Source organism: Cupressus sempervirens, chromosome 8, assembly GCF_028749045.1.
Source record: "Cupressus sempervirens isolate cs-2001-9-10 chromosome 8, ASM2874904v1, whole genome shotgun sequence".
Taxonomy (NCBI): Eukaryota; Viridiplantae; Streptophyta; class Pinopsida; order Cupressales; family Cupressaceae; genus Cupressus; species Cupressus sempervirens.
The window spans coordinates 759587958-759658966 of record NC_143125.1 but is presented as its reverse complement, the minus strand read 5'-3'; the positions used below and the strand labels follow the sequence as shown (position 1 = coordinate 759658966).

General features: G+C 34.3%; 1 protein-coding gene across 2 annotated transcripts; it reads left to right on the top strand.

Annotated features, from left to right (window-relative positions):
- Nucleotides 1–23137: 23137 nt before the first annotated feature.
- LOC149544642 (Mitochondrial substrate carrier family protein) lies at nucleotides 23138–53409 on the top strand. 2 transcript variants are annotated; one of them, XM_089795229.1, is made up of 10 exons: nucleotides 23138–23281; nucleotides 29824–31383; nucleotides 31541–31659; nucleotides 32011–32135; nucleotides 47697–47796; nucleotides 48107–48184; nucleotides 48408–48491; nucleotides 52404–52489; nucleotides 52720–52853; nucleotides 53070–53409. In XM_089795229.1, the coding sequence occupies exons 2-10, from the start codon at nucleotides 29985–29987 to the stop codon at nucleotides 53084–53086; spliced, it is 2142 nt and encodes a 713-aa protein (XP_089651355.1). In that variant the 5' UTR covers nucleotides 23138–23281; nucleotides 29824–29984; the 3' UTR covers nucleotides 53087–53409. The 2 variants fall into 2 exon arrangements, with proteins under 2 accessions (XP_089651355.1, XP_089651354.1); XM_089795228.1 differs by having other exon boundaries at nucleotides 52720–53082.
- The last annotated feature ends 17600 nt before the right edge of the window (nucleotides 53410–71009 follow it).

The following is a 71009-nucleotide window of genomic DNA, read 5'->3' as shown; positions in this document are numbered from 1 at the left end:
GGAAATTTTTGCTTGAACAAATTTAACTGTTCTGTCGAGCCTCTCCTATTTATTTTGGAGGAACCTGGCCAAAAAATCAGAGTATTCTGGCTGGGCCTTGGTCCTTTGTATCATTGGATTACATGGATTAGGTTGACTGCTGTATATCAGTGAATGCCTTTCCATAAACAAGAGAGGACTTAATCAATAATAGCACGATCTTCGACAATGGCAGATTCTTGTTTGATTCATTTTGAGAGTGGTTATCCAGCCAACTAAAACTGAACCCACATAAGTGTCTTTTTAAAGAAAAATGTGTGTTTTTCGTATGAGATATGTTTTAGTTGGCTAGATAGATGGTTTACATTTTAAATCTTTGTTGCTTTGTTGTAGATGATGGCATTACTAACTGTTCTGTTAAAGTTGGTGTTAGGAAAAAAGAGGGGTAAAAATTTATTAAGACAGAAAGGAATACAACAAGGAGAGCTTAACAAGGAGCTCGATCTTGAGCAACAAGATCATCAAATTCTTGCACCATCTCAAAGGACAGTTGCCTCCTATCCCTAATATTCCAACCCGGATCATGACTAGAAGCCCATTTGGCTAAACAATTAGCAGTTCTGTTCCATTCACGAGGAATATACGTGAACCTAATGAACTGAAAAGAGTTCGAGAAAAGAATAATCTGCTTAACAACAGTGGCCAGCTGCCAACTAACATCTTCAAACTCTTGCGAAGAAAGCATGTTCACCACCACCTGGGAATTAGACTCACAGATAATCTTATTCCATCCCCGCAAGCAACACTGTTCCACAGCATATAAGATAGCCTGAGCTTCTATGAGATTGTTAGTATAATCACCCTTATGAACTGAGAAGAAAAATTTAACATCCCCAAAACTACAACGAGCCACTCCGCCAATACCAGTAGGGCCAGGATTCCCACGGGAAGAACCATCAGTGTTAATTTTCAGAACTCTACAGGGAGGAGGAGTCCAGTGCCCATCCCGGTTAACCCGACCCTTCCTCTAATGGTGAAGCTGCCTAGACATAGAAGGAAACCTATGAGCTGCCGCCCCATCCTGAAGATGAAAATTGAGGCGATTACAGATAGCAAGATCAACCAGATCCATACCCCCACCAAGCTCACACTTCACAAGAATAGTTTCCTAAAGAGAATGTGATATTTTCCACCAAAGATGCAAAACACCAAGCCGAACATCTTGGAATATGCGACAATTCCTCTCCAACCAGATATGCCAAAGCATGAAAGATGGGCCAGCAATCCAAGCAGCATGGAGAGAAGAAGACTTGGAGGGAGCACTACCCAAGCGGGCCCAGAACTCCGGCAAAGAGGAAGCATGCCGACAAGAGCAACCCCAAGCGTTCCACCAAAGGTGCCATATCTGACTAGAATAGGAGCAATGGAAGAACAGATGAGAGATAGACTCCTCTCCATGACCACACAAAACACAATAAGAGGGGCCCTGAAATCCACGTTTACAAAGATTATCCCAGGTAAGACAACGGTTGTGAGTCACTAGCCACATGAAAAAATTGCACTTGGACCAAAAAACTTTATTCCAAACTTGCTTCCACCAAGGGACCTCAGCATCCCCAAATAATTGTCTAGTTATCTCCTGATACCCAACAGAGACATGATATTTACCAGACAAGGTACCGCCCCAAGCCAAAACATTTGGACCAAGCAAAGAAGAACACTCTCTAGAGGCCAGAATTTGAGAAAGCTCCTGACAATCCATGTCTGTACCACCAGGAGGCCAATCAGAAGAATGCTTTCATCTGTAACCAACAACAGGTCCCAATTGATAAGGAGTCTTGTAGTGAGCCACTTTATCCCATCCAGCGGCAAGAAAAGAGTCACAAAGAGGCTGAAGATGAGGGTATATGGATAAAATGGAAGGGAATCCATCCCAAGCATCAGACCAAAACAAAGCTTGAGAACCTCCTTTACATATCCAGAACAGACCCCTCTTTACCAACATCACACCTGTCTTCAAAGTATGCGAAACCATTGAGCCACGACCTTCAAGAGGAAGTGCAGAAACAGAGCAAGGATCAACACCATGAAAATATTTATGAGTGATAATACAAGCCCAAAGTTGATGTTGTCCAGAGCACCATCGCCAATAAAGTTTAGCAGCCAAAGCTTGACTACTCAAGAGAGCAGAACGAAGACCAAGACCACCCTCTTTTTTAGGCCTACAGACAGTTGCCCAATTAACCAAGCTCCATTTAGTACTACGTAAATTACCACTCCAAAGGAATTGTCGAGAAAGAGAATCAAACTCCTTGAGAAAGTAAATAGGTGCAGCCTGAACCATGCTTCTATAAGTAGGAAGAGCTTGGATAACAGCTTGAAGAAGAGAAAGCCATCTATGAGTCCAATGATTTACCTTATCCTGAAGCTTGGTAATCAAATTTTGCCAGAAGAGACGTGGCTGCCTGGAAACAACAATAGGAATGCCAAGATAAGTCAAAGGAAGTGACCCAATCTAAAATCATAAGATACCAACAATCCTGTGCTGGATAGAATCAGGAGTGTTAAAAAAGTAAATGGAAGATTTGTGCTCATTAACTTTCTGGCTTGAAGCTGCCAAATAAACGTCCAAAGCATGTCGAAAGGCTTCAGCTTCCTTGATCCTAGCAAGACCGGCAAGAGCAGAATCATCAACAAATTGAAGATGGGAAAGAGAAGGTAAGCCATTACCCCACCGCCAGCCTTGAATAGAATTCTGGGACACCTGATGCTTAATGAATCTGCCCAAGCCTTCAACCATGATGATGAATAGATATGGGGAGAGAGGGTCACCCTGGCGGAGGCCTCTAGAAGCACCAAATAGTTGAGAAGGTTGACCGTTAATAAGAACAGAAAAAGAGGCAGAAGTAACACAACTCATGGTCCAACTCACCAGTCAGAGCTACATCCAATTAGAGTTAAAGTTGGTGTTAGATTGCATAAGCTCTTTGGCATTAATTTTATATGTAAAAATTGTGACATCTCTCTTTTGAATGTTTTGGTTTTCTTTTGTTTAATTAGTCTTTAATGAGTGTTATTTTTTTTGTGTGAATTAGATTTGTGATTTCAAAAAAATTATTTTGTTGTGTTGTCTGGAAAGATTCATCAATTCATTTTGAAATTATTTAAGAAAGTTGAAAACATCAAGGAGAAACTAGAAATCATAAAATTAAAGCAGCATTATTTAAGTATTACATCAACGTACATCATATTAGACTCTGCACATTTGACTGCTACTGACAATCTTTGGTTCAAAACTGTCAAACCAATCTAACCAGGGGTTTAATTGAGGATAACATGATTTAAACATAATTAAAGCATCGCATCAAAGTACAACACGTTTGACTGCAGACTTGATTGCTGCCCACAATCTTTGGTTAGTAGAAGGTTGTGAGAACTATTTTTCTTACTATTTTTCTTTCTCAAAATTTAATTATTAGAAGTTCCGAAGGTGAATTTGGACAGTCTTTTTTGTTTGTTCATATAAGTTCTAGAACCAGATCTGCACATTTTCTCATTCCCATACGTAAAAGATCATTTCTATAAATTTAGATCTAACTCTAAATAATTATCTGAAAAAATTTAAAACAATAATTTAATTAAATATGACAAAAGCTAAATAATGTATTTTATTTTCAATGTCAACTCATTTATTTAAATTAATTTTGTTAATCAATTATTATAATTATTTTATAATAACGTTAATTTTCGCATATATTTGCTATCCTTGCATCTAGAGAGTACTTAAGATATGACAATTATTTTGAAAGAAGAGCGAATACTAATTGCCATTAGAATTTGCGTCACGCTATATGGGGGGTGGAGATAACTGCTAGTAACTGGGAACAATTAAATAAATGATAGTTATTCATTTTATTGACGGAGTTGGCTCATTTACGGTGTGTAAATTGTCGTGCTGCTTGAAAAGTGGGAATTGGCCTAGCTAGTGAGCATTCAATGCCATAATCTTAAGGTTGGATTGTGACACACATTGCAAATTGTCTTGTTATTTTTTATTTTTAGGGTCTGATTGATCGCTGGAATACAATCAGAGAAAATTATAATATATATTGTATTTTCTGTTTGGTGCACTACATTAGAATTGAGAATGAGAAGGCGTATTCTAAAATGAATATGTGTTTATGCCAAAAAAATCTTTATTATTGAAATAGACTATTTCTATTCTCAATCAAATTTTTCCAGTCCTAGCTATAAGCTTACGTAGTCTGGAAAATTTGTGGCTTTCAGACTCTTGATATTTTTTTTCATATTTATTTTAACGATCATTATGGTCTCTATGTTACGATGTCTATTAGGTGCCCCATTCTGTATCACTCTTGTCTCTAGAACAATCAATGTCCGTGCGAGTTTCACTCCAGCAATCTCTTTGCTAGGTGTACGTAGATGGATTGTAATCCTTGTGGCAGCGGTTTTTCTCACAACAATGTGTGTTACTGCCCTTGTACTTCTATGGGAAGCAATCACTCGGAAATCGAAAGCAGGGGGCACATATATATATCTACTTTCACAACTGATTGTATACTTTTTAAATGGGATGAATTTTTAATCTGTAACCTCGTCTTTTTATAGTTCGGGTCATTATCAATTTTGGGAAAATTAGAAATTTTTATGGAGTGAAAAAATTATTAGATTTAATTTTGATATCAATTTCATTTCTAAAATATTAATTTGAATTCTATTTAACTCCAATATTAATACAATTTCGTGATATGAAAAAATGGCGCTTTGCTCTACTTTTGCGAAAAAACAAAACCCTTTCCGAACCGCGAAGTATCGAAGAAAATTCTTGCAAAAACATGTAAACACAAGCGGCCTCGGGCCGATTTGGCAACAGAAGAAACCACAAAGCATATTTGATAAGAGATACTCGGTAAACACAGTGAATAGATTTGACATTTTTAAAAACGATGCAGAGGAACCTCGCAGCCAGCGATGTAGCAGGGGTAATAAAAATCATGAGATGTATGCCCAAAATCCTCCTCCACAGAACTCTCAAATCCGCTTGGAGGTACACCAAAATCTGAATCACCAGAGTTTTACGGTAGATCAACTGGATAATCAGATTTGTATTTTCAATTTAATGAGATATGCTTACCTGGAAAAGTACAAGGCTATGGTTCCGGATCCATATCTACGGGTTTCACCGTAGGCAGAAAATTTATCCCCCAAATCTACTTCCCCAGGTGCATACATCCCCCCTCATCTTAGAATCCATAATCCACATCATTCTGTGAACCCTAGTCCATCTCCTAGGTCATCTCCGCGATACACAAAGGATGAACCAGTCAAAATTTCAAGCAAAGCCATTGAATCCTCATGGGACAAATGCATAAAGAGAGGCATCTTTGCTATTTGGAATGGGCCACAGAATGATTTCCCTCTGTTACTCGACTGGCTGGAGGAGTCCTACGAGAACCATGTAAGTATATTCACTTTCTTAGATAATATACTTTTTTTACAATGTTTAAATGAGTCTATCAAAAAAGAATTTTTATTTTGGTCTGAGTGTTTTTTTAATGGTCACTGTGTTAAATTTATAGATTGGTCCCACAATTTTAAAATAGAAAATTTAGATTGCAAGTTGCCCTCTTGGTTTGTTCTGCCATCCCTCCCTCCAGAGCTCTGTCATGAAGACATTATTAAAGCCATAGGGTTGAAGGTAGGAGAGGTTAGAGGTATTGATGCTTCTTTCTACTGCTGTAACAATGTCAAGGTGTTAATCGATGTGAAGTTCAATCATCCACTGGATTTTAACAAAAAAATTATAACTAGTAAAGCATCTTATGATATCAAGTATTAGACATATAAAAAGAGAATAGTTGATATTTTAAGATTTGATGAATCTCATAAAATCATGCCCAAGATCCTCCCCCTTACCTCGGATATCAGCAGTCAATTTTCTTGGTTGAGGGCAATGAAGAGCAAAATGCTGGAAGATCAGATCTCTCCAACAGGACTCCAAAGTCAGGTCAGTCAGAAAGAAAGGACAGTTGTTAAAGCATCAGACAAGGTTTTATCTAATAAAAGAAGACTTAAATCTGTTATAGTTTCTATTCCTAAAAAGGACACAGATTTGGGGTTGGATGGTAGTCGTTCTAATAGACAGAGCAGAAAAAAGAAAAAAATTGCAGTGGAACATAACAAGGAGAATTGTAAGTCTAATCACTCACCAAAACAGTTGGTAATTAGAGACAAAGATGTCCCAAAAAGGAGTGTAACAATGCCCACAATAGCCATAAACCAAGATCTAAAACAAAACACAGAAATACATGAGGCTCCGACAGAGCACAAAGGAAGCTGTATTATGGAAGATGAAAAAGAAGAGAGTCATTTGGAAATAGAAACTATAAAGGGATCCTTGGCACACATGTATCAGAAGGAGCTCGAAGAGAATAAGGAAAATGTACGACAAGGAGAGATACAAAACAACACTACAGATTCAGTGAATCATCAAGACATAGATGAAGCAGAAAATAACATGCTTTTCTCTTCACCCAAGGATAGGATGGTAATAGCAGTTTCAAGAACAGAACCACAGGAACCTTAGCAGTTGAATATTGATATACTCCTTGAAGTAGATTTAACCACTCCGAGACTTGATGGAACTAGAAGAGCTTCAAAATTTTGGCAAACTCCGGATGGGCATCCTTTCTCGCCTTTCAGCCCAGTAGAGGTTCAGTCACAAACTTGGATTGATGGCAAGAGTCCAGAAGTCTTAATTATAAAAGTCCTTCAGCATTTTTTCAATGAGGATCTAGAACTTACACCAGGATCTGGTATGTTAGAGGTTGAAGATAACAGTTTGGAATAGTTAACAGAGGAGCTCATTCAGGTATTTGACTTTGAGAACCTAGATAAGAGCACTACCTCTCAAAAAGAGGAGCTGGTACAAAAAATAATAACCAAAATGGGAGGAGAAGAATATACAGCTGAGGATCTCCAAAGGGGTATCATAGAGATCCAGATGGAGGACAGTGTGAGGAAACAGGGCAAACAGAGTGGAAATACACCAAAAGGCAATCAGAAAGATGATAGGACAAACATTGGAGAGTCGACAGAAATAGAAAATAAAAATTTTGAGGAGGACAGTCTCGGGCATCAGATCTGCAAGGAATTGGAAATGGAGGAGTTTGTAAGATTAGATAAAGGATTTGCATCATCAGATCAAGAACTGGATATATTTCAGCAAGAGCTCGGTATACAAATGAATCAGGAAGGTTTAACTTCTCCAAATTATGGCAAGCCTAAAGGAAAAAGAGGTAGGAGATCATTGAAGGAATTACGTGAAACTAAAGGTCTAGCCAAAGAACAGAGGAAAATTGATGAGTTTCTTATCATGAGGAAGGGGAAGAGCCTTTCTAAGGCAAAATGAGGATAACATCTTGGAACGCTAGGGGTCTTAATGCCCCTAGCAAAAAAAGGTTATTTAAACAATATTTAAAAAAATTTAAATCAGAAATAATATTAATTCAAGAAACCAAACTTAATAAAGGAGAAGGCGCTAAACTTAGTAAGATGTTAGGGTTATGGGATTCAATCTTAATTGAGGCAATAGGTGCCTTGGGAGGTTTAGGAATTATTTGGAACCCTAGGAAAGTAAATCTAACTTATCTAGTAAATAATAAAAACTGGCTGTGTGTGAATATACAGAGCATAAAATCAGATATGAAATTCATTCTTATAAATGTGTATGGTCCTAACAGTATAATAGGGAAAAAAACTATTTGGGATGAATTAAGTTCGATTATTATAAAGCACAAAGAAAGCCCGATTATATTAGGAGGAGATTTTAATACGATTCTAAGTTTAGATGAGAAAGTAGGGGGAACTCAACATCTGCCGCTCTCCTCTATAGAATTAAAATTATGGATAGACAAACTTAGTTTACTAGAAATTCCATCAAGTAACGACATATTTACGTGGAATAATAGAAGAAAGGATAATGATTATATCGCGGAAAAATTAGATAGATTCTTCATGGGAGGTAATCTTTCTTCCTATAATAAGGAATTTCAATCCTCCATTCTGCCCTTCGCAGGATCAGATCATTTCCCTGTCTGTTTGGAGATTTCAGAACCATCTAAACCTTCGAGAAATCCTTTTAAGTGTGAAAAGATGTGGTTTCAAGATCCAAGATTTCTTGAATTGATTAAGACATGGTGGACTCAAGAAAATTTTGCTGGGTCAAAAATGTTCATTTTCGTTTCCAAACTCAAATTGTTGAAAGAAAATATTTTGAGGTGGAACAGAGAACACTTCAACAATATTTTTAAAGAAAAACTGGAAATTGAAGAAAAATTGGAAAACCTGAATCAGGAAATTATAAAATATGGTATGAATTATGAGAAATACACCTTAGAAAAAGAACTCCTCATGAAACAGGAAGATATTTTATCCAAAGAAGAAACCTAATGGAGACAAAAATCCAGAGAGAAATGGTTGGATGAGGGAGATCGGAACACTAAGTTTTTTCACAATTCTACGATCCAGAACCGAGCTTTCAAGAAAATTACCAGCATCTCAATTCCGCAGGGTTCACATACAAAAAGTCCACCAGAAATAGCAGACACGATAGTTTCTCATTTTAATAATTTATTGAATAATTATGAAGGGTCTAATAGGGAGGCACAGTTCTGAATGCTCAAATTTATCCCAAAACTGGTCACTGTAGAAGATAATAGAAATCTAAATAGACCAATATCTTTGGAAGAGGTAAGATCAGTGGTCTTTAATATGAGCCCAGATAAATCCCCAGGTCTTGATGGGTTTCAAGCCTTCTTTTTTTAAAAATGTTGGGATATTATAGGGGAAGACTTATGGAAAGCAATTGAAGCATCAAGGAATGGTGGATCTCTGTTGGCTGAAATCAATTACTCCTTCTTTACACTTATCCCTAAGAAGGATTGTCTGAAACATCCTAGAGACTTCCGCCCTATTGCTCTATGTAACTCTATTTATAAAATATTTTCAAAAGTTATAGCTAATAGACTCAAGGTAATCATGCCAAAATTGATCTCAGAAGAGTAGACAGGTTTTGTTTCAGGAAGATCGATTTTGGATGGCATACTCATAATTCAGGAAGTCATTCACTCGGCTGCCATAGATAAAGAAGCATGTATGTTTATGAAGTTAGACATACATAAGGCTTATGATATGGTTGACTGGCATTTTCTCTGTAAAGTTTTAGAAGTGTTTGGTTTTTCTCATCAATGGGTAAATCTAATATTTAAGTTCATTTCTACTCCGAAGATTTCAGTTCTCATAAATGGGACGCTTGAGGGATTTTTTGAAATTTCCAGGGGTATTAGGCAGGGAGACCCTCTATCTCCCTCCCTCTTTATTCTAATGGTTGAAGCCTTTGGGAGAGCAGTCTCTTGCGCTTATCAGGAAAGAAAGATCTCTGGTATTGCTGTTACCAAGAATCTTCCTAATATTACACATCAACAGTATGCAGATGATACCATTCTACCTGGCAAGAGCTCCATCCAAGAGGCCAAGGGTTTTAAAAGCATAATTCAGCAATATATGGATGCCTCAAGCCAGAAGGTTAATAAAGAAAAATCAAAAATTTTCTTCTTGAACACATCTCTTGAAATGGAAAATAAGATATGTGGAATTATGGGATACAAAAAGGGAAAGTTCCCTTGCAAATATTTAGGCATCGCCCTGGAGAAAAATTTGAGGTACACCAAAGTTTGGATGGACACGATCGAAAAGGTGGATAAGCAGATTGAAAGCTAGAAAAATAAGTGGCTCTCTAAGGCTGGTAAGATTACCAAGATCCGAGCAGTCCTTTCAGCGACTCCAATTTTTCCCATGGCATGTCTTCCCCTCAATAATTGGATGTCCAAGAAATTTGAGACCAAACTTAGAAATTTCTTGTGGAAGGATAAGGAAAATGACAAGAAACTTGCTCTTATTAAATGGGATAACTTATGCAAACCCAAGAAATGTGGGGGTTTAGGAATAAAGAACCCACAATGGAAAAATGAGGCTTTGGGAGCTAAACTTGTGTGGAGATTATACCAAGAAAATGAACACAAATGGGCCAAAATTCTATATTATAAATATCTAGATCCATCGGACCCGAAATCATTGTTCAAGATGGAAAGATTACCGAAAGGGTCGGAGTGTTGGAATTTCATGTCAAAATGCCGAGGTATTATTAGTAAATATCTAACTTGGGATGTGGGGGTCGAGAATAAAGCCTTGTTCTGGGAAGACTCATGGGATGGACTACCCCCTATTTATTCTTCCCCCAATTTAGAGAACTTTATAACTAAGTTGAAATCATTGTGGGGTTGTAGGGTCAAAGATTATAAAGTTAAAGAGATGTCGCATGGGGAACTGCGATGGAGATGGGGCTACATCGATGATTTAGAACTTGAGCCAGATTCAATTGCTGCTTATGAAAAGATCACATTGAATAGGAAAATTAAACAATCTGAAAGGTCAGATAGTCTTATCTGGGCTAGATCAAAGGATGGAGTCTACAATGTGAAGCTTGGGTATCAATCTATTATTCATTCGCAAAAGTGGAACTATGTGGAAATCCCCTTAAAATTGTGTTGGGATGCAGCTTGCCTACCTAAGGCGGGTTTCTTTTTATGGATTATCCTTCAGAACAAAGCTCTGACCGCGGATAGATTAGCTAGATTTGGTATCATGGGCCCCAACTGGCGTGTTATGTGTAAACAGAGCAATGAAGATGTAGACCACATCTTCCTCAACTGCCCTTTTGCTCAAAATTGCTGGGAATGGATTAAATCCTGACTTAAGTGGTCAACCCCCTTTCAGAATACCCTTAAGGGGCTCCTAAACTCATGGCCCACACATATGGTTCATGGGGTATATAGTAAACTTTGGAATATTTGCCCATCCCTAGTGGTATGGGAACTTTGTAAAGAAAGAAATCATCGGATTTTCAAAAATAAAGAGCGGAACTTAGACAGTTTTTTGTTAAAATTGGAAGTGGCTATAATAGAAGTTATGAATGCTAATCTAAGGAAATCCTCCCATGAAGAAGGCTCTTTCTCATTTTGGGATGGTATAATGAAGAAACAATGGGCTAATCTGATCAACCCCCCCATGGTATATGCAGCTAGCAATAAGGAGGCAAGGGCAAATTGTAAATGGGTTCCTCCACCTCCAGGATGGCATGAACTAAACTTCGATGGTGCAGCAAGAGGGAACCCCGGTATAGCTGGTGTAGGTTGTATCATCAATAATGAGGATAGGCGGTGGATTGCAAAGCTAGCCTCTCCTCTTCCACTGGTTTCTAATAATATGGCAGAATTTGAAGCGCTAGAGAAAGGTCTAAAACTATGTCATAATTTAGGTCTATCTAAAATCGTCATCAAAGGTGACTCCCAAGTCGTCCTTAATGGTATTAGGGAAAAAAAGACTCCTAATTGGATCTTGAACTCTAAACTCCAAGAAGTGATGATTTTAGTGGAAAATTTTGAAGATGTCTTGATCAACCACATTTACCGAGAAGGTAATGCGATGGCTGACAGACTTGCCAACAGGGGTGCTGATGGAGAATCGCTCTTGATATATAACTTAGAGTCTTCTCCTTCTTTGTAGAACTAGAGAGTATTTCACAATTATTATATTTTTATATATATAAATATATACATACTCATATATAAAGGCATATATATATTCATATGCTAAATAAACATAGACATATATATATGGGTATATACAGATTTATAGTTTATTAGATACAAATCTGTACTAACACCTATTAATATTTTGAAATATATACTTTTTAACACTATATCTAATTAATAGGAAGAAATAGATAAAATAATAGAATTATTAAGTTATTTTTGATATTTTCGCAATTGTATCCTTACTTTATGTAATTAAGAGGGTATTATAATTATTAAAATACTTTCAGTTTGTAGCTTTATTGTTAGTATTAGTATCTCCTAAGATATATCCATTTCACAATTTTTCAATTAATGTACTTATTGCAGCTATTTAGGTGAAACCATGTTATCTATAATTTTAGTTCTCCTTAGGTATTTACTCGTATACTGTCACTGAGGGTCTGATTTATATAGGGACTTTACTCAGTAAGAAGTGCATCTGGACATAACTATAATGATAAGAGTTATAAATTATCTAGCAAATTGGCCTTAGCCTAAAATCTCCATTCGCTTTCATTTTGATGCTCAGTGTTTTCCAGCTGTCCTCCAGTTGTAGATCGTGTCAATAGATATTATTACTAATTAAGGGTCCAGAAGGTTATCATTAGGAAATATGATTTGGGATTAGGGGAGAGCGAGTTCTGAATTTGCCACTTGGCTCATGTGGTAAAGGCTTTGGAAAATGTGATCTAATACTCAATGTTTAACATGAGTAGCTGAGGTCACTGCTAACCAAAGATTCTATTTCTGTTTAAAGGGCACGGAGGATAGATCGGTTAATGATGGTTTTTCTGCTATATGGGAATGAAGTTTTGAGAAGAGCGCATAGAATTAGAGAGGCAAGTTTCTACCACTCCTAGGTGTTGGCCTGTTGCTACAATGGAAACTAATGTGAGTGTCTATCATACAACAGAAAATAGAATAATGGCCTTTCTCGGGAAGGTAACGTTGGAAAGATGGAGTCGTCTTCTGAGAAATGTAGATGATATGTCGCGTTTTACTGTAAATAGGGTGTTAGGGGAAGATATCTTTGATTATAGGGCGACTTGGAGAACCAACAGCTCAATAATTGGGACTTTCATTAGAGTGATGGTAAGGGAAAAGATTGGGAAAGAAGAGATTGTTAGGCTTTGTGAAGATATTTTCAATCCTGTCTGGAGGCGAGGGCTAGAGAAGGCGGTTCACAACATTGATGAAAAGGGCAGAATCCATTACCCTGAAAAATACTTGGGTCTTCCCTTGGGTGCAGAAGAGTTGAAGACTGCCCTGCGTCGACAATGTCTCATGGTTAGGGAAAATTTGGCCTTTTTTAGGGCATGGCCTCGAATGGAAGCAAGTTTTAATTTCCTCCTATGCTGGCGTGGGATTAGGGCAGAAGATAATCTGGATTGGGTGGTCAAATATATCAACATGTTTAAATCCTATGTAAGCTTGGGTGTAGTCTTCAATGATCTCAACGCCTTGGAATTCTGCATTCTTAATGCGAAAAAATTGAGCAAACTCAGAGTTGATTATGTACTCTCACCAAACATAGTCATGGATGATCCAGACTCTGTTCCAGAAGTGATTATGGTCTCATGGAAATAGTAGTATTTGGTTTTAAGTTTTTGTTATCTAGTAATAGATGGCGGTTATGTACCTAGTTATACTGATCCAACATAATAGGTCTACTGGTATGTTTAGGGTTCCTTATCAGTATAATATAGGGTGTTGTGTCTATCTTGGTTATAGTTATATATAGTAAAGTATTGTTAATATTTGACAATATAGTTCTGTAAGGTAATATTTGATAATAGAAACATATTTCCAAATGGTTGGTGTTTTGATGGATCCAGAATTTGAGCCATGCTTTATTTGATTTATTAAGGTAGCAATTTAAGAAATTTTGTGACTGGTCAATTAAATTTTTGCGATGTCGGTGACTGTTTTATCAAGTGATGGTATCGTTTCCTTTAATAAATTATGCATTTGGGTTTAATTGAATGAACGAAAATCTAAGGGTGTGCCCCTGAAATTCTTCAGTATGTCAATATGCTTCCTCTGTCAAGATTTATTTGTTTTTCCCATTCAAGCCTTGAATAAAGTACATAGTCGTTCATATGTTTTGTAAATTTAGACTTAAATATTATGAACTCTCGGGCTTCCTTCTCGGTTTGTAAAGATATCTCGGGTCATAAAATGGTTGATCTTAATTTCATAGAACAGGGGATCTATAGTAAGATCTCTCTTAATGTTAAGATATTGATTTCTATTTATCAGTCGAAAAATTCAATAATCAGAGTCTATTATCCCTTGTTTGTGGATCGCAATTAAGACTGATTTAACAGATCTGAGGGGTTGGCATTTTAGATATTGCTTACTCTCAGTATCACATATTAGGTAGGTTATGGCCTTTGTTTTAATTCATTGTTTATATAATGCAATCTTTAGTTCAATATCACCATCTTAGTTTTAGTAAAGGTTTAAATTTAGGATTAAAATTTTTAATGGTCCAAAATTAGATGTAACAACTTGACAGATTATTAATTATATAAGGTCTTATAAGGAATATACATAAATTGGAATTTGAATGAAAAGAGTAGATTGGATTTTGAAAGAGTAATTCATTAGGCTACTAACAATCTTTGTTTCTTGAAGAAAGAATTTCTTGACAGGTATTTTATATTGGATTCTTCACATATAGTCAAAAGGAAGCTATATTGAGTCAAAATTCCATGGGAATGCCCATATGTAATCTTATGTAATTTGTTTACTCATGTAACTTTGAGAACCGGGGTATGCCCCTAGGGTAATGTAATAAGATAGGACATGAGTCCCGAGCAAGACTGGAGGTTTTCTTCTCTGTTCTTTCCTACCATTGCCCGTTTAAATGGAGAAATTCTATGTATCTTTTATTCCTTTCTTTAATATATGATCCAAGGCCTTGGCCGTTTATCGATCAAAAAAAAAAAAAAACCTCCAATATTATTATTTACATTTCTTTTAATTATAATGCAACTCAAGATAACTCAAACTTGAAATTATAATTATAATTAAACTATTTACAATTTCTCTCATAGTATGGAAATGTTCATAACTAGATGATTATATAGTTAGCTCAATTATAACTCTTCTTAAAACATAGCCGCATCACATATATACATTTATTAACTTATAACTCCACTTGCATTAATAAATATATAACAAGTTATAACTCACTTAGAGTTTTAAAAAATAATTAATATTAAAAACCAACTTACAAGAAAATAAGTCGTATTTATTTATATAACTTTTTCAAAATAAATAACATTTTTTAAATTTATATTTTAATTTTTTTTATGAAATTAATAATTAATCATAAAAAATTAAAAACTAAATAAAATCTGAAAATTAAATTATTTTTTTATAAAATAAAAACAAGCATGCAATTAGTATTTTCACATGCCTTTGATCTCTCAAATCATGCAACTAGGCCTGGAATTTGACGGTCACCCCTGCCTGTCATCTTGCTTTTTTATGACGATGTGATCATATTAATGCCTTTCATTTTATGTTTTTAGATAAAAATTGATTGTCAAAAATCAATATTATATATGGATAAAGTAATATTTAAAAAAATCTCATATCTTAAAGTTTCTAAATTCATGCGTTCTAAAAATTAATATAAAGTTATAGAAAGTAATTAAAAATCAACAATATATGAGCTTAAGAGAGTTTCTAAGTTTATATTTTGCATACTAATATTTCAAATTGGTAAAGCAAAATTATATACTATATTATAAAAATATTATCTATTATGAACTTTGACGGCTTATTTTTAAACTTAAGTATCATATTGATGGGTTTATAAAAAAATAACATGTCAATCAATATGGTCCCACAAATTTTTAGCCAGTCATTTGTGATATCCCCATTTTGGCATATAAATTAATTAATAAATAAGTATTGTACATAAAGAGTATAATATTAATAATCGATAATTTATATAAAATATTATAATTATACTAATATGCAAATATAAATTGTTATATATTATAATAATATAATTATAAATACTAATTATACACACACATATGACTATTATTATATATCTATATATAATTAGATATTTAAATGTCATGTTATAGATAATTAATATATACTTGTATGACAATAGTATATGATATTATATCTTTGTTATATATTAAAAAAATATTGTTATAAATAGCTAAAATGATTCATATATAATATATAATCATATATAACTACCTTATAATCATATATTAATATAATAATATATAATATAACTACCTTATTAAATATACTTAATATTAATGAAAGGACACATCTCTATGAAATATAGGAAATATATATATATATATATATATATATATATATATATATATATATATATATATATATATATATATATATATATATATATATATATATATATATATATATATATATATATATATATATATAACATTGAAAAGGATATCATAGAGAATATTATAAAACTCATGCAAATTAAAAGGGAAATAACTAATGTTCTAAAAGAGGACATTACAAGTGGTATTAGAGCAGATGTTCTTGCCAGCCTATGAAACTTTATCATAAATAAATTGCAAAAAGTTTATTAGAAGAGGTTAAATATTGATAATTGTCTGAGATATTTCAGGAAGAAATGAAGACAATTTAACTCTCGCAACATTGTGTATTGGGTGTCAAAACTAAAGAAGGGGGAATATTTAATACCATCCAGTATTTTGAAAATGACAATAGTGTTGGACAAATATTGAGCAATCGGGATTCTCATGTTTTATATGACACATATATGATCTAACCATTTAATTTATATGATTTCTTTGGTATGAAACGGAAATGGGTTCGAAAATAATTGAAGTTTTGTATGGAGGCATAGCTTCATGTTACAGCGTGGAACACGTAGAATTGAGAAAAATAATTTTACCTCAATGAATGAATTTAAGATGATGGATCATTGACATGAATAGTACGTAGACATAGTAGTAGTGGCATATAAAACCCATCTTGGATGGATAAAGCAATCAAAGCCACATCTGAAGGAGTTCAAATAGTCACCACACAATGAAGTAGCAATGTTATTTGTATCTCATTGAGAAAAGCATCTCAATGTGAGGCAGTTCACTGATTAATCAATTAAGAAGGATTTTAGAGTTGTTCACATAATAGTAGTGACTTTCATATTGATATTGTGGTTATTGGGCACTAAGTAATAACATGGCGGTCTGAGGCAGATCTTTTTATCACATGCAAGAAATTACAAAGAGCGTGCCTTCTCAGTAATTGATAAATCATTAACTATTGGCACAACTTCATCACCGCTTCATGACCTTCCAACATTGTTGTCAACATTACAATTTTGACAATGAATCATTAATTCATTAATACTTGTTGATGGCATGAGAACAATATTGAAAATACCAATAAGGTTTATTGGTTGTCATCTATTTTATTTGGGCATTTGCTTTGGTCTAAATAGTTTATTCAAAGCTATCTAAGATTCAGCAAAGGTTGAGTATGAGATATTGTTCCCCCTGATGCGAATGTTTCTGGTTCTTAGCCTTCCTTCCAAGAGGTCAACTACACTCATAGATTGCAAAAATATGTTTCACATGAAGGGTGGACAATATAGTTGGACCAGAAAATATTCGAACTATTCTCACCGTGTGCTACAGTGTATGGGAATACTAGAATGAGCCCAAAGCCTTACCAATTTTGGTTGTGGAAACACCGAAAGAAATAGAGGGAGCTTAGTATAGTCTTCATCATTGCTGATCATAACACCATATACTTGAGAATATGTTGCAACATGAAAGGAGTTTAACATTCCACAATATTTCTTTTTGGCTTATTTAACACCTCATTTAATATTCACCCTTCCTAAGCTGACATTCATCTCTACAAAACACACTATTGTTTTGTGAATCAGATTCATGGAAGGAGTTACAAAGTAACATACAAAATGGAAACATCCACCTTCAACATCCCTATCTTTTAAGGAATTATTGCTATTGGCCAACAACTTTGAATTTTTGATCTATTTTTGTTCCCTCCTATCATAATTTTAGGAATTGCATCATAAATGTTGCCTAATTGGTAAAGGAGAAAGGGTTTGGACCCTAGATCCAAAGAATAATAAAAAAAAAAGGCCAAAGAACAATTACAGTGAAAAAAAAAGACTCATGAGGAGACAATTACAATGAATCAAGAATGAATTGGATCACAACATGAAATCAGAGCGACAAAGAACCTCAATCAATTTGAATCCCCATCTTCGCCCATGGCCTCCGAATAGGGTTTTCACAATCATTATATGAAAAATGATTTTATAATGTTATAAAATGTAAATTGAAGTAAGGAGGAATGTCCCGAAAGGGGACATTACAAATATGGGATGACTCCAATGTATTTTAATGCACTTCATGTGATGACATCAGATAAACATCAGTAAGGGACTTTGATGTGGAAAGTGGATATGAAGATCACTTCACACTCCTAAATCACCACTTCGACACATAAAGGTATGAGGTAAGCTATATATATTTTATGTATATATTGTTATAATGAAATAATTATTAGTGTCTTTCTTATTATTGACACATTTTGTTATTGTGATGAATATTGAATAGTCTAATACCTACTATCAATAATTCTAATCAAATTATTACAATGAAATGAAATTGATTTTTAAGTTGATAGATAATAATCAAAGAATGTCATCAAATAAAATTAATTAAGTTATCTAAGATCATCATCTTCCAAGATAAGATAAGGCCGGTGGTGGAATGGGTTGGGTGACACCACTTGGAGTACTAGGTAAGGCCTACAGTGTGATGGGCATTGGGCTGCATCATCTAAGGGTACTAGGTAAGGCCTACGGTGGAGTGAGTACTCTAGGGTACATCATACGAAGGCACTATCTCGGAGATGATGATCAAAGGGAGATAACAATGATGAGGGAGAACGATGAGGCCCATGATTGGGTAACATGGAACCCTATTGTAGTTTCTCTTCCCATACTTAGGAAACGATAAGTTTATAATGAATTATACTTTCAATTAATAAATCCCTATAAATTTCTATTTATTCTCTGATTAAGACTATAAATACATTGTTAGGAGATTAATATAGGGAAATCCTAAAAGGGGAAATTTATATATAAATGTGTACTAATGATTTTGTGGTTGTAGGTTCACAATCAAGGAATTGCATAACATGTGTCTTCATCTGTCTACATCTATTTGCATCGTGTTTGCTATGTGTCTTCATTTGTGTACACCATGTTTGCTTCGTGTTTTCATTTATTAAGATGTATATTTCATAAATCTTTTAGCCCTTTTGTATGCAAATATGTTTTGTATCTATGAATGAGTTTGTGTATGATTGATTTTGCTTGACGACAAACAAATTTGAGAGGGGAGGACTGTGATATCCCCATTTTGGCATATAAATTAACTAATAAATAAGTATTATACATAAAGAGTGTAATATTAATAATTGATAATTTATATGAAATATTATAATTATACTAAGATGTAAATATAAATTGTTATATATTATAATAATATAATTATAAATACTATATATATATATAGATAGATAGATAGATAGATAGATAGATAGATAAATGCCATGCTATAGATAATTAATATATACTTTTATGACAATAGTATATGATATTATATCTTTTTTATATATTAAAATAATATTGTTATAAATAATTAAAATGATTCATATATAATATATAATCATATATAATTAATATAATAATATATAATATAACTACCTTATTAAATATAATTAATATTAATGAAAGGGCACATCTCAATGAAATATATATATATATATATATATATATATATATATATATATATATATATATATATATATATATATATATATATATATATATATATATATATATATATATATATATGTATATGTATGTATGTATGTATGTATGTACGTACGTACGTACGTACGTACATACGTACGTACGTACGTATGTATGTGTGTGTGTGTGTGCATACATACATACATACATACATATCAAACATTGAAAAGGATATCATAGAGAATATTATAAAACTCATGCAAATTAAGGGGGAAATAACTAATATTCTGAAATGAGACATTACATCATTTATGACTCAAAAATGGAAAAATGGCCGATATGGCCATCAAATTCGAGGCTACATGCAACCATAATATACTTAATTTTTTATATTTAGTATATCTGTTTTCACATGCATGTATAAGTTTAGCTAAAACATACTTTTCTCCCAATTAATCTTTTGCTTCTCTAAGAAATTTTGCAATTAAATTATTTTAGATGTAAGAAAAGTATTTATCTTTATTTATAAAATTCATGATAATTACATGACAAATCTAAAGTTTTATATATAGAATATCAAACGTTGAAAAGGATATCATAGAGAATATTATAAAACTCATGCAAATTAAGGGGGAAATAACTAATGTTCTTAAACAGGACATTACATCATCTATGATTCAAAAGTGGAAAAATGGCCCATACGACCATCAAATTTGAGGCCTGCATGCAACCATAATATACTTAGTTTTCTATATATTTAGTATATTTGTTTTCACATGCATGTATAAGTTTAGCTACAACATACTTTTCTCCCAATTAATCTTTTGCTTTCTAAGAAATTTTGCAATTAAATTATTTTAGATGTAAGAAAAATATTTATCTTTATTTATAAAATTCATGATAAGTACATGACAAATTTAAAGTTCAAACCCTACCTGTTCAATTTGTTGTTTTCTTTCAATTTTCTATAATCGAATTTTCTCTATATTAGAAAGGGTTGTAAAAGAATACAATCACTATATACATAAATAAATATATACATGTATATGTGTATATACACACACATTTATATATAACATGTGTCTCTATGAGATCAAAACAAATATCGTGTATCTTGTAGTTATTCTTATTTCCAATCCACATGCTTTAAGAATTTTGTTGATTTGTTGCAGTTGACACACACACACGTATGTACACACACACACACACACACACACACATGTATATATATGTATATAAATATACATACATGTGTATATATACATGTACATCTCTACATATATATATATATATATATATATATATATATATATATATATATATATATAACACATTTTTATTAAAAAAATTAACAGTTTTTTCTCAGTCACGATTTCTTGATTAATAAGTTTTTATTTTAAAAATCTACAACATAATTCTTTATCTAAAAATTAATTCAATAAATTAATAAGCATTATGCAAGAACCTATGAAGACACGAAATAAACAGATCTTTCAATAAAATTTCACAATGGGTTTTCAAACCTTACCTCAAAAAAATAGATAAAATATGAGACTTGTGAATGCATGCAAATCCAAACCCTTCAAAACTTTCAACAATTCTTTTGTTCCAATTCCAAATTTTGTTCCCCAAAACCTGTATGTGTAGGATTGAGCTCAAATCTCTTAATAAAGAGTTTAACTCTAGCCAGTGTTTTCGATTTTTGAACATGCAAAGGCCTCTCCTTAAAATAAACTTTTATTATTTTAGTTTACTTAATTCCCTTGTGCATGTTTTTTGCCTTTAATTAGAATATACTTTGTGTAAATTATTCCTACTTCATTTTAAAATAAGAAATACATTTTTAGAAGATACATTTATCAATTTAACTAATAATAATATTTAAAATCTATTATTTAAATGTAACATCTAAACTTATTATTATTAAATTACATAAATATAATTGTGTCAAATTTAATCTTTTAATTAAATTTTTAAATTTACTTCTTCAATTTAATTAATTTCTCAATTAATTAAATATACTAAAATTATTTTTTCTTTATAAAGTTTTCATTTAATTAATTCATTTAATAATATCTTTGGTTGATTTAATTATACTTGAAAATCACAACATACCCACAAACTCAATAAGATAAAACTCGACTAAAAAGACAATACGAATCAAACTCAAAGGTCAAAATCTCAAATTCGCATTATTTTGATGAATTCAAAAAGGTGAAGAACTTGGGTACTTGTCTTTTATTCTAAGACAATTAGTCAAGTTTAAGATTTGGACTTGAGAACTATCTTTCCTCTTTTACCATTGAGATACTGTGATAGGGCACACTCATCCTAGCAATTCGAAATCAATGCCTGCTACTTGCAATCTACATAAAAGTTGAACATATTCATATACATATTTATCTAAAATAAACATGTAATGGTGGGGAGTGGTACATCGTGTAGATCTTGACTAATAGGTGACTACTACTCTCTCCCTCAACAACATCAGATAACATAAAGTAAAACATATATGTACACCATACACATGTAAGTATGGAGTAAGTAACCATAAAACCATATATAAATCATGCATATAATTTTCATCGTGAAAGCAACTAAAATCACTATATGAAGTATGCAAAATATCATCATAAAAAGAATAACCATGAACACATCAAATATCTGAGTATAAAGCAGCTCATTAAATATGTAATCCAAATATGTAAATAGTAGCAACCAAATTAGATAATCAAATACCACTATATCACATCACATAACCATGAAAGCTGGCCTAAAAGAATTTGACAATATAACATAAAAACAAACTAGGGGTAGGCACTCCATTGAAGTAGTACTGTGATGGTCGACCTCCTAAGCAATCCCAATTCTTCACCTCTGTGAACATCACCTAAACCCAATAAGTGCTCAACATTCCATTTATTCTCATAAGAGATGGGTTCGTGTGACCACTACTCATGAAACATAGGTCAATGAGTTTGACTAACAAATTGCTAAAAAATTAAATAGTTGAATCCTAATAGCAATATCACATATTTTTATACTTCAAAGTACATAACTTAATAGCTTCATCAATCATCATCTACTCTTTAAATATAAACTAAACAATCCACTTAACACGATCGTACATATTTATTATCCAATATGATTTTATTGTATTCCACTCCATCTATTCTCACATTTAATCTTTACATTACACTTCTAAAACATATCTATTTCTCTTTAACTCAATATTTTTCTTTTGAAAGGTAAAATAAAAAAATCATTTTAAAATAACCTTCATAAAATTAAAATAGAATGAGAAGAAAATTAACATTCAATATTTATTTTTTATTTGGTGAGGCTAAATATTCCTTGATATATCTCTCGTTGTCGAGGAGCCAATATTTCGATATTTTTTATAATAATAATAATAACCTAGACATAAAAAGAAGAAATTAAGAAATATTTACCCACCAAGTTAATTTCGAACTGCTAAACCCCCATATTAATTACCACTTGCGACTTCTGCAAAATGGGAAAGAAACAGCATCTACAGAAAAAAGAATTAAAAGAAAAACTAAAATATTCTCATAAATTTAAAATTCTATACACACAAAATGCATTTGCAGGATTGCCTCCTCTAACTAGGCCCAAAAACCCTCCAAACCCTAGTTTAAAATCTAGTTGCAAGCCTGCAAATGCAACTCATCTTTTTTCGAAGTATTTTGAGATAACATTAGAGGCGAGTCAATGATTGGCTAAAACGGTATGTGATATATTTTTAGTCCTTCGATGCCTTGTCAAATTTTTGGCTAATTCGAGATGTTTAGTAATGCCTGATTCATTGTGAATGTTCTCATTATCAGTTTCTTTCTTTCTGTTAAATTCGATTTAGAACTTTAAGTACCTGGCTTCTCGCTGTCTTAATGGTCGATTCAGCGTTTTCTTTTGGTATACAGGCACTGGTAATTGATAGTAATGTTATTAATTAACGGAATAAAATTTTGAAAAACTTAAAAACAAAAAGAATTAATTGTCGAAATTTGGAAAACAAGTTGCTGGAAAGGCTTGAAATGCTTGGGTTAGTAGAGCTTTAGCAAAGTTTTTGCAATGTGGTGCATATGGTTATGTAAAAAGTAGACATAATGGCATTTTTATTAGAACTTATTTTAGCTTAGATATTCAGCACGTCTAAGTTCTATCCTAATGTTAGAAGATTCTTTTAGACATGTCCATGGGTGGATTGAGAGAGCCAGCTATGTCTGAAGGCTTTGGAATTTGTGATTGTCGGTTCTAAATGCTGGGACCAAAAATTTCTGCAGTGTCCTAAATGGGCACAGTACAATGGCGTTTCCAATGATATGGTTTGGTAGTACGACTGTTGTGGTGCATTAGTTTACTGAAAGTGGCATAACCCATGATAGGCTTCATTTAAGGACGGGTAAATGAGTAAATAAATGCCGTGCATTTTACTCAAAGATTTAATGTTTTATTGTTTTTGATGATGGATCATACAGTGTTTACAAAATATTATAAATGTTAAATGTTTTTACGAGGAGCCTTTTACTTGATATGATTATATTAGGGGTAATTGGAGTACACTAGTTTAGTGTCAATGGTGTGACCGATGATATGAATTATTATTATGATTTTTCTGGCACGTGAATGCAGTGTGAATAGCTCAACATATAATATGGTATTTTGATGGCTGCTTGTGGTACATGAGTGCACTGCAAGTAGCGTAAACATAATATGTCTTCTTATCAGGGTTCCTTATAGCATGGAGGCATGGAGCTTTGTTTATTTAGAATATTTTAGATTGTATTATTGAAGAATTTGAATTTTACGTCATTGTGTTTGGCTGATTTTATTCATATTCCTCTAATAGGAAAAACATTGTTTGGCGTCCAACTATAATATAGGAATTTTCTGCAAGATGCCAAAGGGGTAACTGGTGTACCCAATTTACTGTTTACCAATTGAAGTGCATTGAGCATATAATTTTGGTTATTTAGAACATTGAGGTATGGGCTATTATTTAAGAATTTGTGATTAATGTCTCTGTATTTGTTTTTCACTAACCATTCATACAGTCCTTCGGTGGTCTTAAATGCTGTCTTCCATTCATCACCTTCCTTCATTCTTATTTGGTGGTAACCACTCGTAAGATCATTTTTAGAAAAGTACTTAGCTCCTCCTAGACAATCCATCAAATCCTCTATCCAAGGAATAAGAAACTTATATCTTATGGTTATCCTATTGATGGCTCTAGTATCAGTACATAGCCTCTATTTACCTCCCTTTTTAGGTGCCAACACCACTGGAACAACACATGGGTTGATGCTTTTCTTAATTAAGCCTTGATTTAATAGCTCTTGAACTTGTCTTGCAATTTGCTTGTTTTGTACTGGGGTCATTTTGTAAGCAGCCTTGTTTGGTAATGAAGCCCCTAGCACAAAGTCTATTTGGTGACTAATTGCCTTTGTGGAGGGAGTATAGAAGGTGTACCAGCACTGATAATGTCCTTGAACTGATCCAATACAGCTTGCACCTCTTTTGGTAGAATAGCTTTCTCCTTCATCTCTTCTTCCTTAGGTTTCAACAAGATTGCAAAACCAACTTCTTGCTCCTCTTTGAAATCATTTAAGAACTCTTTCCCACTCATAATTAGGAGGTTTTGATCTGAGGTAATGTCCATGCCTTCTTTCACAAGTGACTGAATTTTATATGTCACCCCATCTTTCTTGAAAGTGTACAAATTCTTGTTCCCATGATCGATGGCATCTCTATCATATTGCCATATTCTACGTAGAAGTAGATGGCATGCATCCATGGGCAGCACATCACAAAGTACTTTGTCTTGATACTGTCCTATGGAGAAATCTACCCAAACTTGCTCATTTAACAAAATTTTGTGGCCTTTATTCAACCATGTAAGGACAAATGTGTGGAACTCTTACCAATTGAAGTTTTTGAACAGCCTCCTCTGATATGATGTTATCAGTTGATACTGAATCCACTATGACTTTACAAACCTTACCTTGTATCTTGCATTTGACCTTAAAAAGTGCTTTTCTTTGTTTGGGCTCCTCCTTGCTTGGTTCCTTTAGCAAAACTCTTCTAAACATAAGATTTTCCCCTTTCTCTGAATCAAGATTTACCTCTTGATTTATGCTGCTGCTTTGGTCTTCTTGAACATAATTAACTTTCCTTTCACCTTGTGAAGATGAAGCTTTCTCAGGGCATCTATAAGCTGGGTGGCCTAGATTGCCACAATTGTAGCATTTCATGGTGGTGAACTGTGAACTTCCTCCACTACCATATCTTCCTCTTCCCCCATTGTTATAACCTCTACCTCTGCTATAACTACCCTGCTGCTGCTATCACCACTTCACTCATTTGATTTGGAGTCTCCCTGGGTCTTAGAATCACCATCTCTGCCCCTATATCCTCCTCTATGAGTTCCTCTTCCATCTGTGCCTCTATCACGGCCTCTAGCATCAGATTCTTGCTTCTTTTTGTTCCACTCTTCTACCTTGAGAGCTAACTGAAAACATTTTTGAACTGTAGTGGGTGTCCATAAACTGATTTCCTCTTGGATAGCCCACCTCAGACCTCCAAGGTTCTTGACAACCTTTACTGCTTCTTCCTCTTGGATCTTGGACCTTAGACATAGCTTTTGAAATTCTTGAGTGTAAGAGGCTACATCCATATCTTTTTGCTTCAGACTTTGCCTCTTCTTGTGCAGTTAGATTTCATAGTCCTCTGGTAGGTAGTTTTCTTTGAATTTGCTCACCATTGCCTTCCAATTTGTTATAGGCTTCTTGTTTTCCTTCTCCCTTTCCTCTTGGAGAAACTTCCACCAAGTTAAGGCTGGGCCCCTTAACCTAGATTTGACAACAATTGCCTTCTGTGCTTCAGTAATCCCTTCACAATCAAAGTGATTCTCCATGCCCTCAATCTATTCCATTACTAAATCAGGACCCGTCTTACACATGAACAAAGGCACTCCTTCAAGAGATTTCCCGCCCAAGGCTTTAGTAGCTTTTAGAAAAGGCTCTTCTTGGACTGGAGGATCAAGTTCAGGTTATACATCTTCTTCTGCAACTTCCTTGCCCATCTCTTCATCAATATCCGACTTTTCTTTCATCTTGCCAGCTGTCTCTACCACTTCATCAAGTTTATTCTTTAAAGCCTCTAAGGCTTCTTCCAAGAGTCTAATCTTCTCCCTTTGTTCCGTCACTTCTTTTGCCAATTCAGCATTGGTCACCATGATGGTTTCTCCTACTGATTCACCTTCAAACTTAAACATACACAATGCGTAATCCCAAACCTTTAACTGGCTATGATACCAGTTTGATGAAATTAAATCCAATCTTCCTAGTTAGGCCACTATGCCCAAACTGACCAATGGCTTCTACTGAGCCTATAGGGTTGCTTCCTGACCCAATTCCCACGAGGATATCTCCCAACTATCCCCTTCCTCAGGATCTATTCACACCAATTGTCTGTATCAACTTCTATCACCCAAATCTTGAAATGAAAGCATTTCCCCTCTACTAGACAAAATTTGGCACAAACCCCAATGCAACATCTAGGACTGCTGTATGGTCCCCAACATGACATTTCCAAACTCCTCTAAGCATCCCAAGTCACCACTCACAAACCCACTTCATGAAACTCTATTTCTTGCTTAGGTACCTAGTAGGTCTAGAGCCTCAATTAGGCCTCCTGTTGAGGTTTTTGGGCTTTCTTTCTAAAAACTTTCAAACAACCTGTCAAACAACTAATGGATTCTGATACCCGTTTCTCCATTCTGACAAATTCATAAAGCTACAGTACCCCAATCTGTCCGTACAACACTTTACTATAATCAAGTCTAAAAATGAGGGTTTCAAGAGTGTGCATCAGCATTAGTGAAGGGTTTGGTTTTTCACCCCTCAAAACTCCTCCTCAGAACTTCTCTCCGCACACATAGCTTCACCAAACATTGCTCCTTCTAGCAGGGTGGTAACCTAGACCCCTTCAATGCAACATGATCTCAAATCATGCACTTCTTCAGTCTACTGGTCCCTAGCCAATTACAATTCATCTGCCTAGGGCCTCAACGAAACCTCCTCATACCTGCACTTAAAAATTTGAACAAAACATAAATACAAAACCCTAAGTGTCTAGTAGCCATTTGGACATTTTATTTACATGGTGCACCATGTGGAGCAAGAACTATATGCAAATTTCTACGCCCAGGTCTGACCAAAACAGCTGACTTGCAAAAACAAGAAGATTTTCTAAAACAAAGCAAAACTTCACTCCAACACCTCAAATTGCAAACTTTGATTCAAATTTTATTGATCTAACTAATCACAAGGTGCATTTGGCTCTGTCAATCCATGATCAAGGAAAGAAAACCATGTTTGCTTGAAATCTGTTATCACAGTCACAAAAATTGTCTCCTAAACATGTCACAGTCCGTACAACTGACTCCTCCCAACCTATCCTCAGGATTGACAAGGTAGTTTCTCCCCTTTCACACGTGTTTAGGTCATTTTTAATTCTTTCCTAACACTTAGGTTATACGTTTTGTGGCTTGCCATTAGACACAAAGTTGTCATGACAACTTTTTCAGTTTTTGCCCTATGTTAATTTTAAGACCTAAAAACACCCTTAATACCTTGAGGAAAGGTATATTATTGTTAAATAAGACTATTTCACTCACTTCCATGACTTTTTGCCACCTTTGACCAACCTTTGACCAAGTTGGCCTATGTGGCAACTTTAGCTTAAATGCACAAAAACACTTTAAATGAGTGACCTTGCTATCTTTACTAACATATCACCACTAAAGACTACTGACCCAACACACATGGGGCCTTATTCTAGACCTTAAGTCCTGGTGGTTGGCTAAAACCACGTACAAGCCAAAATTGGGCAAACTGACTAGGTGCTCCTGCACCAGTTTGCATTCTTGAAGCCAAGTTAGGCATATGTTTTATTCATGCGTGCTGTCATTTTCGGGCTACAGGTCCAGTTTGAAGAGATTGTTAACATGCAGAAATGGTTATATCTCCTAGCTACAAAGAAATTCTTTTGCTTGGGAGGTCATTGGTCCTACTGTTACTCTAGGTAAGTATACTTAATGGTTAAAACTTAATTTTGATGGTGAAGCGTCTGGATGTAGCTGAGCAAAATGTCTAAAGTGTACTTGCAGTTCTTTTTTTAAGAACTGTATCGAAGATTCAAAAGCTCAGTCTTTCCAACAAGTTTTAGAGTTATTTATCTGCAGGATTTTGGTAGAAACCTGATTGAAAGGAAAAGTATTGTGTCGTGAGTATTTTGTAAAGAAAATTCATCTTATTCTTAGGATTTTTTTTGTTTTGTTTCAGTATTAGATTACCTTGTATTTTCTAATTATCATACGGATTCAATTTGCTATGTTTTTTGGCTTCCTAGGTTAGCTTTATATTTTTTGAGTTTAGATGCTTTTGGTTGTATTATATCAACAAAATGTTCTTTGTAGATATTATTATATATTCTTTCTTTCATCATTTTTAATGAAGCATGGACGCCAAGCCATGTCTATTCCTTTGTCAGTGTGGATTGGCTTCAGCATTTCTAAATGTGTTATCATGCACTCATAACCTGTTGTTTGAGGCAATGACTTGTCGAATGGAACTTTTCCATTACTATTTGTGAGCATAATTTAGTGCTATCTTACCAGTTTTTCATTTTTCTATAGTTGGGTTCACTTGCAAGTGAATAAGAAAAAGTAACGCAATCCTACAATTCGTTGATATTAATTTATATTATCTCTGGTTGTTTTGTTTTATAATTTTGGTGCTTGGTAGTGTCTAATTACTTTAATTATGGGCGAAGACATCCCTTTGCAATGTGCATGCACATCTAAATAATTTAGTTGCTCTTAGATAATATAAAACAGGCAAACCCATCCCAAATATTTAGGTGCCCAAATATGAGGTAAATTAAAATAGTAGTATTTTTCAAGCTGTTAAATGTATTTTTAATTATTTTTTCATTACTTCACCTTTGGAAACTTTCTTATCTGCTTGACAAATTTAGCAGTGTTTTTTGATGAACTAGATATTTCAATGATTTTCCTTTTTTAAATTCGCTATGAACATTGTCTCCTGAGGGCTGTTGTGCAGCTTATTGAAAGTTGAGTTCTTGATGTCTGTGTCATAAAGCTGTAGAAAATCTTCAGTTGAAGTTCTTTCACTTCTGGAATATCTGTTAGTCTGATACAATTTGCATCATTTTGGAGATTGATAAATGTGATTTTTGTGATGGCAGTGGTGTATACATTCGTGTGGGTTTTCCTAGCTTTTGATGCTGGAGCATTGTTTGGAACAAAAGAAAGATTTGTCCTTAATGTCTGGTAGTTGCAGCACGTTTGCTTTTGTTGCCTTTTTCATGGGTCGAGTGAGGAGTAATCTGCTGAGTGAGTCTAGAATATGGCAGCAGAGGGTAAGCCATTTGTGAAATACCATTGGCATTCAACTAGTTTTCTGACATCAGTGCCAGTGCGAAGTAAAAAACACAAATTTTTAGTGCAAAGTAATTCCAATACATTGCATAATTACTGCCTCTCACTTTTGGGTCATATAGCTGATGTGCTTTCTACAAGGCACATTGTGTCAGGTTCAAGAACCCTTATCTGCTCAATATCTACATCTGTAATAGAAACTTTCTCAGGGAGTTTGGGATTGTATTTTGATGCTCAAGAGAACAGCTACTCTGATAACTCTAATGGTTGTCTATTCAATATCATTGTCAATGATAGCTGGAAGGTTGATTCATTCCTATCCAGGCCAGAAAAAGTTGATGCCACGGAGTTGTTTGGGGTGAATGGTGAATCTTTTGATCCTGATCTGAAAGTCTCGAGCAGTTTTTCAAGCAGTGGTCCATCAAAGTTTCAGTTTCAGAATTCAATTCAACAGGTTCCCTTATCTCATCCCGTTTCTACTGAGCATGCTGGGGTTTCCTTTTTGAGCTGCAGTCGGAATATTTCTTCTGGTTTGTTTCTTGAAAGTGGTGATAGATATGTTTGTGGGGAAAGGGTGAAATGCTCCACAGGTGCTAAAGGATTGCTTTGTGACTTAATAAGGTTGTGTGATCAATTAAAAGAGCTTTGCTGGTTTGGGAGGCTGTGCAAAGGTCAGATAAGTTCAAGTTTTGATGTGACAGAGAAGTTTCAACTGTTAAGTTTTGTGCATGGTGGTATTTCAGCAGGTTTGGAAATTTTTTCAGAAAAGTTCAAAGGGAAAACAGTAAATAACATATCAAATTTTCCTAAGTTGGATGATTTAATAGCACAGCCAAAATTCAAACCTCTTAATATAATAATTGACAATCATTTCAATATATTTTCTGTTTCAATGAATGGTCTGGGTAAAAAAGTGGACAAAGAGAGAAATTCTGGCATTCCTGGTTCATCATCTGAGCTTACCCCAGCCAGGCTGCATCATTGCCTGAAGCATTTGCATTCTAAAAATGTTTCCTCAATAAATTTCCAACGCATATCAGATTCTGCCACATCATTACAGAAACATGCACAACCTATTTGTACTAATTTGGAAAAAGAATCTGGACTAGCCATATTGGATGATAGATCGATGCAGTTTTCTGAACTAGTCAGGAATAAAGAATCTTTGAGAATAGACACTCCACCAACGGGTACCTCGGGAAGTCCGTTTCCAAAACCAGGAACCAATGCTCTGGCAGGAGCATTGGCTGGGACATTTGTAAGCCTCTGGTTGCATCCGATAGATACTGTGAAGACTGTAATTCAATCTCGTTCTGTGGGACACAGATCAGTCTTCCGTAATTTGGGCTCAATATTGTCAGATAGAGGTATGCTTCTTCACAAACCATTTCAAATTGCCTTCGACATATTAAAACTTTTAGTTGACTGAATACAAGGAGTAGAACATTGTGGTTATTTTGTTTAACACTTAGTCTTATATTATAGTACTATTGAATAACAATCATTTGTGCTTTTCTATTTCAGGCATGGTAGGTTTGTACAGGGGTATAGGAAGTAACCTTGCATCATCTGCACCTATATCAGGCATTTATACCTTTACATACGAGTCTGTGAAAGCAGCCTTACTGCCTCATTTGGCCAAGGTACTCTTTCCTGTTTAGATTACTTACATTGGTTATATGATTGAAATTGCTAGTTTTTGGCTTCAGAAACTTGGATGGTTGCTTTCACGATTTTCCTGTTGCCTATAAATGGCAAGTTCAATCTCATTCCAATGTTTGCTAGTCTAAGTGGTGGGAGATTTAACATGTGCTTACAATCTTCTTTCTTTGTGTGTTGATGTCCTATAAATGTCTCCAGAAAGAATTGTTGCAGATGGGATCAGATTCCAGTGCATGCCTGTTAAATTTGTACTTTGATATTTCTTGTATTCAATTATACTATCAGAGAAAATCCTCTTTACATGTGATCTTACTGTAGTCTTTCTCATGCAGGAACACCATGCTTTTGCACATTGCATTGCAGGTGGTTGTGCAAGTATTGCAACCTCATTTATTTATACTCCCACTGATTGCATTAAGCAACAGATGCAAGTTGGATCTCAGTATCGCAATAGCTGGTATTTGGCTTTTGATATTTATTATTAAACATTTTTTATTCATTTTTGTATTTTGGTCTTACATTGATCAATTCTTTATCACATAATTTGGATTTTACTGCTTTCTATATGCGACATGTTGCTGTTTATTTTTTTCAAGAGCATCTTGGTGATTTATTGATTTCAGGTGTGCAATTATGTTAATGTTTTGGTTGTCTGTCAAAATACAATATATTTATGTATAATATTTATTATTAAATAACCCTGACATCATATGAGCCAGGCCTCAAAAACTGGCAATGCCAATATATTTTCTAGATCCTTTAAAATATCCAACTGATAACATGATGAAGGAGATTTCTTTTATGTCATAATTATTGAAAGCTACAAGAAGGAATACAAGATTACAAAAGGATCAAATTGATATTCATGTTGGAAATAGAGATAAACAACAAAAGAATTGGTCTGAGAAGAGTCTTTATAAAAAAATGTAAAGAGTTAAATGTTATTGCCTATAGTACTACAAGATGACACCAATTTATTAGATTTGATCCCCTTGTGAAGTCCACTAGTGGATATATATCTATTTACCTTTTATTCTTTTCAATTAATCTCTCGAGTTTCAATCTCATGACCAATCTTCAATCTCATGACCAATCTTTGGAGTAAAAACGTCGCTAATCCTCCTACATTCTGGAGTACCAAAGGAATCTTACACAAACTGTTGGGAGTATTTTACTACTTGTAGTTATTTTACATATTCTTTTTAATTATACTCTGGAATTTCAACCTTATGATCAATCTCGGGAGTATAGACCTTGCTAATCCTCCCACATTATGGAGTACCAGAGTGTTACACAAACTGATGGGAGTATGTTTAAATTTATCTTACATATGTTACTTAACAAGAAAAGGTGGAGGATGAATTGTTGAAGTTGTTCAAACGTGTCTATGTGTAAACAATCTGTACCTAACCATGACATGCACAAACATATGGTTCTGGCATGGACTGTAGCTTGTTGGAACAAATGCTTGGCATTGAATTGCCTCAGTGACTGTAAATGGGATTGGTAAGTTTTGTTTGGTGCAGATGTGCACAAAGGCATAATTTGCTGCAGATGAATGATTTGGCACCGCTTGGGAATTAGTTCCAATAGCAATTGGTATCTTAAAATTGGGTTTGTTAAGCTTTGTTTGGTGCAGATGTGCTTGAAGGCATAATTTGCTGCAGATGACTGATTTGGCACCACTTGGGAAATAGTCCTGACAATAATTGGTATCTTTATAAAGTCTAGTTATTGCCACTTCTTGGTAACAACACACACGATCTACTTGTTCCCATGTTCATAAGCTGATTCTAAATTTTGAACAAACCCTATGACTCATGTTTATTCAGGATGGAACTTTTTAGTTTAGGATGGCCCTCAAGTGTAGAGTCATTTCATTTCCTTGGGATTCAATGAAGAAGATTCATCACAATCTCTGGATCTTCTATATTGTCATCCAAATATTTTAGTAAACACACTGACTGTCCAATAGCTCATCTCTGGGACCATTAAAAAATGTTTGAAGATACACTTTGCTTGATATGGGGCAGGACTTTGGAAATATCAACTAATGATTCTGGCATCAATGATTGACAAAGGAGTTGTGCACCAAGGCATGTGGCATTGGTGTGCAATGCCACCATCAGTTTTACTAATTCTTAGTTTTTATTATATGCATAATTTTCTGTTACTCTACAGTGATGTTTTTTCATTAGTAGTAGTTCACAAATACCCTTGTGATCATGAATGGTCCAATTGGTACTCAAGGTGATGCTAATAGGGTAGAGACATTGAGTCATTCTTTATTAGCCCATATTTGATGAGCAGTGGTTAATTAAAACCCATCTTTGATGAATATGGATGGTCCACTTGTCACTCATTGCAGTGTAGTGATGCCTATAGAGTTGAAGACTAGGTCTTCTTTGTTGGTCACTCATTCTTTTGCAACTACAGTTCAAACACACTTAATAACCATGAATTTTTCTGCATGAACAAGCTTGCATAACTTGATATCTCATATCTAAAACCTTTGGTAAATTTGTGCTTTATGGTTTATTTATTATGGAAGACCTAGCTTGTTTATTATGGAACACCTAGCTCGTTCTATTTTATACGAGGGTTGTTTCTCTAATGGATTATATTATGTACCATAATTTTTTGGCATTTAGCTACAAGGTTTAAAGTCAATTTCAATCAATACATGTCCATGAGTCATGTTTCGGTGAGGAGACATCATTGTTTTAAAAGAGTAGGAGATTGTTGATTGCTCTAAAATGTGTTTCATTGTGTTCATGCTCTGAAATATTGGCTGCTTTAGCACAATGTTTTCTATTTAAAAACTCTTATCATGTGCTATAGCAAAACTCCATACTTTTAGTAACCTTAGTGCCATCTAACTATAGCATGACTTATGTTTCTTTCATGGCTTGCCCCTACTCTAAGTCACAAGGTTCAAATTCAAATTTGAGTTCGTCAATCATAAAATTCGTATGAAATTCAACAAGGGTGAAAATTCAGGAAAAATCAAAATTAGATTTAACTTATATAATTTAAAAAAAAAAAATATAAGTAATATGTTCACAAAACTGTCAAACATATTTTGACTTTGCTAAATAATTAAACTAAATAACTCAATATTATTTTAAAATAAAATAATATTATTATAAATAACAATATTATATTAAATATCATAAAATTCAGGTGAAGCTCGGAAAGGGAAAAATTTGGCTAAAATTTGAACTTCATGGATGAAATTCGGCGTATCATGTGATTTAGCCCCTACTGAAGGAGGCGCTTAAACTGATAATATAGTTGAAAGAAAGAAGTAAACAAAAATTATCAATACTCAACTTATAAACATGTCTTAAGAAAGGGCATTGCCGATTGGCTATGCAAGTAGGATTATTTCAACCAACCTTAACTTTGCCTTGCTTTTTCTCTTCCCATATCCATTGCTTCTGTGAGATTCAATTCCAAATTCATGGCCCTTTCTTCCATATGGTTTAGTTGAAGGATCCTGTGGTCCTGGCCATTTCTCTAAGCTAAGTAAAATGTTCATGTATGATGGTTGTTGCACAAGCCCTGTATTGTTTCCATGCTACCGTTATATATTCTTTGTTTTCCTAAAAAATTCATGTAAATGCTGTAAAGAATCTTCTTTACTTCAACCAGATATTTTTGAAGTCCACTCTTAGGGTGAAGTTCCAGCTTAACTTGTTGAATACTTTCACAGAGTTTTTCCATTTTGAATGCTACACTCCATTTAGATTGCTCTCTTTTGTCGTGAATTGGGAACTTATTTTCCCGTAAAATAAGAAGGCCTATCACCTATCTAATTTGAAATCGAATAAGAAAAACTATTAAAGTGCAAATGATATTGAAACCACATAAACATTGTTAATCTTTCTTGTAGCAGATCATGTATCCCACCTTACTTGTTGACAATCAACCATGGATGGCTTAAGAGTCACCAAACAACAGCTATATCAAGTGAATAACAAATCCTTTTGTACGATTCTTAAAATATATATAAGGCTCCTTATTACATGGTAATACTTGGTGACAATCCATCTTAGAAATTGTAACCTATCATCAATCAATGTAGGAATCTTCCAATCACTATTCAATCTCTGTGTATTTCCAAAATCTTTAATCATACTTGAAACTCAATAGTATTTTCGGTAGTATTATATTGACCAAAAACTCAAGTGCTAATTATCCCCTATTGTTTTGTGTCACCCTTCACCATCTAATTACCTAGTCTTCTTTGAAAGGCCTTTTTTCTAAGCTGCCGATTTGGGAATGATAATCAGATGTGTGGGTTTTCTTTTCTCATTATGATATATATATATATATATATATATATAAATATATATATATATATATATATATATATATATATATATATATATATATATATATATATATAAGAGTAATACACATAATTTTAAAACTAAGTCATTTCATACTATGAATCAATGATGCCTGAATATTAATCAACGCCAAATGTCAAAGATAAACATTATGATTCAAAATAAAATCATCACATCAAATTCATAAAAATGCTTACAGACTTATAGTTCAATAATATTTGAAACATTATTCAAAAATTTATGAAAGTGTTCTCAATCATCAAATGGATTATCTAAATATATGGATCATTGTGGTTTTTAGTGGTTGCAAGTGATAGATCCTCATCATCATTGGAACCAAAACCGGTTCCACTAGCACTAGAGGGTGTTGTGTTATCCTCCTCATCATCTACATCAAGCAACATGGCTTTAGCAAGATCTTGAATCATCATATCCAAGTCAGCAAACTCCGGTACCACACCCCAAAGCTTCTTTGCCCCCTTCTTGTGTTTTGGAGCCTTATGTGATAGGAGGCACAAGTTGTTGTGAATAACCACCAAGTCTTCTTTTTTGGAGCCCAATTGGTTATGCTTCACTGAGTGATTAGGAGTGTGTACTTTAATTTTGCTCAGTGGCATAAGAGCTAGCAACCTAGAGTGAAATCAAACAAAATAAAGTGTTAAAATCTACATTGCAAGTGGACAAAACTAAAATGAAAAACACTTAAAATTAAAAACTTGTGATAGGATCTTTATGGCAAGAGGCTGAAGGTTCACGTAATATCTCCCATGGAGGTACCACCATGTAATACCATCCATTCTGCTTTGATCATTTACAACAGTAGGATCTGCATCTTTTCCTGAGATGAATAATCCAAATTTATGTCCTAACATTTGCCCCCACATTTGGATCGTCGAAGATCCTACTGAATGCCTTCTTATACCCACTAGCAACCTCAACATCTCTATAAGGTACCACCCTACCTAGATTAGATAGTACCTTTGGGCTATAATAGTTGGGGGAGAAAGCACAAGCTAGGAGATGCAAAGGTGTAGTCATCTTGTTCCAACAATGAAGAACAATTTCTTCCACCTTTTCGTATAAGGTTTTTGTAGGGTCATTGTAACATGCACCTTTCCCAGGGCTTAGCTAACAACTATCATATCAATGAGCACGGTTACTTTTCCATATTCATGAGCATGAGAAAGTAGTTAAAATAGTAATCTTATATGTTCATGCGAAAGAGATTAACAATCGTGATATTGCTATCAAGATTTAACTGTGTGATTTTTGAGTCAAACTCATTGACCCATCTTTCATGAGTAGTGATTCAACATGAATCCATCTCTCATGAGAATAAATAGAACACTTAACACTCATTAGATCGGTGATGCTCACAGTGGTGAACCATCGGGACTTCCCGAGAGGTCACCCATCCCAGTACTACTCCATCCTGAGCGTGCTTAACTACGGAGATTAACAATTTCAATTAGTTTAACTGAAATATCATAACTAACAATTGAAGTCATCATCAATAAATCTAAAATAGAGGATTTAGGCATCATCAATAAATCTAAAATAGAGGATTTAAGTTTTCCATACCCTAAATTCTGTAACCAAAATTCGCCTAGGGAAGCATCTGTAAAACCCAGGGTAGTTGACAAAGGACACAAATAGTAATGACTAGTATCATTTAGGGTATCAAATACCACTGTATCAAAGTGACCAATACCATTTAGGGCATCAAATACCATTGTATCATCCCTTTTCCTATTGCTAATTATGGCAATAACATATAGTTAAAAGATACGTTCATTTTCGTTATTCACATAAAAGGATAGTTATGAGATCCATCAATTAGGCCTATCTCAAGCATACATATATATATATCATGTTCAATTTAGAAGATCAATTGTTCTAACTGTTTACCAATTACATTGAAGAGGAAAAGCTGATTTCATTGAAGGGAATAATTGATTCAACAATATTAATCAATCTAACATATCTTCAACTTGTAATTTCAAATATCATAAGAGTAAAATACCCGTTACTAGAAGATATTGAATGCAGATCATATCTTTGTCTTGTGCAAGCCTTGGCATCTGGTGGAGAGGAGAAGCATTGTTAGGGGCTTAACCTCCCAACCACGGACCCTTAAATATCCCCACACAATCTTAATCGAGAAAGGCCCTCCCTACTTAGAAATAAACAAGAAACACCATGTTGAGCCACCGAGCATCCCAATATTTAGAGTATCAACCCACCACTCGACTAGACAACAAGATCAAAACATTGGACCTCCATCAGCTAACTCAGTATATGCAGTTTTGATTATGCATTTACTCTCGTTTACTAACATTCAATTATTTTTGCAGGGATACTTCTCTCCTCCCACCCTTTCATCTTGACCATTCTAGTCATTATGGGTGCTTCCTAGGAGATCCCTTGAATAAATTCAGTTCTGGCATCAATTTGCATATCTAAATCCAATTCATTGTACACAATCTTTATTGTGACATCATATCCTGTACTTATCTTAGAGGCATATTATCGACACCTCTGATAAGCCAAGGTAAATTAATAATATGCACAAAAAGTATTTCGGTGCTTTGTAGATATCAAATACAAAATTTGTAAGTGGCAGATGCATAGCGGATGACTTGCAATAATACAATGACAACTTATGATGTTCACATTAGTGATATTGTCATACAATCCTTATGCTGCAACAAAACAAAAGAATAATGAATGCATAACCCTCTAGAAGAGGTGCACTACCTTGCATTATACCCAAACTAGAGTATGCCAGGCCTCTTAGCAATCACAAGTCTCAGTACGAATGCAATACATAATTACAAATCAACGACATTGTTATGTAATTCTCTCATATACAACCTTAGCAATATAAGTCCAAATCACAGGAGTGTGCAAATGACATTATGGATGCAAGATACTGATATGAACAAAGGCAAAGGTACTCGCAAGTCCCAATATAGAGCATTACGCAGATATTAGTTTGAAATCGTAGGTATGATAATGAAATCACAGGTACAAATTCACCTAGTATGGATAGAATTCTCATTGGGGCCTCATCGGCTCCTTGAATATACTAATTTCAGAATAATGGTGATGCGATTGCAAGAACAAATTTCAACGACCATATGAAGCAAATGTAGATAGAGAAAGATAGTCACAAAAATGACAATAACGAATATTGAATGCATTTTTAGTATGAAGGAAAATTGCATAAATATAGAGGGTGCTTGCTGTTTCAAACACATACTTTCTATAAGAATGGAGTTATGAGAAAAAGCAAAAAAAAGGTGGCAGTTATAAAGATCAAAGAGCCATCGAACATGTGGTCTATCATAAATTAAAATGGTCACCAAAAAGCCATAAGGCCCGATGAAGGATTAAGAAAAAATATGGCCACTCAAGACTTGGACAATGATGAAAGAAATAATATCAATATTGTCTCAATATATATAACATCATGGTATTTATATATACCAATATGCGTATGTACACATATATATGTACATGCATAAACCCTAATTCTATATTTCTTGAGTATACGCCAAATATCAAGTATGCGTATACATCTTAATATATCTTAATTGGTTTGCAGATATACATATATACATGTATGTTCATGTATAGATATTTAAGTATCATGGTGTTGATATGTTGGGACATGCCTACATACCAAGAAGCTCCAACCAAATAATTCAAATGACAAAGGTAACAACTTGTTCATATTTCAATTTATGTTTAGTGATTTCTTTAATTATTAAGTGATATAAAATTTAACCAGTTAGCTCATGGTCGTCCAACATACACTCTTGCTTGCCTAGCCCTTTACCCATAGTCATGGTGGTTCAAGACTCATACCTATTTGCCTAGTGATAGGTGGTGCCTTTGTGCCCAGTTCATTTTTGGCAATGCTTTCCCCCCTTTGATGTGCTCCTGCAAGGAAAGAAAATTCTCGGCGATTATATCATAATGCTCAACATAATCAAAACTACCATAACAAGTTATTATTCATAACCTTCATAATGGCTAACTACCATTTCACTTCCCAAGACGAATAACCAACTTCACAAGATTTTAAGATAACAATATAATAGCATCATTATGATTAACTAACATGTCGTCTTCATATGAAAGTTATAACGATTAACCATCTTACCATTTCACATAACTAATTTTACTTGTCAACTGACTTCGTGTGAACTTCAACAGCTATATGGACATTTTTAAATTCAGTTGGAAATTGGGATGTAACATACCCTTCCCCTTCTATAACATACTCGATGAACTTGAAATTTTAATGAACATTATAAAGGAGCATTTAAAATTGGGCCAAAAATTTGGATTTAACAATCATTCTCTCTTCTTTGAATGATCTAGGATATGAATAACAAATGATGTTCATATAAGTAATCTTGATGTAAGTTATGTAAATTAAAACTTTTTAGAGGATTGTATTATAACTTACCAATTTGACTTTTTCTAACATGGTGTCCATGACATCATAGATGTCCCCCAAGCATGGCTGATCCGTGTTGGGAAACCTAAGCATTGACATGATAGGCTCGGTGAATTCCAATATGTAATCCACCCGAGCCAATCATCATCCAATTTCATTGCCTTGACCTATTGGGCCCTTGTTGTATTAGATTGTTTCCAAATGCCCCATTGGTTGCTAATCACAATTTGTGACAATGCATCCTTCACCCTCACAAGTTGTCTAAGGATGATTGTGTGTGATGCAAAGCAGGGTTCAGCCATCTAAAAACAAATTAATAGTAAGTTAGTAACACATTTAATTGTGTCAAACATGACATAAAATGATATTGCATAAATGAAACTAAATAAATTAAATTTTAAAATTTACCTTCAATAATTCCAATTTGGAGAAATTCTGAAAATTGCTTGTGACATATGGTGGTTTGTCACAAACATTTGAATTTCCCCACTCTCTTCATATATTTGCTTCACCTAATCTATTGGGGTGCCAATGACTTATATTATCAAATTGAGGGAATGAACGGTGCACGGTGTCAAAAAGATGTTATCATATCTAGCCTCTACCAATGCACCCGCAGCCTTGCAAACTTTGCATTGTCCATAATAACTTGGACAACATCATCATTACCCACTGCCTCTATAATCAATGAGAATCTGAGCAATAAATTCAGCATCTTTTAGTTGCTCTTCACAATCAATTGCTTTAAAAAACATTGCCCCTTTAGGGGACACAACACTGTCATTAATCAAAAGATGGTTTTTGCAATCTTTCCATCCATTTGAGACAATAAACAAATCTGTTTGAACCCAAGATTCTCTTATGTGTTTTAGTTGGGTCTCTATAGTTTTTCTCTCATTGTACAATAAGATGGTGCACGCCTTTTCATAGCCAAGGTCTTGGTAACCAAAAGATGCATAATTTTTGCTTGCACCATCTCCCTCAATAAGGTGGTCTAACTAAGTTGAATGGAACACCATTCGCAAAGAGGCAACGTCCAATGTTTTCATCAGCTATATCTCTCAACTCATTTTGAAATACTTTATCTAATGGGCCTCTCTTGCAGGTGGTGATTTGTGGTTCTTCTACATCATCCTCCTCTCTAGAAGGCATAGGCAAGAAGGGATGTCTAGAGGCTTGGTGAGTGGGTGGTGTAATTGTTTTTTGTTTCCTGCTATAAGCATCATGTTTCCCTTTTGAAACTAATTTGTCAGCATTTCTTATTCTTTTACAAATGTTGTTATTTACCTAAGTGGCAACCCTCTTTTATCTAATCACTTACACATTAATTCCTTTACCCCAATGACGCCAGAAATGAAGTTTGACTCTAGAGTAGGAGCTTCTATATTGTTCATTTAAAAAAATACATTTCCAAATGAACCCTCCACATCTAGTACATTGTGAAATTCTTGTACCGTGTGTCCATAATGGAGACCCTTTATCAATTTCAAATTGAGATCCCGCCCCACCCACTGAGCTTTGACTACTCATTGTTGGACTTGCAATCTATAACAAAAATGGCAAAAATATACTTAAAAACAACTACAAAACTTGGAATAAATTTGAAAATTTAGAAAAACATGAAACAATGTAAGAAACAACCAAGGAAACTGATTCAAATGCATACCTTCAACACTCAAATGTGCCTTTACAAAAATATTTGTCACACAACCAATCTCCGTGAATTTTAATCACTTCACTTCAGACTTGCAAGAATGAGAGAGCAAATGAGTTTGAGAACAACTAGATGGGGTCATTTTAGGGTTTCCAGCAAAAAAACAATAAAGAAATATTTTTCAAACATGTTGTGACCCCACACAACTTCATTAGCTTGTGGGTCCACAGCAGTTTGCACGGATCTGATTGCCAAACCATTACGATTGACTATGCATATCCAACACATTTAACATAGATTTGCAAGAATGGCATCGCAACTTAGCACCAAAGAAACATGGGTCAACTTAGTTTTATCCAAAACTATTAAAAAGATTCCTGAAAAATCACATTGCACAATGTACTGGGCAACCATCTGTTGTATGAAAATGAAAAAAATGGGTAGTTCCATCGTGAATGATTTAAGAAACTTAAAAAAATTATTGTAACAATGCTTGTCAAAGTTTTTGCAACTTGGGTTGCAAGGTAAGTGGCTTTGATTGTTGGGAAAATTCCTTGGTTAAGTGCACTTGAGTTGGAGTGATATTGTGATGGATATTTAAGTGCCCTTGGGCCAGAGTAGTAATAGGATGGTTGTTCAAGTGTGTTTGAGTTGTAGTAGTACTTGGACCCATGGTTAAGCATTCTTAAGTAGTTAGTGCCATGAGAGATGAATTCATGTAAACCACCACCCATGAATTTTTTAATTGTAGATTGGGTTAAAACAATGCAACTGATTCCCAAAAAATTCGGTAAAATATAATGTACCACAGACTCACCCACGTGGCTGATCAATATCGTGGCTGATCAATATGTGTTTCATGACACATAATAACTGCTGAAGTTTTTGTGAATGGGTAGGAAGTGATGCAGGCTTGATTTTTGAGAAACTCCTGCTTACTGCACATGATCCAGAGCAGTACTGGAATGGATGACACCCTGGAAAGTGCCAATGTGTCACACTCATGTAAATGTCCCATGGATGAAGCAAACACCCATTGGATAGATGATGCTCAAGATCACTACTCATGAAATAGGGCTCAATGGAAATTAACTTCAAACTCTGCAGGAGTAATGGAATGGGTGACACCTGGGAGAGCACTAGTGTGTCACATGGTACACCTATATGAATGTATCTTGGATGAATTAAATGCCTTGTGGATCATTGATGCTCAGGGTCACCTCCCGTGAAACATGGGTCAGTAGAAATTGACTTGAAACCCATGCTTTATAAACAAAGCAGGGCTGTTAATGACAGATTGATACCCAGCTTTCAGCTTCACACAGAAATTACCATCCATAGTATCCAGATGACTGAATTTGTCTTATTCAGAGTCATGGAAAGAAGCATCACTCAAAATATTTGGAGATGCCATTCAAGAGTACATAACACCTTCAGAATCAACCTGTCAGCGACACTTCAATATGCAAGGATGTATTTTAACATAGATATGGAAGAAACCTTTGCTAGCCATAAGTTAAGTTGAGTTAGAGTGACATGGAAATAACTGATAGAGTCTATGAAAGCATAGTCATAGCGTTCGCCAAATTTTTAGCTTGAGGTTCGAAATCCAACGAACCCATAAAAAAACATGAAATTAGCAAAAATTCGGCTGAAGTTCGGATAAAGAAAATGCAATGTTTTAAAAATGATTTCTTTTACATGCTTTTTTGGTGTTTTCGCTAATTTGGCACCCGTTTATCTCAGTCGTTTGACGCAAGGACATCAGAATGGGTGTTTGCAGCCGCAGTGTCTCTTTCACCACCGCCTGCAGATACAGAAGCTTTTCAACGTCCTCCTTCACTGTGCCCCCCTTCCCAACCACTCTCGACAATGGCGATTTTCACAGCACGCTGGTTGGCAATTGCCGCCGAACTGCTTGTCACTACTTCCGTGTTCTTATTTTTCTATCGACATTTGACATGTAGAGGTTTTGTTAAATGTTTAATTTTATAGTTTTCCATTTGGTTTTGCTTTTATTTTTGTTTTGTGTATTATATGAAAGAAAATTTATTATTTTTTAAGTATATTAATGCTTTAGTTAAATATCAATATTTGCTTTAGTTTATTTATTATTATTTAAATTTATGTGTAATCTTAAATGCAATAAATTCAAGTATTTATTATTATTTTTATTTTGTTGTGTATAATTAAAATAAAATACTAATACATTTTGATTTATGTTTTAAAATAATAAAGCTAAATTACTATATTTAGTTTTATATATTTATTGTTTTTAAAATTATAAATCACATTTATTTGTTTTTATTTTCAAAATGTGATATTCTTTTATAAAGATTCCAAATCTATGTTGTAATGTTAAACTATTTTGATAATTTATTGGATATACTTATATTTTTATAAACATTTTAAAAAATTATATAAAGTGAATTTAATGTTGATTATTTTTCGAAATTTTTGATCAGTTTGAACTTCATCCGAACTTAATATTTGTTGAGCTTGAACTGGAACTTGAACCTTGTGACTTAGTATGAAAGCATAGAATATTTATTCAAAACTTGTCCTCGATATGATAATCCTGCTAGAGTAAGTGTCATTACGGAAAGCCATTTGCAGCAGCAACAGAGAAATGGAAAGGAGTAAATCCTTCCATTAAAGACTTAAGAGAACAATATTAAAGAGAGTCAAAAGGATGAATTTTGTGAAATTGAAGAGGAATTATCAGATTAAATGTTACAGAAAAGAAGTTAAGAATCCTAGAGCAAAACATGCTAAATGAAATTTCAAAGTCCTCTGTTATAGAGCAAACAAGCACACAGATGGAAAATAAAAACTCAGCATAAAATGAGAGAGAAGTATCTCAAATAACCATTATAGAAATAAGAGTGGAAAATAGTATGAGCATGGAACCTTACCAGAATCATAAGAAATTGGCAGTTTGTGGATTAAAGAAACCATTAGGAATTCAAACATAGAGACCATGCAAACAAGAGAAGGGTGGCAAGAAAATTACAAAATTGTATTATTGAGCTAGCACTGATAAGGACAGATAAATTTTAACTTAGATGTGACATTGCAACTGGTACTGGAGCACTGTAAAATAAAAAAGTCACAATGGAATAAGTCTCCTAGAATATAAGAGTTTTAAGCTCAGACACTAAAAGACAGTACCTAGCAAAGAAATTGATCAGAATAATATCTAAGTTGCCAAATTGGAATTGTGTATGTGTATGGTACATCAATACAGCAAAATTTTGTTCGGAGGCTGGGCATGTTCTATGTACATCCCCCAAAAGATATATGCAAATGATAAAAATATAGGATCTACATATTGGATAATAATGCATATCAAAAAGGCCACCTAGCATTCATAAATATTGGATAATAATGCATATCATGTAGGTAAGTTGCAAGAATATTTTAACCTTAATAGGTGGTTCCATAATACCATAACCTTTGTAAAGTTGTGGTTTAAGTAAATTTTAATTTCCTTTCTGTAGCACAAAAGGCTTTGCCATGTTGCCTTTTTATTAAATTTAACATTTTCATTTTGTTCACTTTGACATTGCTCATTTCAGTGATTATTTTAAAATGTGATGCAACACTGTTCCTTTGGTCTTACTGTGATCTTATGTTGGCTCTTCTTGTTAGTTCTCCTTTAGGCATCTGCACTGCAGTGAACATCTAACATGAGACTACAACACAATACCTAATTGATAAGAAAGTATTCTTTAGAATCCCATGCTATCCAAAGACAACAAACAAGGAAATTGGAACACTGGTTGTGATGGTGTGAGAATGATTACCAAAGATGCAGTGGCTAATGATATATTGACAGGTAAGCTAGAAGACTCAAGGGTGTAGAGGTGCTCATTGTTTACAAAGATTGAATATAGCTCATCCCAGGATAAAAATTAAAAGGATTTTTTAATGGCATATGATGACGTCCCATTGGCTGGTCATCAGAGATATCACAAAACATATAAATGAGGGAAAACATTTTATGGAAAGGGCTCAAAGGGGATGTTTTAAAGCATATCAAAGAATGTATAGTTTGTCAAAAGATCAAGATAGAGAAAACATTTCCAGCCAGGTTGTTACAAGCCTTGTCAATACCAAACCAAAAATGGGAAAGTATCTCGATAGGTTTCATTAATAAGGCTTCTAAAAACCCTCTAGGGAAATAAAAAGACTTTTAAGGATGAAAACCCTTACTTCTCCTATCTAGTTATTGGATGAGAACCCCTAACTTGTATATATATCAAAGACACATTTTCAAGGAAAATTAGCTGCAAATTAGGAAGGAGACTTGTAGCAGAAAATCAAGATAAGTTTATTTTCAGAATTATGTCAAGGTGATAAAATTGAATATAATAATACTATTCATAATATAAATATATATAATATATGTTTTAAACACAGTATCATTTCTTACAGATTTCATTGTACAAAACTTTCATTTACAACTAATTTGTATTTATAGTCTTATTGTGGGTGGGGAAATTGTAGAATATGCTGATGAGGTATGGCTTAGGTAAAAGAAGGCGGTCCTTGCATTACTAGAGGTTTAAAGAGGAGGTCTTGCTGTTCTCTTTGCATCTCTCAATATGACACACTTTATTTTAGATCAGCATAATAGGCTATCTCATTGCCTTTTGCATGATTCCATCAGTATTAAACATACTGGTTCTGCAATTGGAATGTTGTTTCCTAGTTACAACTTGGAATCTGTATCAGTGATAAGTATAACAAAGCACTAAATTTTGAGTGCCAACCAGATCAAATTACCAGAATCACGAGTATCTTACCTGTTGTCCCTCTAAGTGTCTTTTTATCCACACTATATGATCTTGTTTTTTTCTTTTTTCACCAGATTCCTGCAATCTAGAACCAGTTTGATGCCTAGCCGTTTAATCTATTGTGCATTTTATTTCTTAGCCTTTTCTAATTTGTTATTTTTGGTATTACTACGTCAATTGGAATCACAGGTTGGGGAGGGTGGTTGGTTTATTCTCCAATATCATTGGCAGCCATATTTTTTCTGCTTTTTGTAGTGGTATAAAAGAATATTTGAGTTTTATATGTAGTTCTCAACCTTCTTGATAAGTATTCAGAATGTATTATGTTCCTTTTAGTATATATTTGTTGACCTTGTGTCATTAACTGTTTTCGTCAATATATTAATCTGATTATTCATGGGCATACCATTCCATTTCGATGTGATTCACAAATCCATTAGACTTCCTAGTTTGATTCCGACTTTTCAAATTTGCATGGAAATCACTGAATTGAATTGTTTTTCTTCCCTTTCGAGTACAAGTCTAGGAAGGATGGCTGATCTACCCAATCAACTGAAACTGAATGTTTTTCTGCTTGTTTAGTATCAGATCTCTTTGAAACTTTTATTGATCACAATATCCAAAACTTATCAAATTACTGGGCTCTTCTAATATTCTTCTTAATGTTGTTTCTTCTTTTCATTATTGTTTGGTTCTGTCGTCACATTGTTTCATGTTTGTATGGCATTTTTGGTTCCTACAGGTTGGCATTAAGAAGCATTATTGACAAAGGCAGATTTCCTTTGTTATATGCTGGGTGGGGTGCAGTTCTTTGCAGGAATGTGCCACAATCTGTGATCAAGGTATGTGTATTTTGTAATTGGTATCTGGCAAAGTGCTTGGTAGTGCATAGTTTCTATGATACTTAAACTTTCTTACTTAATAGATTTACATGTTAACTATGATTCTTTGTGACAAATTTCAAAGGTTTGAAATAAGAAAACCTAGTTTGTTAATTGATGATGAAGAAAATTGAGACAAGAACACGTATATGGCTTTCTCCAGTTACACTGCAATGAAAACAGTGTTCTTTGTGCCTTTTGCCAGACTTGTATACATCAGTTTCTTGTGCAGCAGGGTCTTTAACTCTTACACTGGTTATTTCTTTGACAGTTCTATACATATGAAGGTCTGAAGCATTTTGCTATGCAGAATCAGACAAAAGATAAACAGCTTAGCACATTACAGACGGTTTGTTTTTTCTGTCTTTTGTGTACAGATAGGGTTTCCTTTGCTGTTCTTGTTCTCTGATTAAAGTAGCGATTTTGCAGTCAGTTTAAATTCCACAAATGTCTGATGTATGAGGAAAAACTGAAACTGAGGGCAACTCCACAAGTGCCAAACAGTGGTTTTGATTCACAAAATTTCTATAAACAGCCATTACTAACAAATATTGGATAAATTGTTCTTACAGCTTGCTTTTGGAGGGTTAGCAGGATCAACTGCAGCACTATTTACAACTCCTTTTGATGTTATCAAGACGAGGTTACAAACACAGGTGTGTTTTTAACATTCTAGTTTGCCTTTATAGTGTCTTAGTCATGTATACTTTCAATCTGATTTTATGGCTTCAAATGTTGGTTTTCTATTTAGACAACATCATTATGTAAATGATATATACATTCTTAATGGAGTAGTTGCCTCTTATTAAATGCATTAGACATTTCCTGTTCATGCTTGTTTTATGTAGCTTAGTTCCGATCGTGGTTCAAATTTATGGGTTTGGCTTGTGGACATGGTAGAGTATATTTTGGGTTGGATTTGTATTGAGCTATATTGTATAATAATATAGCTTCATCTGATAAATAGAACTACCATAAACTGGATTGTCATGATAAATATAATTATTGTAAATATTCATTGTTCAAACTTCTATATAAAAATAATAAAGTCAAGTTCAACAATTACATTTCAATGCCATACAGGTCTTCAAAACATCATCATCATCATTGTCATCATTGACATTAGATAATATAGGGAGATTTAAAGAATCACAAGTTGTGCCATTGCCACTAGCACTAAATTTGTGGTTAGCATTTGTGTGAAAGAAGATATAGTTGGAATACACGTACACTAAGTCCTTTACTTTTTTTACATGCAATTGGTTCTGCTTTATTGAATAGATGGACTATGTGTTATAGACAAATCAGCAACTTGTAGAGACAAAGATAGTTAGAAAACTAAAATTTAAAACTGAAACCTCAAACTTAAGAAGTCTGCCATTTTATTTTAGTTATTTAATTTTTTAATAAAACTTGTGATAAAAATTTCAAGAGCTTTTAAGTGTCTGAATTTTTGGCCATGAAAGTACCATTAAATGCATGCATCGCTAATGAATTTGTCATGAAGAGCTTCACTAATTTGACTATTTTGAGTGTACCTAGTCAGTGAACTCAGTTATGACTATATTCTACATATAACAAGAAGGAATGTTTATGCCAAATGTTTGTGTTGTATCATTTGGCAACTTCGAATCTTAGTATTGGCCAATCCTCATTGTTCATGGAAGTATCATCAATGGCAAGCATCCTTCATGAACTTGTCAGAAAGAGCTTCAATAATTTGACCATTGGAGTATTATGGAAGTAAGAGCTCAAAGAATACTTGCCAAGATATTTGATATTAACAAAGGACCAAAAACCTCTTTAAATGAGAGGTACAAAAGGGTATCTGTAAGAATAAGATTGACGAAAAAGAAAAGCATATGCCAACTTAAAGAACATTCCTAAACTCTATGCTAACAACTTAATTGACCATTATAAACTCAACATTACGATGTCACTTTAATATGGAGTGTATAAAATCAATGAAGTAACTTATGACTACATTCTACAAAACATGATTACAGAATTGTCTGTGTTGTGTTGTATCATCTGGTGACTTCAAATCTCTGTATGGGGCAATCTTCATTGGCATAGAAAGGACCATAGAACCATTAGTAGTTAATAATACACGGAGATACTGGTCCTTGTATCGTTACCAGTTTATTTATGGTTTCAAAGGTTTGGTTGGAGGGTTTCTTAATTTTTTGTACATACACATAATTGAATCAATAATTAAGTACAAAATACCATAGATAGTATCATATATTGTATAATACACAAAACCACCATAAAAATTAAAAGTATTACAATGTCAAATAGTCAAAGTGGAATGTCATGATATATATAATATATTAAAATTAAAAAGTAAGTGTCAAGCATCAACAATCAACAATCAACCATCATCATATGGATCTTAAAAATTTGATTTATCATCACCATTCATATGATCAAATAATAATATAGGCGTTGTGCACTATGTACACAATCCCCCTAAAAGAAAAGTTGCTTTCTTGAGAGTATGGAAAACACCAAGCAACAAGAATTATTAGGGAAGATTGTACTATTTGGTGATGATATTGTAGACAAAATCCTATAGGTAAACACAGAAGCATAGTTTCCAAATTTGGATTTGGGACTATTTGGCTTATCAAATGAGTTTAGTGGGGGTCTACGGGCATCACCCCTGACAGGGTTGAGGGGCAGCATACCTTGGTGTATATGGTAACAGGGTTTAGGGTAGTGCCCTTGTGGGGTTCAGGACAACACCCATGGTGTGTCCTTGTTGCTATAGGGCAAGGTCGAGGTGTGGAGCGCCAGTCCACAACCCCAAATTAAGACCTTCAGAACCATAGAGATCTTGACAGTGCACACCTTTTTCCATTCATGATATGGGAAATGTATTAATTGTTTTAAGTCTATGTTTTAGGGTTTGGAAGGGCAAATTTGACTTTTTGGTCAAACTTAGAAATCAGTTTTTGTTTCTCTTTTTAAATTGACCAGATTCGTTGTTTGGGCATTGGTCCCTTTAAAATCCATTGCAGGTACGCTTAGATTCATCTCAAACAGGCTAACAAATGATTTGCATGACAATGGATGGACCCTAGGGTGAATCAAATCTAGACCCATATTCGGCCTGAACTAGACTCGAATTAGGGAACCTTGCCTAGTGAACCAGTAACATATATTTATGATTCAAATTTAAGTAATTTTACTTTTTGACATTGCAGTAGTGTGGGACTTGGGATTTATTATTAGTAATAAAGTACCTAGAAGTGGTATTTAAAAGTGTTGCTAGAACAAAGAACTTTAGATGCCAATTAAAATATTAAGTTATAAAGGAAGGAAATTGTAGACATTTCTAGGAGAGGGCTAAAACAAGTAAAATGGTGACTATAAAAGGAATTGGATATAAAAAAGAATCATTTATTGTATTCTATTATTCTTGCCAGAAAACCTAGTGTTCATATTTTGGCTGGAGTATGAGAACCCCTTGGTTTCCAAAATGAATTCAAGAACAAATACCCTCATATTCATGTGAGTAATTCCATGCAATAAAGAGTTGTGACAGAATTTCTAGTTTCAGCTGGTTAAGTGGATTTTTGGGTGTGTGCTGAAATCTTTAGATGTGTGGGAGTTTGCAATTTACAAATTTGTATTGTAGATTTCTAATGTTCATTTGTTAAGGGTATATGTTCGTATAATATATAATAAATATTTGCAAGGGAAAATCTGAATATAATATTATTCATCTCCTTGCTTGATCTTTTCATCTTACCATGTAAGCAATCGTAAGTGCCAGGGGATATCATATAGTTTCAGCTGCTAGGAATTATCATATGAGTTGCAGCTTAATGTAAAAACTGCTTTAGACACTGTGAAGTGAATCACATCTGACCCAACCTGCCATTCTCTCCCAAAAATGAATAGTAAGATCTGAAGATATGCAATAAACTCTTTCATCTATGGAGAAAGTTCCCCCTGTTTTTAGACAGCTAGAGTCTGCACTTTTTCCACTTGGTTCACATGGTTCATATCAGAATCAACAACTATTTGAATTTGGAGCTTTTTTTTGGCCTTCTTTGGAGCTGGCTATGTTGGCATATACATCATCTGCCACAAGAACTGGAATTTGATCAATGGATTATTTAATGTATAATCCATATGATTAAGTTGTGTTTGCTTACATGGTTATGATCTTTATTCCAATCAATTTGAATTCTGTTTAAAGGGAAGCAGAAACACATATGCTCTGAGCCTAAGGTTAAAGCCCATTGGGATTCAACTTATTTCTGTTATTAATCTATATTCTATATGAATAAGAAAAGGAAAGTAAATCAAGTCAAAGCATTGCAAAATCTAGAAATAGGTACCTGTAGGTTCCACTTGTGCAATTACCAGAATTCCTACAGTGTCAGATACCTAATATTTGGAAGTCTATCCAAGATTTGTTGTTTTTGCTGACTTAGATTAAAACTCTTCTTATGGATACCATCAGATGAAATGCTTCTCAATCTCGTAGATATATGTTTCCTGTATCATGTGGTCTGTTCCATTTTATTATTTGATTGTTTCAACAATATGTGCAGATTCCAGGATCACCTACATACTATGAAGGTGTTTTCCAAGCTTTTGAACATATTGCCAAACAAGAAGGCTTGGGAGGTCTTTATCGGTAAGTTAACAAGTTCAAATTTTATGCATTACACTAAGTGGTGGTCTCTTGCATTGAAATGGGCCTGGATGGAGGTATCCAATTGATGTCCCAAATAATTATATTCCACAGCTCTAGCCATTGTGCATGCCAAGGTTGTCAACATATTTATTAAAATTTTAATTAAGTTGTAATTTGCTATTTGAAGACTGAAGATCTTACTGATGATTTTATGTTCATCTATCTTTCAGAGGTCTACTTCCAAGGCTGGTAATATATATATCGCAAGGGGCTCTGTTCTTCGCATCTTATGAATTTTTCAAGCGGGTCTTTTCTATTGAGGTCCGGCGTCTAGCTATACAGACAACACAGTCTAGAGGTGCTGGTAAGATGAGTCAATCTACAGTTGTCGAATCCACATAGTGCAATTTTCTTTGCAGTTACTGCTGTAGGGGAGAATGTTTGTTCCAGTTGTAGGCCATTTAGTGCAGCAGGGTGATCAAATTGCTTAAGCTGCTCTTCATTGAATTTGTGATGGTGTGATTCATTTGAAGTCATAAGCCTAATATGCTCTCTTGCAATGTGCAAATACCTCTTCCAGAGCTTCCAGTCAATTGAGGGGTTTAGTTTACCATGATTCAATTTCATCTTTGGAGGTCATCATTGAGGATCTCTTGCTGTGAAATCTTGTCTCATGGCTCATTGTGTTCCATTGCTCTCTGTTCGCCTCATTTTTTAAAGAAACTTACTAATTCTTTACAAAAATTCAAATTCATAAGTATCAATTGCTATTGTCTAACTGCATTGTAGCTTAAATTCCCAAGACTGAAATGCAGTTGGAGCCAGATGAAGAGTTATCTGGCAATTGTCTGGTTCATTTGTAATTTATACAAATATTCAAAGAAATAAAAAAGTGGAGTCAATTTTGACAGATTCCTATATATCCTAGTTGAAGTCAATATTTTAGCCTGATTGATTCAGCCTAATTCAACTTTGTAATGCTCTCTTCTTTCAATATTTAGTGAAATGTAAATGCAGTAATATAGACCCATTAATGAAGATGGGTAGTTCAAACAAAATCAAGCTTTGTAAAACTACAATATAAAGACTAAATAAAGTTGAATTGAGCAGTTTGTGATGCATGGTCCTTAAACAGTGGGATTGTGGCCCTAGTGATGCATCGAGAAATTCCTATGCTAGCATTACACTGGTAATTCTGGCCAATCACTTATGTAATGGTTTGTTAATAATCAGCAGTACAAAATGTTCAAAGACAAACATGATCAATCAAATAAGAAACATGGCAAACACTGTGCAAGAACACTGCACTGAATTTCATCTTTGAGGAAATCCAAATTGGCAAAAAAATGGAAGAGTTTGCTGGTAGCATCCCATTACTGAAAGTAATGCGAATACATAAAGTTTACACCACCAAAGGAGTCAATTGAAGTTGTCTTAGTGATCGACAAAGGTCTTTACGCCTGCTTCTCTTCTTCACATATGACTTGCACACATCACTTTGTTCTCTTCAAACCAGCATAAGAGTACTCCACAAACCACAGCCCCTGTGTTCTTTCTTCCCCACATCCTCCCCCATTGGCGCCCCAAGGAATGGGCTTCCACAAAGATGAACTCATCCTAACTACTAAAATAGCAAATGGTTTTGATAAAAAACTTGAAGACACTTAGAAACCTTTTGTTGGGAGGTGGAGATGCAAGTGAATATTAGCAATACCAAAGTGATGATCTTCTCTCAGAAGAAATGAGAGAAACAAAATATTATTATTTTGGAAGCAATTTCTCTGGAAGTGGTGAATGGGTACAAATACCCAGGGATTGATTTTCATAACAAACTTAACTGGGAATCGTACATAGGAAAAAAATTTCAAGGAGAATATAAAACACTTTACTTGCTACAATATAGGTGTAGGAATGTAGAGCTATGGGATTGAAAAACTAAGATACTTTTTATTTTGCTGGTCAACCAAGTGATTCTATACAGATTTGAAATTTGGGGCAACAGTATGTTAGGTAAAAAATGGAAGCAAGTGGAAAGAACTCAAAGACATCTAATCATAAGCAGTCTCAAAATTAATAAAATTAACACTATTGTTGCATACAAGATTCTATTGTTAGAAGCTCACACCTTTCCTTTGGAAGCATTGGCAATATTTTGTTGGTTAATTCATCTGAAGAAGATTCAAAATATGCAAATTTTTTGTTGGCCTAAGATGATTATGGAGGGAAAAATAGATGAAAGAACACAATGATTATGGAACAAATTGACAAATGGGTGGAAAATGAGATATTAAAAATATAAATATGTTCAGACACCAATGAAGAAAACTGAAAATTGTGAAGGAAACATTCAAGAGTAGCTTATGGATAAAGCAAAATGGGTATTAACATGCCTATTATATCAAAGAATTTGTCCCAATAGAGGAGCATGATGAAAGAGCCTAGATAGGAACAAATATTAAATGGAGAGGATGTTGAGGCGTGAAGCATGTAGATGGATGATGCTAAAAGAAGAGTGGCTAAATAGATTTTGCCTATTTTGCAGCATCAAAGTAAGTAGAAATGGAGTGACATTTTGTCATGGAATGCCCAACATATCGTGAAATCTGTACCAGCTCTCAAGGCATTTTGAAATTGGACAAACTAAACACTTTGTTTCAATAAACAAATCTAGATGACACATCAAACCTATTGATCAAAATTCATTGTAGAAGATTAGATCTAGAGAGGAGTTTGCACAATATTTCAGCTTTTGGTAATTTGCTTTTGTGGGGGTGTGAGCTATCAATAAATCCCATAGGTTGCTTGGCCTCGTAGACATTATCAAAACTTTCATTCATTCATTCACCAACGGAGCAAGAATGGCCATGGCTCCAAGAAAATGAAATTGCCAACAAAATAACCATTAGAAAATATTTTAAGAATTGCTTTGATGTAATGAAAATATTTGCGTAAGGCAATATGCCAAGATCTAGAAGTCTAATAAATAGCACAGAGAGACAAAAAAATCATAAGTTGTATTCTTAGCAATATGATTGTTTAGTGGTGAAATGGAAGTGATGAATAAAATAAAACTTCCACTTTCTAAACATTCAAACTCAAAAGGAGGGGCTTCCAAATGTATTCTCAATATGACCCAAGTTAGATTAGCAAAACTCAAATAGATGAAGGGATGCCAATACTAAACCCAAATTATTCAAGGGAGTATACAAACAATTCCTCTTTCATGCAATGCTATTTGATTAAGAATGCAATGTGAATGTGAAATTGAATTAGTTGACAAGTGTAAGATAGTTCTAGGTGTTAAATATATGCAATCAACCTAATTAAAATATGAAAGTGGATTTATGCTAAAAGGTGAAATGAATATTAAAGCACTTACCTCAAAATGTGCAAGGGAATATATTTTTTTACTATGAAAATCATGGATATGACTTGTGACCATTATTTTGACTGCAAATTTGGGATCATGACAGAAAATCATACAAGCCCTAAAAACCCTATTTGTCCAAGACCTCTAAGAACATGTTGACTTGGTGGTAAAGTGTTCAAATACTTTATGGGAAGATGAACATGTTCTCGGGACATTGCAGCAAAATTGATCCTCAACAAGTAGTTTTCAGATCCATGGTTGCAATTTCGATATCTTGCACTTGGACACGGTAATATGTATATTCTGGTTTGATGAGGCTTGCCGTTGTCAAGCCCTAAATAGATGAATCAGCCTTGAAATTGAGATGTAACATATTGATAAAGGAAATGCTAGCATGTAGTTGGACTGAATATATCAATGAGAAATACAATTACCTTTGTAGATGCCAGTGGATTTTATATGTGATCAAGCATGCCAATTTAATAGCCTTGACTCAAAGCAACCAAAAGGAAACCATAGAAGTCAAAACCTCATGAATGACAATGTATGTCATATGCCTTGATGAAGAATGAGAAAACATGAATGATTTAAATGATAGATCTCCTCCTTAGAAGCCAAACTCCACTACAACCTTGAAGCAAGATGTAACAAACGAATTTTCCTAACTAAAAAGAATGGAATTAATATCTGATTTCAAGTAGAAATGAAAGTAATTCTTCAACTAGCTACCGAAACATAACATCTTAAAATCCATTTAATAAGATATTAACTGAAATAACCATTAACTAAAATAACAATTAACTGAAATATCATTCAACTGAAATAACTACTAACTGAAATAACCATTTCCTATCATTCTTTGTATACAAGTAAAGTAAATTATTACCATTTATACTATGATACAAGAGGAAACAAATGCATAGCAGGGATTAAAAAAAAACATATAAAAAGTAACTGGTGAGTCTTTAACTGGTTGTGCAAGCCTCGACTTTCAGGTAAGAGGAGAAGCATTGACTTAGGCATAACCTCCCAATCGTGGACCATATCCATTCTCACACAATTTTTTGAAAAGAAAGACCCTCCCTACCTTGGGACTAGGCTTGGGGTACTACTAGTCTAGCCATCCAAACAATATCGGTGTTTAGAATGTTCCCACAATTATGGACGGACATGCTTGAATAACTGGCGCTACCTACATCATGTGATCTTTAGAAGACAAACATGTCTTTAATGACCTTGGCCAAGGTTTTTGGATGGGTTTCTAGTACCCGATCACCATCGCTGAACTTGACAACAAGAAAACAATATAAATGAACATGCATGAGCTACTAAATGATTCTTTTAAAATAATAGATTTTTTGTATCACATTTGATTTTGTTTCATGTTCTTGCAGAATTTTCTCACCTCTTCACCCTCTTCCTTGGCCATATAGCCGGGTGAGTCCTATGTGTTGAAATCTTAGAGTAATCCAACTTTTCTTGTTGAACCTTAGCTGGTGTAAAGAATATTATATATTTTCAGTATGTCATAACAGTCTTTATGACCCAAGAACTTCTCTTAATGGACTTGCAAGGAAAATAGTTTGATTATGAAATCCATCAGTAACAAAAACATATAAGCATATCATATACTTTCGATCTCGACTTAACACGGGAAGAATGGACTCATCGAATGTTTATTTGATATTGCAATTCAATATTAATGTATGAAATTCATTGACACATTTCTTACTGTTATAAATTCAAATGCAAAAAAATAAAACCACATAACCTGGTCAGGAAGACATGGGACTTGGCTTGACTATATCTAGTCGCCTCTTCTTGACGTGAGCAATCCAAAGTGAAAATCTTAGAGTAACAATGAATACAAGTTGTCCTCAATCATTCACAACAAATAAAAATAAGAAAAATGTAGGAGAGCAGAGGTATAAAATGCAAAATATGGGTGTTTGGTTCTCCCGACTTGTATATATAAAAGGAAGCATTGGAAATAATAAAGGCTTCCAAGAAGCCCTGACTCTATGATCAATTATAAGAAAAGAAGAAGAATCATCTTCTTGAATCACACTTTTTATAAGGAAATAATAAATATGAAAGAGAACTTGAAGGTTACGTAATCAAAAGGATAATTTATAAAGTTACACACACATACACACACACACACACACATTATTATGATGGCATCATATTTAATATTTGTCCAAGATTGTGCCTACTAAGGTATGCATGTCTAAATACATGTATCACCTGGAAGATTATTTTATCTCCATATCTTCTCATGGTGTACACACATTTAGATATACGAATTTTAATAGAAATAATCTTGTATAAATTAATACTATGGTGTCACCTTATTTTTATATCTATGTGCATGTATATAAATATGTATTATATTGAAGTGATGAGAATGTCGACCATAAGCCATTAAAGGTATGTACTTTAATTAAGTTAAAATGTTTAATATTTTAATGTTTATTCAATAGCTCATGCGTGTCTAATGATTGTATCTTGTTATACAAGTTGCTAGGTCCTTACCAAGATAGTTAGAGGTCATATACCTATCTATTAGATAAATGGACTAAGGAATGAGTCTCATTCAACAATGCTTCTCCCCTTTGTTTGTTCCTGCAATCACTTGTGCAACGTTTTTCACAATAATAACAAGTGCCATGATAAATCCATAATAACATCTAACATAGATATTAGTAAGGAAATTAGTTAATAACCATAATTTCGAAACCAAGCAATTGCTAACTACTATCATCATCATATGACAAATAACAGATAACGACTGTCATTATTAACAACTATACAAAATAATTGATGACAACCAATTCCATAGGATACAATGGTTATATTTAACTACCCTTTTCACATGAATAAGAAAGAAAAATCCATTCAACTCAACGCCTGTAATAATTTAAATTAGGTCAAAATTTGGGATGTAACATACCCTTCCCCTTATGTTTTCATTGTCCTCAATGAATATCACAATAAAAGCTAAAAATAATATCTGTCCAAACCATTACAGCTATAAAAGAACTGAAAATAAAAAGTTCAGGCTCTAGCCTTGGAGAAAAGATGGGGGTATTGTTGGAAAATCTCATTGTAGTCTTCCCAAGTAGCATTATCTTCTGCATACTGATCCCACTGGACCTTGCATTGAGTCACATCTTGATTTTGTAAGTGTAGCTTACACACCTTGAGTATTCTACGTGGTTCTATTTCCACCACCCATGGATGTTGTACCTACAATAGGTTCCATTCAATTATATGATCATGATGAGTAATGTATTTCTTAAGATATGACACATGAAAGACGTCATGCATCCTTGAAAGAGTTGGTGGTAGGGCAATTCTGTAGGCTACCAAGTTCATGATTTGCAATACTTCAAATGTTCCCACATACCTTGGGGCTAACTTGGCATTCTTACCAAACATAATGGAACTCTTTTGGGGTTTTACTTTTAATAGCACCTTTTCTCCCACTGAGAATTCTCTAGGTGTCCTTTTTGCATTTGCATAGCTTTTCTATCTATCGTTGGCTTCTTTCAATCTTTGATGAATTTGTATTACTTGTTCCTCTGTCTCCTTTGTAATGTTCCCATTATAAAATAAATCATTAATCAAACTATTGTTAATGGGCCGATTGATTTAATATATTTCAGACCCATTTTTGTTTTGTTTTTGTAGTTTGTGTTGCCGTTGGCTATCTTTGCACAACCTCAGAAAGTTTTCTCTTACGGGTATTTGAGCACGACTTGTAGGTAGTCATTAAATATGCATATTGGATTATTTCTTTATATTGAAAATTGCAGTTGGAGTTCTAAATTGTTCACCATTTTGGAAGTGAAAGATCTTCCCTATTTGGCTTGTTTCTAGTTTCGATGGGATTCAACCCTCACCCTATTTTGTCTCCTATAATACTTTGTTTAGATTTGGAAAATTAGAGCACCATCATATTGCGAATTGGAGAAATCATTGTGTTTAATGTGATCTAACTCTCTTGGTGTTAAGTGAATGAAATATGTGGCAAACTTTTTGTGTGTTTTCTTTGCATATTCTATACATTTAGTTGCATGCATTTTCGTACACTCCCAAACTCTATACATCACCTAGTGAAATCTTCCATTCGACAAACAACATAGTCTTCAACCGTACAAACTCCATTTCTCAACCATACGACCTCCAATTCTTAACCATACGACCTCCATTTCTCCACCATATGACCTCTAGTCTTTTACTGTATGACTACCTCACATCTACCATCAATACGACTTTGTGGGCTTCCCATCGTACGACCTCATTGCTCCAGCATACAACCATACTCCTGCACTCTTCATCACCATACAAACACACAATATAGACGTAACTCGTGCATCATTCGGGTCCATTGTACGACCTCCACATTGCATGTACCTTTGCATTTGGCTTCCGTATGCCAATTCCACCTAACCATACTACCCTCTGGGATACTGTATCGGTTGTCATCTGATTTCCATTTTGGAGAAAGATTGTTTGAGGGTAGTCGTGTAGGACGAATCATCACATCCTTGAGCATTTTGGGTCCAATAATTATTCTATTCTCTACTCGATTCTAGCTTACACGAGTTCTACATTTGTGACCATATAAAGCCTCAAAGGGGTCCATTTTAATGGTGGATTGATAGGAATTATTATAAAAAAATTCCACCAAAGGTAGGTACATTTGCCATTGGTTCTGCCGATCCATACAGTGAACTCTTAATAGATCCTCCAAAACCTAGTTTACTCTTTTTGTCTGACCATCAGTCAAGGGATGATAAGTCGAGCTAATATTTAACTTAGTTCCCAATGCTGTAAATAATGTTTGGCAAAATTTTGAAGTTATCCTAGCATCCTTGTCCAAAGTAATTTTTTTTGGAATTCTATGAAGTCTGAAAATCTCCTTCATGAATTTGTGAGCGATTTCTAGTGCTCCATTGGTTAGGTTTCCTAGTATGAAGTGAGCAACCTTAGTCAATCTATCCACCACTATTAGATGGTGTTGTGTCTATTTCATGTCATAGGTAATCCTTGTATAAAATCCATGGAAATTATTTACCATTTCTACTCTGGTACTTCATTTGGGTGCAAAAAGCCAGTTGGGTAATGATGCTCCGTCTTTACTCTTTGGCATTCTAGATATCCAACCACAAAATCTGTGATCTCTCTTTTCATTCCTTTCCAAAAATATAGTGATTTTATATTTGATAACATTTTAGTCACCCCAGGATGTCCTGAATAAGGAGCTGAATGGGATTCTTCTAGAATCATTCTTGCAGTTCGGGTTTGTTGGGTATCTTAACAATCCATCTTCTTCTATTCTAAATTCTGAGTACCTGGAATCCTGTGGATCTCTGATGAGAGCTTGGCTGATCTCTACATAAAATTCATTATGCTCTAGATGTTGTATTGCCTGATCTTTTAATATGAAATTTATGACAACCATCGCGGAAATATGTCTCCTTCTACTTAAGGCATATGTTACCTTGTTTTCCTTACCCTTAATATAGTTAATATCAAATTCGTAATTTGCTAGAAATTCTAGCCATCTCCTTTATCTAGCGTTAAGGTTGGGTTGAGTAAAGATATATTTTAGACCATGGTGATTGGATGAAAGATTAAAAGGTTTCCCAATCAAGTAGTGTCTCCACATTTGGAGGGCATGTACTATAATTGCTAGTTCTAGATCATGAGGAGTGTAATTTTGCTCATAATTCTTCAACTTCCTTGACTCATGCAATCACATGCTTATCTTCCATTAGCACACCTCCTACTCCTTCCCCTGATGCATTAGTTATGATGACAAATTTCTTTTGTGGGTCAGACACTCCTAGTATGGGTGCAGTAGTTAACTTTTCCTTTAAATACTCAAAAGATGAATGCCCATTTTTAGTCCATAAAAATTTCTTTCCCTTCCTCTAGAGTGAAGTGATCGGATAAGCTATCTTGGAGAAATTTCTGACAAACTTACTACAGAATCCTGCCAATCCCATGAATCTCTTGAATTCTATCACATTCTTAGGTATAGGCCATTCCCTAATTGCTTTGATTTTTGAAGGATCTACGACTATTCCTTAGGCTGATATATTATGTCCTAAATATTGGATTTCTTTCTGATAAAAAGTGCATTTAGACAACTTTTCGTATAGTTTATCTTTTTTCAACCTTTGTAGGACTTTTTCTAGATGCTCTTGATCTTCTTTTTCATTTTTCGAATAGATTAGGATGTCATTTATGAAGACTAGTACAAACTTATCTAGACAATCTTGAAATATGCTATTCATCAAATTCATAAATGATAATATTGTGAACTCATAATGCCCATATTTAGTTTTGAAGGGAGTTTTGTGAATGTCTTCATCCTTGATGTAGAGCTGGTGGTATCCTGACCTTAAATCAATCTTTGAAAATACTGTATCGCCTTACATTTGATCAAAGAGGTCCTCCCCATCTTCAAAAATGTAGTCATCTCCATTTGTGACAGTTATAGGTTCTCTCAATTCTTCAACCCTTATTGCAAAGATTTCAAAACCTTTTCTTCCACATTTCTTGAGTTGCATGGTGGATATTTGTCTTGTTTTAATTTTATGTATAACCCCCTTAATGCTTATAGGTTTGCCTTGGTCATCCAAACAATCTATAGTCTTAGCAAGACAATCAACCTTGGCCTTATGCTCACTGAGCCAGTTAATACCTATAATAATGTCGTAAGACCCAAGAGGTGCTATATACAAGTTCAATTCAGTGTATAAATTTGGAAAATCAACTCGAGCCTCAAATAGGCATTGCTCAACCTTAGTCCTTGACTGGTTTGCATCCTTGACTATCCATGGTTTTTCCATAAAATTAGATCTCTTTGGAAATCTACTTAATAATTTAGGTAATATAAAGCATTCAAAAGCTACAGTATCAATTTATATAGAAATAGGGTTCCCGTAGGTCTTACCTGGAGTTTCGATCAGGCCTATTAGTTGTTCTACTTGCCGATTGTCAAGTGCCGCGTGAATCCTTTGCTAATAAACATGCTGCTATTGTGGATGTCACAGTCAGGGTGGCTAATTGGTGTTGGTCTTAACAGGGCATTTATTAGCATAGTGATCTCCTCTGCAAGTGTAGCATCCTGAAGGTGGCCCCTCCTTTTCATTGCCCTTGCTATTCTTATTTGTATTGCGATTACTTTTAAAATCTTTAATACCATTCCCTTTTGGTTCTGGCTTGTTAAATTTATAATCCTTAAACTATTTCTTTTGGGACCCAGTATCTACACCTTCTGTATTCCAATTTTTTTTCCTTTTGTTATCCCGAATAGAATCATCTCTCTTAATTTTATATTTGTGACGGACAACTTTTTCTAAAACTTCTTCCATAGTTTGAGAAGTGAGAACATCAACTACCCCTCTGATCCTATTATTCAATCCCATCATAAATTCCCTCACCTTCAGGTTCCTAACTTGTTGGTATGGTGGTACATATTTTAGTAGTCGAGTGAATTTCTCCCAATACCTATGTACGGTCATATCTCCTTATTTGAGATTTTGGAAATCCAATAGCTTTTGGTCATAGAAGGTTTGGGGCAACCAACGGTTCCTAAAGATGGCTACAAACTTTTCCTAGATAATTTGAGTTGTTTTAATGTTTAGCTCAACTTTGGTGTTTCCCCACCATGTAGTAGCTTCTCCGATAAAGTGGTATATTCCCCAAACCACTTTTGAGGTCTTTGAAAAATTTCTAATTTCAAAGAATTGTTCCATTTCTATTAACTAGGTCTCTGCATCTTGTTTGAATTTAAAACCAAAAAACTTGGGTAGTTCGACCTTCCTAATGTCTATAGACAGGTCACTTACTATTTTAAGTTTTCTATATTTTTTGGTTTGGGTAGGTGGAGCTTGAGAGGTTTTCTTGATATGTTCAAAGATTTCTATTTTTGTTTTGGGAGGGGGTGAGGATTGCGTTTCCTCTTGGTTCTGCCCCATCTGGGTTGCCATTTCATTCATTCTTTTATCAATATTGTCTAACTTCAGTTGCATTTCTTGCTAAAATCTAAAGCAGAAAATCAATAGAGGATTGTTGGTTATTTTCATGGACCATGTCATGGCCTACAACGTTCTCATTGTTGCTCATTTTTCGTATTTGTTTGACCTAGAAATTTGCAAGATTCTTATGTCAATTTTTTCTTTAAAAAAAAAAAAAATGTTTACAACAAAATAAAAGAGATTACAAGTAGATGAAACAAATAAATAATCTAATTTATTTAATTAACTTTAATACTTCTATGCTGCATTTGTAGCTGGCTTTATTTACAAAAAATTTCCTCCTTGAAGGATGTTTACATTATAGATTTAGTTATTTTGAGGCATTCCATTCAATTTCGGTTTTGTTCATATCCTGCACCATCCAAGATCTATGCAAGTGCATAAGAGAGTTGGCCTAGCAGGCATTTCAAATTTGAATTAGTTTATTTCTATAGGCTGCTTTACTGGTAGGAGTCCACTTGACTCTTTCCTTCCTCATTCATTGCAAAGCTTGTCTTAGGGTTTCATTGTCTTGAGGCATGGAACAACAAGTGTAATTGTAGTTCGACATGTTCCTAATCAAGTATGAAGAGATGGGATGTCATGCTTGTTTGTGAGGTGTTTTATGTACTTGTATCTTGTACATTTAATCTAAGAAAATCTTAGGTTTACTAATCCTTACTTAGGTACTGTACCCAAGGTTTAGTGTCAAACCCAACGCTCTGATACCATATTTAACAAATGCATTTTCTTAACTAAAATGAATGGAACTAATATCTAATTTCAAGTAGAAATGAAAGTAATTCTTCTATTAACTACCAAAACATAACATTTTAAAATCCATTTCATGAGAGATTAACTAAAATAATGATTAACTTAAATATTGTCCAACTGAAATAACTACTAACTGAAATAATCATTTCCTATCATTCTTTGTATAAAAGTAAAGTAAATTATTACCATTTATACTATGATACAAGAGGAAACAAATGCATAGAAGGGATAGAGAAAGAACATACAAAAAATAACTAGTGAGTCTTTAATTGGTTGTGTAAGCCTCAACTTTTAGGTAAGAGGAGAAGCATTGACTTAGGCATAACCTCTAAATCACGGACCATATCCATCCCCACACAATCTTTTGAAAAGAAAGGTCCTCCCTACCCCAAGGTTAGGCTTGGGATACTACTAGTCCAACCATTCGAGCAATACTGGTGTTTAGGATTTTCGCATAGTTATGGATGAACATGTCTGAATAATTGGTGCTACCAACATCATGTGATCTTTAGAAGGCAATCATGCCTTTAACAACTTTGGCCAAGGTTTTTGCATGGGTTTCTAATGCCCGATCACCACCGCTCCACTTGACAACGGGAAAATAATACAAATGGATGTGCATGAGCTATTAAATGATTTTAAAAAAAAAAAAAAATATTTATTGTATCACATCTGATTCTGTTTCATGTTCTTGTAGATTTTTTTGTCACCTCTTCACCTTCTTCTTTGGCCATACAACCAGGTGAGTCCTAGGTGTTCAAATCCTAGAGTAATCTAACTTTTTTAGCTGAACCTCAGTTGGTGTAAAGAATATTATATATTTTTAGTATTGTCATAACACAATCTTTATGACCCAAGAACTTCTCTTAATGGACTTACAGGAAAATACTTTGATTCTAAAATCAAATTATGATTGGAAAAGCTAACCACTTAACCTGGTCAGGAAGGCGTGGGGCTTGGCTTGACTCTATGCAGCTGACTCTTCTTGATGTGAGCAATCTAAAGTACAGAACTTAGAGTGACAATGAATACAAGTTGTCCTCAATCATTCACAACAAATAAAAATAAGAGAAACGCAGGAGAGTAGAGGTATAAAATGTAGAATATGGGTTTTTGGTTCCCTCGACTTGTATATATAAAAGGAGGCATTCGAAATAATAAAGGCTTCCAAGAAGCCATGACTCTATGAACAATTATAAGAAAAAAAGGAGAATCATCTATAAAAAAATGCCAAGTGTACATTCTCGCCTCTTATAAGGAAAGAATAAATATGAAAGAGAACTTGAAGGTTACGTAATCAAAAGGATTATATATATATATATATATATATATATATATATAATGATGACATCACATTTAATAATTATTCAAGGTGTTGGAAATATAGATGGAGTAACTGAGAGGGGGGGGGGGGGGGGGGGGGGGGGGGGGGGGCGGGTGGGTGTGAATCAGTTACTACAAAATAAATCCATGGATCCCTTAGATGTCTTATAAAACTAGTTATTGCTGTCACTCAGTAGCTATACAAAAAAATGCTGTAACTTGTTAGATACAGTGTATATTATCTTTAATAGAACTTAAACATTCACAGTGATTAACATGCATGCATAAAGAAATAACATGAACACAAGAGACACCAGATTTAACGTGGAAACCCAATATGGAAAAAACCGCTAAGTAACTAGCTACTGATTTTCACTCTTCTGAAGTGAGCTCTGTTAGAAGCCAACCCTGTTAAAGGTTACAAAACACACTATTAGGTGTGACCTTGTTAGAGGATTTAATCACCTTGCTAGGAGTGGCCTTGCTAGAGGACTTTAGAAGAATTGTCACCTTGTTAGAGGATTTACAAAATGGCTGTTAGACGAACTCTGTTAAAAGATTTAGAAATCACTGCTACAATGGTGGGAAAGTAACAATAAATAGACCTGAATGAGATGCAACTGAATTGTTGATACAGATCTCTATTCTGCTCCACTAGATCCTCTCTGATCGAATACAATTTTGCTGCTCCTCAAAGATATCTGACCCTTCTTCAAAATTCGCTCACACTTTATTCTTCAATCAATACACTTGCATGCTCGCTCCTTACACTTTAGAATTCAAAACTTGACCATTTATTTATACCTTACAAATTGTCAAGTCGACTCATTTACAAGTTACATTTACCAGTAATCATTACATCAGTCCACTACAATTATTACATAAAATAATTCAGCTTTATTTCCCAAAACAATGAAATCCTTCGTTGGCTGACCCTGCTTGGTAGACACTGTTCTAGAACTGATTTCCAATGTTAACCAACCGAAGTTCGGTGAACACTGTGAACTTTGCAAAATCCTTTGGAAATCGAGTTAACTTGGTAAACACTGTCTTCCCTTTGCTAACCTTGTGAGCTCGGTTGCCACTGATTTCTGCCACAATATTCTTTGATGCCCGAGTGAACTCGGTCGAGTGAGCTCGGTAGAAACTATTTCCACAAAGTATATTCTAGGAACACTCGATAGACTCTGAAATTTGCTTTGTTGACAAACTGAGCTCAGTAGGTTCTGTCTGCCAACTGATATGACATTTGTGTAACATCAAAGATAACACACAATTGAACAATTGTATCCAACACAAGGTTGTACCAAGGTATGCATATTTAAATACATGTATCACTTAGAAGATTATTTTATCTCCATATCTTCTCAAGGTGTACGCACATTTAGATATACGTATTTTAATATATATAATCTTATATAAATTAATACTATGGTGTCACCTTATTTTTATCTCTATGTGCATGTACATAAATATGTATTATATTGAAGTGATGAGAATGTCAACCATAGGCCATTAAAGGTATTTACTTTAATTAAGTTAAAATGTTTAATATTTTAATGTTTATCCAATAGCTCATGTGTGTCCAATGATTGTATCCTACTATACAAGTTGCTAGGTCCTTACCAAGATAGTTGGTCATACCTATCTATTAGATAAATAGACTAATTTAGTACCCTATTCCATAGATCCTGTTAAGCAATGCTCTCCCCTTTGTCTGTTCCTACGATCACCCATGCAACATTTTTCACAATAATAAAAATTTTCATGAGAAATCCATAATAACGATTAACATAGATATTAGTAGAAAAATTAGTTAATAACTATAATTCTGAAACCAAGCAACTGCTAACTACTATCATCATCATATGACAAATAACAGATAATGACTATCATCATTAAACAGTTATACAAAATAATTGATGACAACCAATTCCATAGGATACAACAGTTATATTTAACTACCATTTTCACATGAATAGGAAAGAAAAATCCATTCAACTCAATGACTATAATAATTTAAATGAGGTCAAAATTTGAGATGTAACAGAAGAAGCTTGGTGCAAGAAGGAAATGCTTGATCTTGATGAATACTTGAAGATGCTTGCTTAAGGTCTTGAGTACATGTGTATGCTTTCTCTTGATTACTTGTAGGATCATGATGATGGATGATAATGAAATGCCCAAACCTCCTTATATACTAGTTTTTGAGTTTGAAAACAAAGCATATCGACCACAAAGCAAGATTAAACAGTTTAGATTCCCAAGAGGTTTTGAGGCTTAAAATTTAGAACCCTTAGGGAAGAGGTCGACCTGGGTTGTCCTCTTCTAGAATAGGTCAACCTGGGTTGAGCTATTCCCAAGGAGCTCCAAAAACATAAGTCCCTAAGGTCTTCGAGGAAGTGCAATAAGATCCAAGAAATAATGAAGCCACTATGACAAAAAGGGTGATAAAGTAGTATCTAAAGGGCCATGCCGAAAAAATGACAAGATTGGGAGAAGAAAGAGAGACCAAACCCACACTAAGGAGGTTTAAAATGTGTCTAAATGAAATGCTTGCTTCCATTTTAAGATGGTACAATGATTAATTGCATTAATTGATAATGATTGAGTACTATGTAGACATGCATCAAATATAGACAAGACATGATAACTAGGAGATAAGCAAGAGATAACTTATTCCTGTACAAGGTGGGTTCACATGTCCACCAAAGGTGGATCGTCCTCCATTTTCCAACAAATTATATGCAAACATGTGCGACATTGTAAGAATGATAGCGCAATAACTGCTCTAAAGTTAGATCTCACACATAAAGTGCAATATAACAACTATCACCACCTAAAGTGATTTTTCTCCTACATGTGCAACTAAAGGTGCAAACTCCCTAGTGTCTCATATGCATTCATTATTCTAAGTGTAATTGGTAATATTTAGTTATACCAGCTCCCCCCTTAACTACAACTTAGGGTAATGCACTTATACCCACAATGTGAGATGCCAATGCAAGATGGGTTCCAACTACTAGGCAATGTTAGGTACCTAAGTACAATATGCAAGTGCAAATGCAATGTTATCTCTCATAAAGCGGAGAAAGGGAGAAAATCTCATGGGACAAAACTCACATGTGAAAGAGAGATGAATACATAAGATTGTTGCCATAATTTCTCCATAGGCCCAAAATTTTCAATTTTTTTGTTAGTCACGTGTCTATGTGTTTGCAGATATTTTCCACGGTCCCCCTTATCAAATTTTAAAATTTTATTGTTTCGAGGTCATTAATGCTAAAATAATATGTCAAGTTTTGAGCTTAAAAAAGAATGGTTGTTCATGAGATTCCTGATGATTTTGTGTCTCCAAACTCTCTAGCTAGTTGGCTGTTTTGTGCCGCATTTCAAATTTCTCAAATCGGAGTTGTGAGTAAAAGCTATGTTATTTTGAAGTTTGTACTTTAATTTTAATTATAAAATTCAAAATTCAAAAATAAAACCTTGACTTTGAGAAAAGTTACTGGTTAATGGTAAGTCAACCTTTCGTTCTCCCCAGTCAACATCCTAATTCTTTCCCAAGCTATAACTTTTGAAAGAGTTCATGGTTAATGGTTGAGATTTCGAATTATGAAGAAGCCTAAAGTTGGAAGTTAAGAGTCATAATAAGTTAAACGTTGCAATCCTAACTTCGGCTGAGATTTGCGCCCTAATCTTAACTTCTTTGGATTTTCAAGAGTCCTTTTTCAAACTTTCAAATAACTACCAACTTGGAAGGGAAAAGAAAGAAACAAAGTTAGAATCCTTGAAGTTATCTCTCAAAAATCTTAAAAAAGTTCCCTGTGCCAAGACCGTGTTGACAGAGGTTTCTTGAAGACTTTAAACTCATGAAATGTGCAGGGAAGATTGGCGGTGGAGGGAATAATTGCATTTGAAGGTATGCTCGACATGGCTATAGAAAAAGCTTTGAAAACTGTGAGAGTTGGCAGGTGTAAAACAGATTCAAGTAATTTCCCACCTTCATATCGGGTTCACTCAGCGTGAATTTGAAAATTCTTCGGCAATGATCATCACAGATATGTGTAAAGACGTAATAAACACTGAGCTTCCCACTCAATGGTTCAACAAAATGAGTTAAAGATCGCGGTCTTATCGAACACAACTAGACCTCTGAGCATATTTAATAAAATATTCCATTTCACCAAAACTGCGGTGCACCCTTGACAAAAGATTTAATTCCAAGTTAAATCGCCATGCAGTAGAACCATCTGACAAAATGCCAAACAGACACAAACCCGCGTGGACATATTTACAAAATGTGGAAGCATTTGGACGGCGTGCATCTGGTTGACAAAATGCCTTCGATGGTCGCAGACATGAAATTTGCCACTGAGATGTCCTTTTGATTGTTGATAAAAGGTAATGCTCATTGACTGTTCGACAGGCTACCACAAAGAGATGCCATTTCATTGTGTGATGATTACAAGAGAATTTTCTAATTATGTTTGAGCTCCCAATGACATCGCATGGAAAAGGGATAACACATGAAAGCATTGGATATATTTGACATATTGTTAGATTCAAGGCCCTCGAGCCTGTAGGCGTGCTCATTACTTTGCAAGGCCAACAAGTAAATTACATACAGTCAGTAATAGAGCTAAATTTTTAAATCTATTCCAACATGTAATTTGTGAAATGCCACACAAGGCACGAGGAGGTTGGATTGTTAATGCAAGGAGGAGTTCGATAGGCACAAGCTATCATCGCTAGTGAAGAGATGCATCACAGATTATAATGAGTTAACTGTTGAATATGATGCCTTTGGCAGCCAGGTATGATAGGTATCTGGAAGCATTAACAAGGCACTCAAACTATTTGATTAAATAATTTTGTGGAATGCAACCTTGTAAAATGTGATGCGTGTTAATATTAAAAGAGTGCTGGTTAATCTATAGACAAAATGCACCAAACACAAAAAAAGAGTCAAACATGATTCTTCTTCAGATTCACGAAAACATAACAAAATTTTCTT

Bases quoted from the DNA above. Each gene is read 5' to 3' on its own strand.
- LOC149544642 (XM_089795228.1), top strand. From the start codon at position 29,985: ATGGCAGCAGAGGGTAAGCCATTTGTGAAATACCATTGGCATTCAACT. The intron at 47,797-48,106 runs GTATGTGTATTT...TTTCTTTGACAG, and splicing joins TGCCACAATCTGTGATCAAG to TTCTATACATATGAAGGTCT. The intron at 48,492-52,403 runs GTGTGTTTTTAA...CAATATGTGCAG, and splicing joins AGACGAGGTTACAAACACAG to ATTCCAGGATCACCTACATA.